This window comes from Musca autumnalis, unplaced genomic scaffold (assembly GCF_047663935.1).
Source record: "Musca autumnalis isolate F117 unplaced genomic scaffold, ASM4766393v1 scaffold_3, whole genome shotgun sequence".
NCBI lineage: Eukaryota > Metazoa > Arthropoda > Insecta > Diptera > Muscidae > Musca > Musca autumnalis.
Genome location: NW_027411866.1, coordinates 243,110,047 through 243,182,135, shown reverse-complemented (window position 1 = coordinate 243,182,135; position 72,089 = coordinate 243,110,047). Strand labels below are relative to the sequence as shown.

Genomic DNA, 72,089 nt, shown 5'->3' with positions numbered 1-72,089 from the left:
CGGAGCGAACATTATTGGTAAGCTGTAAAAGGAAACTATTTAACAAACAATGATTGGCAACAAACAAAAGTAACATACGCGCTCAAATTAAATTTCAACAAAATTTTAAATTGTCCTAGGACAATGGGAAAAGGGCACTCGCTGCTCCTCAGCATGTTGTCTGCCCATAAGGTTTCAGCCAGAAAGGCTTTTTTCATGAAACGGAACTGAATTTCAATTCATTGCCGCCGCTGCTTTTTATTGTGTTGTGTTGCCTCAAGAATGTGTAACATTGAGTTTTTTTCAGGGATTCGGCTGGGGTTCCAGCTTGGGTTTTGTTTGTACGCTTGTGGAAAGCATTCCATTTGGTTCTTGTTTTTGCTTGCAAAAAATCCCAACATTGAATGAAATAAAAAAGAACGCAAGGAAACCAAATCAGCCGCGTTGTGGGCTTGTGAACCCGGCCACAATTTTGGGCTACCAAAAAGCAACCCCGAATAACAATAACACACGCACCACACAGAGGACACTTGATAACATGACCCCATGAATTCAATACAACCAGCCAGCAAGATCCATTGTCTTGTGTGTCCGAGTACAAAGAGGAAAAAACGTTGTCATGGAAAGTGTAGTTGTAGCCAGCAAAGGCGTTACAGTGGGTTGGAGGTTCAAAGGTATTTTAAGCTATGTTCCATAAAATGCAAGAAGGTACAATTTTCTATGGATTCCAAACTTTGTCAAAAAGGCGTTGCCGAATTAAAAAAGTTAGCAGAAGTTTACCTCTCTTTAAACTCTTAAATGGCGCCCAAACAAATTTCTCTGAGCAAAAACTAGGTTTTGGTCCTTTTGGTTCGAGATTGAACCCTATAGGCAAAATTTGAAGTTTTGTCAATACAAAATAAAAAATTCTAAAATTCCTACGTCATGATTATTGATGTATATTTCATTCTTAAAAGTTTTTTGCTAACCACAGTGCTTTGGCATGTACATGAATAGCGACATGAGGCAGGTAGCGGCCGAAAAGAAATAAAATTGACACAAAAAATATAAATTAATTCAAATGCAATTATATGGTCCTCTGTTTGTCAAATTGAATTGAATGGAATGGACACCATCAACATAACCATCAGCACCACCACCATCATCATGGATGCGAGCAAATCATCATCTCCATCTTTACCACCAATATTGGGACACCATGTCGCTTTATTTTTACCTCATTGAATTCATTTGCAAAACACGGCTGGCATTTCTTCAGCAAGTTTAAGACAAAAGAAAACGTATCCTGTAGTTGAAGAGAATTGTAACACTACGAAACAATGAGCGTAGAAACGCCACGGTATCCTTGGGTTTCCGTTTTTGTGTGAAATAAACAAAATCAAATGGAAAGTTAATCTTTTCTATTGGCAGGGGGGCAAAGGTAACAAGATTCAATTATGAGCAGGGTTAAAGAGAGGGGTAAATACATAAATTCAACTATAACAGTAACAGTTTGTTTGGTATACGTTCAATAAATCCCTAGCTAATAGCAATTAATCCCGGGATAATCCATTGACAGGGTAATAAGAATTGAATTCGGGTTAAGGCTTTATTTCATATGGAAAATAAATGAAGGTGTCGAGGAATAAAATACAAAGATTTAATGAGCTACTTTCACCTTCGAACTGTGCTAAAGTATACAAAACAAAAACTGGAACTAACATTTGGCCCTGCTCAAAAAAATTGCAAATGAAAAAATTTGTTTCAAAATGTGAGAAGATTCTTTTGTTTCCGTTATTTGATACCAAGCAACGGCCCTGATCGGCTTTAACATAACAAAATTCAGGACTTATCTTGGTTCCTCGTTCATCTCAAGTGGGTACACATAGGAAGCTGTCTTTAACACTCGTTAAAGTTAGTGAGCTAACATGTGCCACGCGTTCATCCATAAGAACTTAATAAGCCCTCCAAAAAACATCGCACTCTAAAGATGACAACCCCGCAAACTTCTAAGGACAGTGATTTGAAAATCTGCACCTGGAATGTTTGGACTCTTTATAAAGAAGGTGCAGATGCAGATGTACTTGTAAAGTACAAGGCCGATATAACTGTCATACAGGAAATACGATGGATTGGGAAAGGCGTCACAACAACACCTTAATGCATTAGTTTGGTTGTGGATTTGTAGTTAGTCGGAGGTTAAAACATATCGCTCATTTACTCAAAGAGTGGCATAACTCAAAAAATGCGTTTTCTGAGTTAGCAATTTCTATTTTCTATTTCTACGACTTCTGCTTTATCTTGTGTCAAATTTTCATGCTGATACCTCTAAAACTCGACGAGTTACAGCTGATTTACTACGAGTATCGCATAATTCAACACAAAAGTTTTTGGAGTTTATAAAGCAATAAAACACTTCACATCATGCTTGATCTTGCACAGAAATTTAACACTGATATCTGTCTAGGTGTTTGCAAAATATGGTCCACGTAGTTATTTTGTTTTTTGTGTAAAAATTTTTTTAAGTTGGGAAGTCAAATTTCAATCGCCAACTTAAAACGCATTTTTCTCGAAACTCGATTTTTAGAAATGTGTCACTCTTTGAGTAAATGAGCGATATGGTCTTCAGCTTCACCTTGATGAATGTAAGACTTGCTAGAATTCGGCTATAAGCTAAATTCTTCGACGTCTGCTATATCTGCGATCATGCTCCAACTGAAGACTAGGGCGAACAGACCAATGATATATTTTAAGAGCGCTGAGAAGAATATACAACCGTTGCCATGCCCATGATCTTAAAATATTTCGAATTTAATGCGAAAATTGGAAAGGAGAATATCTCTAACACAACAGCCGTGAAATTTAGTCTCCACAGTGAAACATCTTACAATGAAATGAGGCTGATAGACTTCGCATCAGCAAAAAACATGGTAGTTAGCAGTACCAAATTTAATCATCTGGATATTCATAAGGACACCCCACTGTCTCCAAACACAAAAGAAACAAGAAATCAAATTGATCACGTTGTGATAGATGGAAGATATTCATCGAGCGTGTTGGATGTACGATCGTTACGAGGAGCAAACATCGACCTCTAAACGTAGCAAATAAAGTACGAACAAAAACAACACGGAAGTTGGACATCGATAACCTGCAATAGCCACTGAATATTCCCCTCAATTGGCACTCCTCGTTCCCCTAACATATCAGCTCAGTGGCAAAGTATTGCCCACTCCATGCAAACAGCCGCAAAACCTATTCTTGGATACCAGAGGCCTCCACCAAGGAATACATGTTACGACCAGGAGTGCCGTTCTGCTACCAAAGACAAGAATGCGGCATATAGGACTACTTTACAATCAGTAGCAACGCGTAGTGCACGAGAGAGGTATCGGGAGAATATGAGAGAGGAGAAACGTCTTTTCCGCAGGGAAAAGAGAGAAATGGAAAAGCGGGAGTGTGAAAAAATCGATATGTACAGGAGCCAGAATGAAGTCCAAAAATTCGACCAAAGAGTGTAACATCAAAGTAATGGCTTTGGTACAGGTACATCCTCCTGTAGAGACCAGCAAGGTAATTTGGTAACTGATACAGGTAGTGTGCTCAGGATATGGAAAGAGCATTTTTCCAAACTGTTGGTATCAAATACATAGTAGCGAAGACGACGAAGATACCACAGATCTAATCCCAGAATATGGTATTAAATGTATATCACCCAGCCAAGATAAGGTCAAGACAGCAATAAACCGGCTGAATAATAATAAGGCAGCAGGAGCAGATGGCTTACCAGCCGAGTTGTTCAAAACCGGAGGCGACACGCTGATAAAGTGTATGCATCAGCATACACAAGGAAGGAGTGATGAGACTGTGTGCTCTAACTATAGAGGCATAAGTCAGCTTCTTATTGCTTACAAGATAGTGTAAGACATATTGTTCTTAAGACTATGGTCAGTGCGGCTTTAGACCTGGCAATCAACCATTGCCAGATATTTACCCTGCGGCAATTTCTAATGAAGACCCAAGATATGCAGATCGACACCTTCCATTTTTTATCGATTATAAAACAGCCTTTGACAGCCCCTTAAATTCAAAGGTATTCCAAACCATATCTGAATTTGGTATACCCACAAAGCTAATTTGGCTTTGTATGTTGATTTGATAACGGATACCGGGTATGCGTTAAAATAGAAATTAACCTATCAGATGTTAAAAGAAATGGCACAATTTACACCACTAGTTATTTACTTTTGCCTATGATATAGACATTATAGCAGATCAGTAAGGGAAGTAACTGATACCTTTAAGGAAGTTGAAGAAGAATCTGCTAAAGTGGCTATAAACGGCGGCAATACCAAGTTAATGGTGTCCACGCGCAATGCGTCCATAGAGCTCGGACCAACTGTGAAAGTTGGTACCTATAATTTTGAGGTAGTTAAAGACTTCTTTTCCCTCAGCACTGCCGTAAAAACAACAAACAACATCAGTTGTGAAATAAGAAGAATTGTGTTGGCCGACAGCTGCTGCTTTGGCTTAAGTAAGCAGTTTAAAATCTAAGCCACATATCGTCAATTAGAAGTAGCACTTTACAAAACACTGATACTACCCGTGCTAATATATGGTTCCGATGCGTGGGTAATTGCGCAAGCAAATAAGGCTGTGCTTGGTGTGTTTGAGTGAAAAATTCTTCGAAAGATCAACGGGTCAGTCGGGTTGATGTTGAACATCGGCGTCGTATGAACCATCGGCTATACAACGACATCAGTATAGTTAAACGTATCGAGATACAGCGATTGCGATGGCTAGGCCATGTCATAAGAATGACAAGGCTTCGATGGAGTAAAGTGGAAGACGAAATCAAAAAACACGTTATTCCAAATTAGGAAAGAAAACCAACAAATAGAGATGAGTGAATCTGTTCTTAATTCGGCTTAAAGGACAAATGTCCTGTAGAGAGCCAACTAAGTAAGTAAGTTTTTTTACAGTGTTATAGGATGGTGCTTCCTCGTCATACAAAGATTTAATTTATCCATGCACCCTTGTGACAATCGTCGGCAAATGTTTTCAAAACTGATCGAACGAAAATGTTCACAAGTAAACTCCATTTTTTGGGAAATGATTTTTTTCAAGTCACTGTAAACAAACCATCACTTGGTCGTACGTCAAACACGTTGTGTTGCCTAGGCCAGAAACTTTTCCAGTAGCCCTCTTATTGCAACATTTCCGGTACTATATGTCAGGAAAAATTGGCTTCCTCTAGCAAAAATAATCGCAAGGACTTAAACCGTATTAAAGCACAAAAGTTCAATGAACCGGAATACCAGGATGGTGCATCTAGGAGCTCAATAATTTTCGGAGTAATTCTTTTCGATTGATATCGTCACCGTAGGACATTTTAGAGTTCTATGGGTCGTTATGTTAGAAAGTATTAAGAAACAATTTATCGTTGTAATTAGAATCACAAGGACTACCATAGAAAAAAACAGTATCAGTTAAAGTCATCTTACAAAGCCAAATTAGCTTTGCGGGTATACCAAATTTAGACTACGGAGTACCTTTGAACGTAAGGGGATGTCGAAGGCTGCTTTATAATCGACAAAAAGATGGAAAGTGTCGATCTGCATATCTTGGATCTAGCAATGGTTGATTGACAGGTCGAAAGCCACATTGACCATAGGCTTAGGCACAATATCTCTGACACTATATTTTCAAAAAAAAAACTCCAACAGCCCTTAAAATGAAAATTTGGAACTTCTGTGAGGGACGTACCGCCAGACATGGAACTTCAATTAATGTCAGTCACTTCTTTCGATAGTTATTGCGCCAACCAGCCATTTTAAGTGTGTTTTCCCTGTGGTCATGAGCATAGGAAATTATGAGCTTATGGAATTTTATGTCAGAAAGCAGGAGAGGTCCCAAATATGTTGTCTTGTATATACCTTCTTGGATCTTGATGTAGGTTTGGCAGACAGTTTAGGATACATAAAAAGTTATCGTTCACATTAGTCATGTTAGTTGGTGCCGGTAGGGTTTTTAGAGGTCTTGTTCCACAATGATCAGCGATAAGCTAGTCGATTCGGAAATACACATACACACATACTCGTATACAAACAGACGAATAAATGTAAACAACTAATGGGACAGAGGTAATAAATAAGCGAGAATAGAATGGGTATTATTGAATGACGTCACAATGCAAACGACAACCGAATGCTCAAATAAATAAAAAGAAAGGGAGAGAGATTGATAGCGTACAACAAAACCATTGATGTCCAAAATAAAGGAGAGAGAATTGATGGGAGAATAATGTCCCTTTGTTAAACAATGGCTGACACAGCTCTCATTTGAATTCGTTATTCTCTGTTGTTACGACAACGTGCAGGCGTTGACATCAATGAACAAAACAATGGCTAAATAAACAGTAGAAATAAGCACAAATAAGACTAAGAGATAATTTCTTGATTGCAGTAAACTCCATACAGTAGTTGTTGTTGCAGAACTGATACGAATAAACTAAATGTTTAATAAAGTGTTACGTTACAATTCAAATTCTTCAATTAGCAGAAATTCATCGAAATTAATTTAAATGATAAAAATATGTTAAGACCAAATCCTCTATAGACAATTTTAAGTCGATGTAGTTTTGTCCGTCCGCCTGTGTGGCTGGTGCGCCCTATAAGTCTCGAAGTGACTAACCGATTTGCTCCAAACTTTCTACATCGAATTGATTGTAAGTTACTTTTCTATGGAATTGATTGTAAATATCCTAGCAATTCTTATTATTCTGAAGTTATCAGTCACGTTTCCAACCAAATACGTTGCACAATGAGAGCCTTTGTCGCCAGAGGTTATAAAATATCCTTGGTATAGCCCGATTTAGATTAGTGAGAAGTATATAGAAGACTTCCTGCTGATGGTAACGTTAGACATATACTAAAACGTTAACGTTGTCTCATTGTGGAGGGTATTAAAAGTTCGACCTGCCCGAAATTACTTATTGTATGTACTTGGTATAGTAGGAGGGGAGGGTTACTAGCCCGACGCCCAAACCCAAGTTTTTAACGTTCTTATGGGTGAACGCGCGGCACATGTTAGCTCACTACCTTTGACGGGTGTTAAAGGCAGTTCCCCAGGTGACACCACGGAGAGGTCAGTGTCCACTTGAGATGAAAGAGGGACCAAGATAAATCATGGGCTTTGCCATGTTAAAGCCTGTCAAGACCGTTGCTTGGTATCATTCATCCCCTACGTCATCCTACTATGAAAAAACGAAAGAAAAGAAAAACAAACCCCTCTAAAGTTGACGAACCCCGCAAACGTTTTAAGGACCATGATCTGCGAATCTGCACCTGGAATGTTCGCACTCTTTATAGAGAAGGTGCAGTCTTCGCATTGGCAGACGTACTTGAAAAGTACAAGACCGATATTACTGCCATACAGGAAATACGATGGATTGGGAAAGGCGTCACAACAACACCTAAAGGTGACGCACTGTATTATAGCTGCCATGACGTAAAGCATGAGTTTGGTTGTGGATTCGTAGTTAGTCGGAGACTAAAACATCTTGTATCCAGCTTCACTCCAGTGAATGAAAGACTTGCTGCAATTCGAATAAAAGCTAAATTCTTCAACATGAGCTTTATTCGTGCTCATGCTCCCACTGAAGAAAAGGACGAACAGACCAAAGATATATTTTACGAGCGCTTAGAAGAAACATATGACCGTTGCCCTGCCCATGACATTAAAATCATTCTAGGCGATTTTAATGCCAAAATTGGAAAGGAGAATATCTTTGGCCCAACAGTCGGGAAATTCAGTCTCCACAGTGAAACATCTGACAATGGTATGAGACTGATAGATTTTGCAGCTGCAAAAAACATGGTAGTTAGCAGTACCAGATTTAATCATCTCGATATTCATAAGGGCACCTGGCTGTCTCCAGATCAGAAAACAAGAAACCAAATTGATCATGTTGTGATAGATGGAAGACATTCATCATCCGAGGCGCAAACATTGATTCGGACCACTACCTTGTTGCAGCAAAGGTACGCACCCGCTTAAACGTAGCAAACAAAGTACGAACAGACACAACACGAAAGTTAGACATCGGTAAGCTGCAATCACAACAGATAGCCACAGCATATTCCACTCAACTAGCCCAATTGCTTAATCAAAGCCCTCCTCATCCCGATAACATATCAGCGCAATGGCAAAGCATTGCCCACTCCATGCAAACAGCCGCAAAATCCATACTTGGATACCAGAGACCTCCACCAAGGAATCCATGGTATGATGAGGAGTGTCGTGCTGCCACCGAAGAGAAAAATGCGGCATATAAGGCTACTTTACAATCCGTAGCAACGCGTAGCGCACGAGAGAGATACAGGTAGAAAAGGAGAGAGGAGAAACGTCTTTTCCGCAGGGAAAAGAGAGAGATGGAAAAGCGGGAGTGTGAAAAAATCGAGATGTACAGGAGCCAGAATGAAGTCCGAAAATTCTACCAAAGAGTCAAGCATCAAACTGATGGCTTTGGTACTGGCACATCCTCCTGTAGAGACCAGCAAGGTAATTTGGTAACTGATACAGATAGTGTACTCAGGATATGGAAAGAACATTTTTCAAATCTGTTGGTATCCAATAGCAGCGAAGACGACGAAGATACCACAGTCCCAATCCCAGAAGATGGTATTGAATGTATACCGCCCAGCCAAGATGAGGTAAAGACAGCAATAAATCGGCTGAAGAATAATAAGGCAGCAGGGGCCGATGGCTTACCAGCCGAGCTGTTCAAAACCGGAGGCGACACGCTGATAAGGTGTATTCATCAGCTAGTTAGCACCATCTGGCAGGAAGAACGAGTACCCGACGATTGGAACCTGAGTATCCTGTGCCCCGTCCACAAGAAGGGAGATAAGACTGTATGCTCTAACTATAGGGGCATAAGTCTACTCCCTATTGCCTACAAGATCGTGTCAGGGATATTGTGCGAACGACTAAAGCCAATGGTCAACGAGATTATTGGACCATACCAATGCGGCTTTAGACCTGGCAAGTCCACCATTGACCAGATATTTACCCTGCGGCAAATCCTGGAGAAGACCCAAGAGATGCAGATCGACACCTACCACCTTTTTGTCGATTATAAAGCAGCCTTCGACAGTCCGCTGCGCTCAAAGGTATTCCAAGCCATGTCTGAATTTGGTATTCCCGCAAAGCTCATCCGGCTTTGTAAAATGACTTTAACTGACACGAGGTCCTCAGTTAAAATAGGAAAGAACCTCTCCGAAGAGTTTGGTACCAAAAGAGGTTTCAGACAAGGAGACAGCCTTTCGTGTGACCTCTTCAACATCCTGCTAGAAAAGGTTATACGAGAGGCAAACGTCAAAAGAAGTGGCACAATCTACACCAATAGTCACATGTTACTTGCTTATGCTGATGATATAGACATCATGGGTCGATCAGTAAAAGAAGTAACTGATACCTTTATAAAAGTCGAAGGAGAATCTGCTAAAGTGGGTCTGGCGGTAAACGGTGAGAAGACCAAGTTGATGGTGTCGACGCGCAATGCGTCCATTGAGCTCGGACCGACTGTGGAAGTTGGTTCCTATAATATTGAGGTAGTAAAAGACTTCGTCTACCTCGGCACCTCCGTCAACACAACAAACGACATCAGTTGTGAAATAAAAAGAAGAATTGTATTGGCCAACAGATGCTACTTTGGATTAAGTAAGCAGTTTAAAAACAAAGCCACATCTCGTCAAACAAAAATAACGCTCTACAAAACACTGATACTACCCGTGCTGATGTATGGCTCCGAAGCCTGGGTTCTTGCGCAAGCAGACATGGCAGTGCTTGGTGTGTTTGAGAGAAAAATTCTTCGAAAGATCTACGGACCAATCTGCGTTGACGGTGAATATCGACGTCGCATGAACCACGAGCTGTATCTGCTATACAACGACATCAATATTGTTAAACGTATCGAGATGCAGCGATTGCGTTGGCTAGGCCATATCAAAAGAATGAGCGATGATGAACCCACTAAAAAGGCGTATGAATACATGCCACATGGCGGTGCACGCAGAATTGGCAGGCCAAGGAATAGATGGCGCAAACAAGTGGATGATGAGATGACAAGGCGCGGTATTCCAGAGTGCAAAGCAACAAATAGAGAGGAATGGAGATCTCTTCTTAGTTCGGCCTATAGAACAAATGTTCTGTAATGGGCCAGCTAAGTAAGTAAGTAACTCAAGGTTTAATAGATTTCCTATAAAATCTGCATGAAAATGGCTTTTCTGATTCTTATAAGTGGCCATAGCCCATTAAAATAGCTTTACGTAACGCTACACAACATTTGAATTTTTCATGATTTTTGGTCAAGTTGGCCCCCCCCCCCCCCGAAATGAAATCCTGCGTACGTCCCTGGGTGAAATAATATAAAAAACACATTGTTTTGTTTTTTCTTTTATTTCGCTCTCTCCCGGTTTTGAATACACGAACTTTTGATTTGAAGCGAAACACACTACACCCTAGTCTACTCGTATGAACACTAAGGGTTGTTTAAAAGCATCCATGTACATCAGCATTTCTTCGTAATAATTTGAACAAAATACTCCCATGCCGCCGGTGAGCTTTGAACACACGACCCTAGAATTTGTAGTCAGACACACTAGCTCTGTGCCACCGCACTCACTACTTAGTAAGTAAGTTGTAAGTAAGGAAGTAATTAGTTATGTGTAAACTGTCTTATATGTACTGCCTGATAATGCGGAGGGTAATGAGTACTCATTACCAGGTCATACAGGAAGTAATGACATGTGCTTACCAAATTTTTGCTGGGATATATGAAAAGAAAACACAAATAACGATCAAAAATAATTCACAGATTCTGGTGTAATTCAACTCAACTATAAAACCACAAGGAAGAAATAAATAAAAACAAGTAAAAAAGTATCAGTCGGCTTTGCCGACAGAGATATACCCTCAACCTGTGTGGATTGAAATACTTTTTTTCCCAAAAAAAAAGTTATATATTTAGGGGGTTTTTTTAAAATTTTGGCCGTATGCAAAAGTATGGATAGGATTAAAGCTCAAAAATTTGCGGGGATATCGATAGATAGGGCTTTCTTATCACACTAGCCTGCGAAAAACATAATATAGCTATATTCGGTAATATATTCGGATCGAGCCCTCCAGCCACTACATATGGTGCCATAGGGGTTTTTTACAACTTTCGGGCTATTTTCTCAAGAAGTATGGACTTGCCCCTGAAAAAACTTTTACTGCCGTAATTGAGGCAGCGAATGCAAGTTGCTTCAACAAAAATCAAAGTGATTCGAGAGCAGGTCTTAAAGTGAATTTATCCAAAATTTTGTGTGGGTGGTACCCGAAGCGGTGGACAAATATAGTCCATATTCGAACCTGATCTATATCTGGTAGATATTTTAGGATGTGTAAAGTATGGACCAAATCGGTCACTCCCATCAAGAGTTATCGTGTACACAATTTTTCCGAACATTTTTGAACTTTTGTGGGGGAGGTACCCGAAGGAGAGGAACGATATGGCTTATCTTCGAATTTAAACTATGTTTGGACAAAATATTACAAAGACCAAATTGTGGACCGAATCGGCACATCCGTTCGAGAGTTATCTTGCGCTCCAACCACTACACACGGTGCCATAGGGCTTTTTTGTACCCTTCAGGCTATTTTAACAGGAAGTATGGACTTGCCCCTGATAAAGCGTGTACTATTATATGGGGGCTATGAATGCAAGTTGCTACAACAAAAATCAAAGCGATTCGTGAACAGGTCCTAAACTGAACTTTTCCGAAAATTTGTGTGGGAGGTACACTAAGGAATGGACCGATTAAGTCCATATTGGAACCTCATCTAAGTCTGGTAGAAATTTCACGATGTGCAAAGTATGGACCAAATCGGTTGTTTCCTTCAAGTGTTATAGTGCACACAAATTTTCCGAACATTTCCGAACTTTTGTGTGGGAGGTACCGGAAGGAGTGGACCGATATAACCCATCTTCGAACTTAAACTAAGTTTGGACAAAATATTGCGAAAGCCAACTTTTGGACCAAATCGTTTCATCCGCTCGAGATTTATCGTGACAGACGGACGGACATTGCTAAATTGACTCCAAATTGTCTGAAACACATTTCGTCCAAACATTTATGGGGTCTTAAACCATTATTTCGATGAGGCGCATTTTGCCCCTATAAAAGTGTATATACCCTCGTTAGCATAAATGCTGAGGGTATAAAAACAAAGATTTTTTTTCACCATGGCATCGAATACCAAGAGAAGAGAATAAAACTGTCGGAGAAAAGAAAATAATATTGTCCAGAGATAAAAACTGTTGTTGGATATGACAAAAACAATTTTTGTACTTAACAAAAACGATTGTTAGACTCACAATACTACATGCGGAATCTAACAATATATTTACAATACATATTTTACTCTTCGAATATTGTTGGATCAATCATATTTTTTTCCTATGTAGTTATATCGAACACTGAACAGATTTGAACAATTTTTCACGGGTTAGCCTCAACCGATCGTCATAAAATTTCATATATAAAGTTTTTGAGTCAAATGGAAAAAATTAGGGGGTAGGAGTTCCAATCAAAAAAATCGTTTTATTGCGTCATCTTGTAGCTAGGCCTGAGGTTGAGGGTACAAAAATATATCTACATCAAAATAATTGAATTAAGCCCCCCCACATATGTTAAGATCAAATCCGCTTCAGATGATTTGGATTCGATCTAACTTTGTCCGTCTGTCTGTGTGTCTGGCTGGTGGGCACGATATGTCTCGAAGGGGTTAATCCATTTGGTCCACACTTAGGGCGTCGAATTGGTTGTAAATATCCTAGCAATCAAGTTAACAGTCGCTTTTCCAAACAAATATGTTGTGCAATGAGAGCTTTTGTAGCCAGAGGTTAGAAAATATCATTGGTATAGACCGATGTACTTCTTTTACTTGTTAACACTCTTTTGGGTAAAAATTTTTGCTCGGCTAATTGTGACAACATTTTAGAGTATTAACTGTATTTAAGTCTAGCGGAAATATGAATGGTTTCCTTCATAAATGCAGCCAAAACATAAGAACTGATTTGTTGAAGACTAAAACTGCACCATATATTTGTTCTCAAAAGAAACTAAAAAAGCTGTTTTTCATTCTTTTCAAAGAAGATAATAAATAACAAATTCACTTTGGTTATAGCAAGTGGTAAAATGAGCAAAATAAAATTCAAGCAGATGTAAAATCCATTACCCAGCCAGAATACGGTTAGCAACAGGACATTCTCAACAACAATTGACAACATGATTATTACTGGACATTGCATGGACACTTGAAGCAAGGATGCACACCACCACACCGTCAACTGATATAGACATCCACATTTTGTTTAGATAGTGAAGATGCAAAAGATATGCCAAGAACTTATTTTGCACCACGAATAGAATAGAAAAGGTCATAACCTTAAAATGTCCTGCTAAGTGTGGCAATTAGAGAAACATTTGTCGGTATTTATTGTCTGATAACGTTCAGCGGCAGCAACAACAGCATCATTTGGAATACAAAAACGCCATAGAACACGACACGAGTTGGAATGGTTGCATTTAGTCCTGCTGTTTATGTCATTTATGTAGTTCTGAGTTGATGTGGATGCTGCTCGCTTGCTGTTTTCACCGCTGTCCCCGTGTTATCACCCTGACCGACATAAAAGAAACTATTTTAGCATGAAATCTGTTTTCTTTTAAACAAAAGATAAACATATTTTTGTATTTCATTTTCGAACGTGATATGGAGAACAGACGTGATGTTAGTGGAAGGAAAAAAGGTCAATTGAGTTGTAATATTACGACAATGAGAGACAAAGAGTGAGTGGGAGATATGGATGGGTCATGTCCAAGGGAGTTGTACAACTGGACAATAACCTTAAACTGCCGCTGTCTTTTTACTGATAATTATGGTTCCAGCGGTTAGCCTTTGATACGAATTGAATGCAGGGAATAATAATAAGGATGGCATAGTTAGATGATGGATTGTGAACTTTAAAATTTAGATTGACAGCAGGATTTTCTCTCAACAGGAGATGGAGAGATGTATGTATTTCGGCAGAGAAAGCAGGGATTTTTAGACAAAACATGGGATAAATGTCTATGCCTAATAAAACCGATATGTAGGGTTTATTATCCCATGTTAGGAGCAAAATTCTAGGGGATATCTTTTGATTCCAATATCAACATATGTACACATATTTTCGTATTTACGTTTGTGTTCTTTGCTGTTTTTTTTTTTTAATTTTCAATTCAAATTAGTTACTAACATGCAAAAACTATTACAAGTAGTCCAAATGTCTATTGGTTTTCGTTGGAAACCCATCTTCCAATTTTTGACAATTAAGTGATTTGTTTTCCATGTCGCCACTAACTCTTAAAACAGTCTGGAGTTCCGGTCTAATTCTTAAAAATGTTTTCAAACAATCAACTCCACAGTCTTATGAAGAAACGTCACTTGAAAAGTTTAACACTTGTTTTTCTTTGTTTGGTCCACATGTTGATATCCGACTCTTGACACTTCCGCAGAAGTGGTCCTCAAATTGGTTGGCAACATGCCGGGCCAATTCACAACTTTTCGGAAATTAAGAAAAAAAAAAACACTTCTCAACAGTGGAAATCAATATTTTGAGTTTTCGAGAAGAACTTCTTTCAAAAGTACTCCATAATAATGTCAGTAGTGTATGAAAGAAGTTAACGAAAAGAAAAAAACAAACTTCAAGGATAATTCATTCTTAATGTCTTTTTGATAAACACGTGGTAGACAAAAATGTAAGTCATAAGGATGCCAAAGCGCAAGGGAAAATTGATACAATGGCAAAGGTGTTGCATAACTTCTTTGTGGAGTAAATCCCGCCTTGAATGAAAATAAATTCCCTTTTATCAACAACAGCTGTTTGTTGTGATAGCGCGTGAGTATAAATAACTAGAACTGCTAAGGGAAAGGATAACCATGTAATGAGATTACAATGATGCCATGAAAAGCAAAACTACTCTAAGCTGACATCTTTGTTTATTTCTTACTCATAATAAGGAATCTGTGATGTGAGCCTCTTTGAAAGCTAAACAATTAAAAGACGTTAGAAAAATAGAAACATACGTCATTATTTGAAGAACGAAATGAAAAATTGGGTAACACATCTGATATGTCGTTATCAAATAAACGTCCTGTATGGCGTTATCCTAGACTCCAAACTGTAATGGAAAGTTAACATGGAATATCGTGCACATAAAGCAACCGTTGAATGCTTACCATGTCGCAAATTGTTTGGAAGCCGCTGTAATGTGGATATCAAACTAAAATTTCAGTAAAAGTTAGTGTAGCAACACAAATAACACTGTGACACAAAATGCACGTGAAAATCTTGGGCAGAAATAATTCCTTTTGGGGATGAAAGCTTTTGGTGAGTACATTAAGAATCCCGAAGGACAGATCCGTCGTGTGTCGAACATGCGAGCTATGGCGTGATTAAGTTTCTGCTGAAGACCCTGTTAGGCATCTTAAATTGGCGTTATATCTTTGTTAATTTTCTGAGCGACATTTTTGCAGAACATTTCGGAGCTGAAAAACGTCCTCTTTTGGTACTTTTATAGCGGTTCTCAAAATAAGGGACGAAAAGAACATTGAAGGAAGCGAGTTAGAAGGACCAAATGCTCTACGAAAATAATCCTCATTCGATTTGACTGAAGACATCTTGTCTCATAAATAAGCTAAAACAACAATTAACAAAGATATAACGCTAATTTAATATACCTTACAGGGTCTTCAGCAGAAACCTAATCACGCCATAACTCGGAAGTTCGACTCACGCGGATCTGTTCTCCGGGATTCTTAATATACTCAACAAAAGGAATTATCTCTGCCCCAAAATGTCGGTTCACAGTGTAATTAAGAAACAAAAAATTAGCATAGTTCCAACTTTAGGTGTAGCCACCCTAGGACGGTACTCCCTTGATTTCTGGTTTTTAAAGGTCTGTCCCATCGTATAATGTAAATGGCTACAATTTGGCATTGAGTCTTCCCAAGTATTAGATAAACTTCTTGTAAAAATTTTTCAATATGGTGTTTGGACGTGGACTTTTTGACAGTTTACCCATAGAACGATACTATCCGATTTTCGGAATTTTTAGGGTTTTATATAAATTATCGATTCAAAATAGCAGAAATTGGGCCTTTATCTCTCTCCATGGAGGTGGCAAAATCTAGAAATTCGTCGATACATGCAGATCCACACTTTGATATTGTCCCCATAGAACGGTAATGCCCAATTTGCGGTATTCTGAAGGTTCTAGCCATCTTACATAATCACAATGGATGAATTTCCGAAATTATACATAGAGAACCTCGTTTGGGCATAGCGTCCATGTACCGTCCAATTTCTCTACTATATGCTATATTCAAATTTAGTGAAAGCATGTAAAGAATAACTTCCTAAGTTAGGGCGTCTGATCAGAGTAGTTCTTACCTGACTGACTAATCAAAGCAGGACCCACCTGTAACAAACTCTAAAAGGGGTCAGTCTCACAAGCAGAGATCAAATGGGGCAAGACTGAAACATGTCAAGTATTCAAAATTTGCATGGCCACATTCAAACGTAAAACGCCCAAATTCCTGATTAGCCAAAATCGACGGAACCTTGCAAGACTTTTTACTGTGTTAATCGGTCACAAGTTTATTTCGAAAGTACTTAAATCTACCTCACTACGACCACTGCCACAGCTGTTTAAACGTAAAAGAGGAAGAAACAGTTAAGCATCTCCTTTGTTCCACAAATGCTACGAAGATTTATAGTTTAAGGAAGACCGATCCTTCATGATCTGACTGAGAAAACCGAACTAGGTCTCAGCGAACTTCTAAAATTTCTCAATTCACCAGGCTGGATATAATTGCCAATAGATTATTACGGAATAGAAATCATTACACGAGTGGTGTGATTTTCTAAATGGTATTATAAACATACTACTTGAGGCTATGAAGGCTATAACCACCACGTAAACCAACCAAGCAAACGTCTTATATTGAAAACGGTAATGAGAAAATATAGAAATCCCTCCAAATTTATAATGTACTTATTATAGCTTCAGCTTTATGACAAATGAGGGTATAAATGTGGGTGACGTAGGGGATGGAAGATACCAAGGAACGGTGCTGACCGGCTTTAACATGACAAAGCCCAGGATTTATCTTGGTCCCTCTTTCATCCCAAGTGGACACTGACCTCCCCGTGCTGTCCCCTGGGGAACTGCCTTTAACACCCGTTAAAGGTAGTGAGCTAAGATGTGCCGCGCGTTCACCCATAAGAACGTTAAAAACTTGGGCGTCGGGTTAGTAACCGTCCCCTAGAAAAAACAGTCTACTATGAAAAAACGAAAGAGAAGGTGCGGTTTACGCATTGGCAGATGTACTGGAAAAGTACATTACTGTCATACAGGAAATATGATGGAATGGGAAAGGCGTCACAACAACACCTAAAGGTGACGCACTGTATTATAGCTGCCATGACATAAAGCATGCTTTTGGTTGCGGATTTGTAGTTGGTCGGAGGTTAAAACACCTGGTCTCCAGCTTCACACCAGTGAATGAAAGAGTTGCTACAGTTCGAATAAAAGCAAAATTCTTCAACATCAGCTTTATTTGTGCTCATGTTCCCACTGAAGACAAGGACGAACTGACCAAAGATATATTTTATGAGCGCTTAGAAAAAACATATGACCGTTGTCCTGCCCATGACATTAAAATTATTCTGGGCGATTTTAATGCCAAAATTGGAAAGGAAAATATCTTTGGCCCAACAGTCGGAAAATTCAGTCTCCACAGCGAAACATCTGACAATGGTATGAGGCTGATAGACTTCGCAGCGGCAAAAAATGGTAGGTAGCAGCACCAGATTTCAACATCTCGACATCCATAAGGGCACCTGGCTGTCTCCAGATCAGAAAACAAGAAATCAAATTGATCACGTTGTGATAGATGGAAGATATTCATCAAGTGTGTTGGATGTACGATCGTTCCGAGGTGCAAATATAGACTCGGACCATTACCTTGTTGCAGCAAAGGTACGTACCAGATTAAACGTAGCAAACAAAGTGCAAACAGACACAACACGGAAGTTGGACATAGGTAAGCTGCAATCAACACAGATAGCCACAGCATATGTTACTCAACTGGCCCAACTGCTTAATCAAAGCACTCCTCGTCCGATAACATATCAGGACAATGGCAAAACATTGCCCACACCATGCAAACAGCCGCAAAAGCAGTACTTGGATACCAGAGACCTCTACCAAAGAATCCATGGTATGACCAGGAGTGTCGTGCTGCTACCGAAGAGAAAAATGCTGCATATAGGGCTACTTTATTACACTCAGTAGCAACGCGAGAGGCATCGGGAGAAATGGAGAGAGGAGAAACGTATTTTCCGCATGAAAAAGAGAGAGATGGAAAAGCGGGAGTGTGAACAAATCGAGATGTACAGGAGACTGAAGAAGAATGAAGTCCGAAAATTCTACCAAAGAGTAAAACATCAAACTGATGGCTTTGGAACTGGCACATCCTCCTGTAGAGACCAGCAAGATAATCTGGTAACTAATACAGATAGTGTGCTAAGGATATGGAAAGAGCATTTTTCCAAGCTGTTGGTATCCAATAGTAGCGAAGTCGACGAAGATACCACAGATCCAATCCAAGAAAATGGTATTGAATGTATACCACCCGGCCAAGATGAGGTAAAGACAGCAATAAACCGGCTGAAGAATGATGAAGGCAGCAGGAGCTGATAGACTACCAGCCGAGCTGTTTAAAACGGAGACGACACGCTGATAAGGTGTATGCATCAGCTAGTTAGCTCCATCTGGCAGGAAGAACGCGTACCCGACGATTGGAACCTGAGCATCCTGTGTCCCGTCCAAAAGAAAGGAGATAAGACTTTATGCTCCAACTATAGGGGCATAAGTTAAACACCTGCATGGATACAACTGAATATATCAGTTCCGACATTTTTCAACATTGAGTGAGTATGGATATGTAGAATGTAGTTTCAGTTACAAGTTGATACTGATACTTTTTCAAACAGGTATGATATGAGTTGGTATAGACAGAAAAAAAGGAACATATTTGTTTATATCTGGTTTGTACAAACTGATATAAATGGATATTGGTGTGATACAATAAGTATTTATTGTATGTAGCTCAAACAAAATAGGAATTGAAATAGAAAAATTCCCACAGAGCTGAATTTTGGTGGAAATGTAGGATTTGTCATTACAAATGAGGTCCTAAAAATCTCTGTTGATCCCATGCGTGCAAACAAACTTATTCATGGTCATAGGTCATATTATATATTTTTATTTTTTTTATATATATATTTTTTATATATGTCAAAAACTGTGAGCCTGACCAAAAAGTAACTAAAGCAAAAGACAACGACCGTAAAATTCTCTATAAGATATCGCGTTCCTAAAAGTCACATAATAATGATATGCACATATAAAGCACCTATAACTTATTTGACCCAAAAGTCAGGATACAAAATCTGATAAAAGTAGGTCCCATATTATTGTGCCAATATGAATCGCTGTGCACTCATTGATATGGAAGAAGTATGCCTTCTCCCTTCCGGGATGTTGTAGACACATATAATATGTAAGTATTTGTTTAAACTAACCATAGGAAAGCAAATATGTTACTCTCTCTATCTCCATCTCTTTTTAATCAGTACCACACCAATTTAACACGTTTGCGGACGTGAATGCTATAGCATTAATTTTCATGGTGACGTGAATGCTATAGCATTCACTTCCAAAGTCAACTTTTAGTCATTTACTTGTATACAATCGAATGTTTTTGTGATTAATGTACATAATACGACTAATTTCATAAATATCCATAGTACAATAAATAAAAAATTATAATAATATTAATAGTTAATTAATAAATACAAAAAAAACTAATTCCGAAAAAATTGGGTGTCATTTTTTGCACCTCTCTGAGTTTTTTTGCGCCTGCGAACGTGTTAAAAATGTAACAAGCTAACACTTCCCTGCGGGAAATAAATTGGTTTAAAGGTATTTTAAACCTAGCTTTGAAATAACCACAAAAAACGCTTCAATATAACAAAACTATTTGCAATAAATATTTGGAATATAATAAAACTATTTTTGATAAATATTCGCGTTTTCATTATTAGGTCGTAAACTTTTCTAGTAGCCCTCGTACATTCCACTCACTGAACCCAGAAAAACATTCGAATTTATGCGTTCAGTTATAACAGTTCATGTCTTTAATATTTATTTATCCCCTAAATAATAAAAAATGTTATAAAATGTTATTTTTTTATTAAATTTTCCTTAGAAGTTATTCACACAAGCCTGTTACACCTATAGTATCTGTTGGTATCTGTAGTATTTGAAAAATATCTGTTGTACAACAGATACTTGAGAACGAAAAAACAAATAAAGTTTTCACTCGTTCATTTACAACACAGAACTGTTTCTAACAGTTATGTTATTGTGAGTATACACAACCCAAACAATATCATAACTGTTACACCCATTCCCACATGTATATCATATTATATCTGTTATGTATATGATATATCTGTTTTGTTGATATAAACAGTTATACCATTGCACGTGTTTAGCATAAGTCTTCTCACTATCGCATACAATATAGTGTCAGGGATATTGCGCGAACGACTAAAGCCCATGGTCAACGAAATAATTGGACCATACCAATGTGGCTTTAGACCTGGCAAGTCCACCATTGACCAGATATTTACCCTGCGCCAAATCCTGGAGAAGACCCAAGAGATGCAGATCGACACCTACCACTTTTTTGTCGATTATAAAGCAGCTTTCGACAGCCCCAACGTTCAATGGTATTCCACGACATGTCCGAATTTGGTATCTCAGCAAAGCTCATTCGGTTTTGTAAGATGATTTTAACTGATACAAGGTGGCGCAAAAGTAAAATTCCGATGTTTTTTGGCTGTAATTTAAAAAAATTAAGAACTTTGATTCTTCTTGTGGATTATTTTTATTTGGTCTTTTAATTTTTTTTTTTACATCAAGTTGAGAATATGATGTCAGATAAATGGCCGCCGCCACAGTTTGTAATCATTTGAGTCCTTTTTATGGCATTTTCCATCACTTTGGCCAAAACTCCCGGCGATAGGTCCTCACATTCTTGACAGATATTGTCTTTAAGAGCTGAAAGAGTTTGAGGCTTGTTGACATAAACCCACGACTTCAAAAAGCCCCACAAAAAGAAGTCTGGAGCGGTCAAATCAGGCGATCTACACGAAATTCACGTTGTGCCAAAGTCACTGACCGATTATTGGTCAAATAAATAGTCACCAATATTCCGCGTTCTGGAGCAGTGTAGCGTAATATTATTTATTAACGTGTATTTCGCATGTGTTTACTACACAAAACAGAACTGACATTAGGGGCCAAATCGCAAAATTTATAGCATTTTCTGATAGAAGGATTACTTTTGCGCCACCTTGTACTAGGTCCTCAGTTAAAATAGGAAAGAACCTCTCCGAACTATTCAGTACCTGATGATATTGATATCATGTGACGGTCAGTAAAGGAAGTAACTGATACCTTTAAGAAGGTCGAAGGAGTATCAGCAAAAGTGGGTCTGGTGGTCCAACAATGGAAGTAGGTTAATATTATTTTGAGGTAGTAAAAGGCTTCGTCTACCTCTACACCGCCGTAAACAGAACAAACAACATCAGTTGCGAAATAAAAAAAGAATTGTATTGGCCAACAGATACTACTTTGGCTTAAGTAAGTAGTTAAAAAACAAAGCCACATCTCGTGAAACAAAAACAACGCTTTTCAAAACACTACCCGTGCTAATGTATGGTTCGGAAGCCTGGGTACTTGCGCAAGCAGATAAGGCAGTGCTTGGTGTGTTTTAGAGAACAATTATTCGAAAGATCTACTGGCCAATATGCGTTGACGGTGAATATCGATGTCGTATGAACCACCAGCAGTATCAGCCAGACAACGACATCAGTATAGTTAAACGTATCGAGATAAAACGATTGCGTTGGCTAAGCCATGTCATAAGAATGGTGTACTCCCTAAAAAGGTGTATAAATACGGCGGCAAACGCAGAACTCTAAGGCCAAGGCTTCGTTGGAGTGGACAAGTGAATCGAAACATCAGAAAACTCCATACCCCAGATTGGAAAAATACAGCAGCATACAGAGAGAAATGGAGACCTTTTCTTAGTTCGGCTTATGGAACAAATGTTCTGTAAAAGGCCAGCTATGTAATTAAGTGTTTCCTCCATACAAGTGCAACCAGTGTGGAAAAAAATCAATACAAAAATGCAAAATAGGTTAATGTACCTTAGCTCACTTCTTTTTCAGTTGGGGATATGTCTAAGAAACTAAATTTGTTGTTTTGGGGTCCCCTCATTAGACTCTAAAGACCCAAATGTCTAAACGAAATCCACACTTGTTTTTACCCGTGGAGAGGGCTTTAAATCGTTAATCGTCCTCTTTGGAGACGTAAGTGGAAAAGACTGACTTGTCAGCCTAATCGCACGACGTTTTCGCTACGAATTGTATACTGCCGCCCAACCAACGCCTGCACCGTAGTGAGTTACCAGTTTGTTCAATAGATTGACGCTGTTCACCAACGTCATGTCTTTCTTTTGCTTATACGGCGATTGAATCTTCAACTCCACACCTTTTTTTAAATTTGCAAATGTGGCTGTTACGACTTGCTTTGGTTGACCTATTATTTCTTTATTCTATATCATGCTATTTTTATCATTTTTATATACATTTGCATCTCGTACAACCTTATCCAGCAAGATGTTAAATAAACCGTCAACTAATCTAAACCCTCGTTTGGTATTAAAAAGAGGTCATTTCCTATTTTGTCTGCTTATCTTGTCTCAGTTCATGTTATTCTGGATAATTGCATCAGTTTTGCAAGAATTCCAAGCAAGGGTTCGGAACATCTTTGACTGTATTGGGTTATGTCGATCAGTTTTTGATGGTTCTTCTTGAAGTTGTAGCTGTTCACACAATACTCTGGACAGCACTTTATATGAGATGAGTAAAAGACTAAGATACTGTAGTTGGCACAAATGGTTTCCTCCAGCCAAATACTGCAAATCTACTAATGCATAGTCCTTATCAGCATGTCTCCACCGTTCTTGAAGAGTTCGGCTGGCAGCCCAAAAGCTCCTGTTGCCTTGTAGTTATTCAGCCGATTAATTGCTGCTATGACCTTTTTTTTTTGGCTTGAGGTACTTTTCTTTCCGCCCATGTTTGATACCAAAAGCTTAATAAATCGTCCCATCCAGATCAGTACGCTATATGTATTAGCTACGAGATTCCTTTCGTCATCATTGCAGGGGAATGTGCATGTAACATAACCTTCAGCCTTGTTTTTACACCCTGGTAAAATGTTAGGACTCCATGCGGCTCGTTTACAATTCAAGTTTCTTACGTTTTCCCTACTCTTTTTCTTTTCATCTGAAAATATTATCTGCGATTATTTTCGGTGCCGCTTTGCAGCATTTTTTCTTCCAGCAGCCTTACGACACTCCTTGGATTTTAAGGTGGTGGTTTTTGTTACCTAAGTATTTATTTTGCGACAACATCATCGATCTGTAGTGCGATTCTGTAACTCATTTTTTTTGAGTTACCGATAAAAATAGGTATCATTAAAACGCAAAATTATGAATGACAAACTTAAATTGGAACCTGATGCTGCTTTCTACCATGTTTTTGACGTTACATAGTCGATAAGCCTCATTCCGTTGTGGGATGGTCGCTTATGAACAGATTGTGAAATGAATTTTGTTGTAGGGAAAGCCCATAATTTACGATATCTATATGTGACCGTACATTTCAAAATAGTTAGTGCTATTCTTTAACACACCTTCCTCACAAAAGTGCAGCTGAGTCCGTGTTGTTATTGCAGTTAGTCTTTGTGATCTCTATTACAACGCTATAATTCCCTCAATAAATACATGAATGTTACAAGAACTCTGGAAAAGTGGTGTTCTTCTAATATATGCAGGATTGCGAATTCGTATAGACTCTGTTGATTGGTTTGTGATACTCACTCCATGATTTTGTACCGGAATTTTTTGCCGGATAAGACCATCACCAAATATGCGTTTTAAATAAAACAACATCATAGTAAAAATAGGTAAGAAGACATAAAGTAGAATCGGACTTATCCTCAGAATTAACCGCATAAATAAAACACCCATTGGACCCATTCAAAAGAGCATGACTTTCGGCAAACCCGGTGTCAATATCTGGGTACATTTCAAAATAACCCATTGTGTAATCGCCTGGCGAACCACAATTCCGACTTCGTGATACATACATTACGCAAAATTTTAAAACTATTACCATTCCACGAAATATATGCGATACCATAATAATACGAAGTACTTGAAGATGAAAAAGTTATACGGCGCCAGTAGCCACTCAAAACATGACCAAACTGTCTCAAATCATCACAATTGAGGAGCAAAACAAAAAACTTCTAAACTAAGTACCAAAGTTTGAAGATTTATGTCAAGACTTAAATTGAATATGAGGTCACTATTACAAGTGGAAATAAAAACTATGAACAACAGAAGGATACCCACTTCACAAAGAGTTTGCAAGAACTATCTTAAACATTCGCCATCTCAAATCTTTCCAAAGAAACTATTATGTAAATCACCAAAAGAATTCTTACTTAAATAAGATGTCAACAATCTCAATTGTCAATTGGCCACAATTCAAGTAGCTAAACAAACTCCTTAACATATACAGGCACTTGAGATCCTTTAATAAAATTACGTTAGGGATAATTTTGTTGAAAATATAACACAAAAAATTGTTAGCACTTCTTATTGTTTTTAAGGACAAACATTGAGGACATGTTTAATTTCTAATTAACTATACAATGGTAAAAGTAATATGATAATCATGAGGAGTGTGCGTGTGTATTTTGTAATACTCTACCAGGAACACACAAAACAAGGGGTCATGTGTGTGTGTAAACAACGAGCAAAGGACGAAAATTTGTTTTGACACTGGGCGTAGCGAACTAAAACTGGCGACACCTAGCAAACCATATTGTTTGGGGGAGAGAATGAGAGGGCGTAGCAGACATTCTTCTTATTTCTCTGAAACTTCCATTTACAACATTTACACCTCATAATTAGTTGTTGAGTTTGGAGTACAAGTAGCTGTGTAATTGGATCGTCCAATGTTGCTTCAATTACACTCCAGTGTTGTATAATTTTCAACTAATCCTTGCTCAACAAAATTAACTATAATTTTGTCTAGAATATTTGTTAAACAAATGCTGTGAATGTGATCTCGTTTTCTTTGATTGTTATCGTCGCGCCAAGTGCTGCTGCAGGGATCACTGATCATCATATTGCCCAAAATGGGCCCGTTTTGTTATGATCCTAATTTAAATGTTGTTTACACCAAATAAGGTTAGAAGAGCTCTTTTGTGTTGTACAACTTCTTTTGTAATTTGATGTAATTTGTCGTTGTATCCCAACCCTCTTCTCTCCTCTGTTTTCCTTTTCAATTGTTGGGTGCTCGTTAATAATGCACAGCACTTGGTGATCCTTTTTCTTTACCTCAGCAGAGGTTTCATTTTCAAAAAGAAAAAAAAACGAAACCGTTTGGCAAAATTAGGTCTTACTCTATTTTTTCAAACAGAAAAGATCGTCTATATTTTTTAAGTAAAAGAAAAATGTGTTAAAGATTTATTACATCTTCTTATCTTTGCATCCTGGCAGATAACATTTTTTTTATGGTCAGCTGTTGCTGCTGCTGTTTGGTGCATATGCCTGAAACGGCATCCTGTTGAGCACGAGTCTATACTCCGTTTGACACTTTCTTATCGCCAATTTTGGGTTCTCTGTAGGATTTCAAAATTGAGACATGCATATGCCACAGCGGCATTACACTCTGCATCACATATTTTATCCCAAAAAAAATTTCAAGAGGATATATTTATTTTATTGAAACGACGTAGATGATTCAATTTGATTGTAATATTTTGAAAACAGCAGTTGTTACAATTAATTTTTAAATTATAATATAATCTACTACTCAATATTAAAGAAGTAAGAAACCACTAGTCACTATTATCGACAGAAATAAAGATTTCGGCCTATGGACAGATCTAGTTCCGGCTAAGCAAGCAAACACACTTCTTTTAACCTAAAAATTCTTTAAATAACATTGCAGGTTCGTTTGCTACTTATCGTTGGAAGTTTGCATTTCCCCGTAAGGGGGACTCCAAAGACCAGTTCTAAAACTAGATCTGACAAAAAATTTTAAATGTTGTACTTGTAGCGAAGTTATTGTAATATTTTAAAAGCGAAAAGTTCGATGGCAATATTGGTCTATTATTAACAACATTTCGCAGTTACAATATTCGAAATTTTGCCAGAGAAACCACTTCCATATCCGATGTCCCTGATGAGATGCATAATTAATAGCGAAACCAGTCACATAAATTGGAAATCTCTTCGACTTTCCTCTTCCATCTCAAGTGCACACTGACGTCGCAGTGGTGACGAACGGGGAACTACCTTTTAAAATTTTTATGGAAAAAGCGGCCAAAAATACTTCCTGTGCATATATCAACACAAAAATATAATTAAAGGTTAATTTAGCAACACAAATAATAGCAAGTAAAAACATTAAGTTCGGCCTCGCCGAATTTTTTATACCCTACACCATAAAATATTCTGAACTAAAATGGAATAATTAGTTTCCTGTTAGGTGCAAAAATTGTTGGACAACGTATACCCCAAATAAATTAGGTGAAACAAGTAAAAAAGTGTCAGTCGGCTTTGCCGACAGATATATACCCTCAGCCAATGTGAAATGAAACGTTCACCTATGGACAGATCGAATGTATTTAAGGTCTCTTCAGAATTTTGTGGCCCTTTGAGGACATTTGAACTTGCCGACAAAAATGTGGATTAGGAATTAACTGCACTAAGACACACATTTTGAACTTTTGTGGGGGAGGTACCCTTAGGGAGGACCGATATGGGCCATTTTAGAAGTTAAACTAAATTTTGACATAATATTAGGAGATCCAAAGATTGGACCAAATTGGTTGCCCCATTCACTAGCATTTTAGAGACATTTTTTAAATATTGGGGAGAAGTACAGGAGGTTGTGGACCGGTATTGTCCCATGAAACTAAGTTTGGATATAATATGACGAAGACCAAATGTTGGACCAAATCGGTTGAACAGTTCGAGAGTTATCGTGTTCTCCGACCGCCACATATGGTGACATAAGGGTTTTTACACCTTTCGGGCTGTTTTCCCAAGAGATATTGACTTGCCCCTGAAAAAACTTTTACCGTCGTAATGGATATGCAAATCGCTTCAACAAAAATCAAAGTGATTCGATGGCAGGTCTAAAAGTGAACTTATGCGAAATTTTGTGTGAGAGGTACCAGAAGGAGGAGACAAATATAGTCCATATTCGAACCTGTTATATATCTGGTAGATATATTAGGATGTGCAAAGTATGGATAACATCGGTCACTCCCTTCAAGATTTATCGTGCGCAAACTTTTTCCGAACATTTTTGTAGTTTTGTGGGGGAGGTACCTGAAGGAGTGGACCTATATAGCCCACCTACGAATTTAAACTATGTTTTGATAAAATATTGCGAAGGCCGAATTTTGGACCGAATCGACAGATCCGTTCTAGAGTTATCTTGCGCCCCAACCACTACACAAGGTGTCATAGGGGCTTTTTGCACCTTTCCGGCCATATTCTCAGGAAGTATGGACTTGCCCCTGATAAAACTTGTACCGTCGTATGGGGGGCAGTGAATACAAGTTGTAGCAACAAAAATCAAAACGATTCGAGAGCAGGTCCTAATCTGAACTTATCCGAAATTTTGTGTGGGAGGTACCCGAAGGAGTGGACCGATTGAGTACATATTGGAACCTCATCTAAGTCTGGTAGAAATGTCACGATGTGCAAAGTATGGATAAAATCGGTTACTTCCTTCAAGAGTTATCGTGCGCACAATTTTTCCGAGCATTTTCGAACTTTTGTGGGAGAGGTACAGGAAGGAGTGGACCGATATAACCCATCTTCGAACTTAAACTAAGTTTGGACAAAATATTGAGAAAGCCAAATTTTGGACCAAATCGGTTCATCCGTACGAGAGTTATCGTGCGCACCAGCCAGACAGACAGACAGACGGACGGACATTGCTAAATCGACTCCAAATTGTCTGAAACTGATTTCGTCCAAACATACTTGGGGTCTTAAACCATTATTTCGATGAGGCACATTTTACCCGTATGAAAGTGTATATACCCTAGTTAGCATAAATGCTGAGGGTATAAAAATGTATCTTAAACTTTCTTCAATCTGTTGGAATCTTTATATGGGGGATATACCAAAAAGTGAACCTATGTGGACGATTTTTAGTGCAGAAGTTTCGTGACCACTGAAAACCTCAAATGTCAATTTACAGGTAGTTCTGTTAAAAATTGTAGCTAAAATCCTCATGAAATGTTACCGTTATATGAGAGCTATACCGAAACGAGGACCTATCTTGGCAACTTTTACTGGAGAAGTTTGTTGGTCATTGAGAACCACAAAATTTCAGCTAATTCGGTCAAAAAATGTAGCTAAAAGCCTCAAAATATTTTAATTCGGGGGGTACCCTTTTATGGGGCCTATATCAAAATATTGACCTATCTCCACCATTTTTGGTGCAGAAGTTTTTGACTTCTTGAAACTCCAAGTGCAAAATTGGAGTCAATTTAGGCGAAAAATGTAGCTAAAATCCTGGGAATACTTACTTACTTACTTAGCTGGCCCATTACAGAACATTTGTTCTATAGGCCGAACTAAGAAGAGATCTACATTCCTCTCTATTTGTTGCTTTGCACTCTGGAATACCGCGCCTTGTCATCTCATCATCCACTTGTTTGCGCCATCTATTCCTTGGCCTGCCAATTCTGCGTGCACCGCCATGTGGCATGTATTCATACGCCTTTTTAGTGGGTTCATCATCGCTCATTCTTTTGATATGGCCTAGCCAACGCAATCGCTGCATCTCGATACGTTTAACAATATTGATGTCGTTGTATAGCAGATACAGCTCGTGGTTCATGCGACGTCGATATTCACCGTCAACGCAGATTGGTCCGTAGATCTTTCGAAGAATTTTTCTCTCAAACACACCAAGCACTGCCATGTCTGCTTGCGCAAGTACCCAGGCTTCGGAGCCATACATCAGCACGGGTAGTATCAGTGTTTTGTAGAGCGTTATTTTTGTTTGACGAGATGTGGCTTTGCTTTTAAACTGCTTACTTAATCCAAAGTAGCATCTGTTGGCCAATACAATTCTTCTTTTTATTTCACAACTGATGTCGTTTGTTGTGTTGACGGAGGTGCCGAGGTAGACGAAGTCTTTTACTACCTCAATATTATAGGAACCAACTTCCACAGTCGGTCCGAGCTCAATGGACGCATTGCGCGTCGACACCATCAACTTGGTCTTCTCACCGTTTACCGCCAGACCCACTTTAGCAGATTCTCCTTCGACTTTTATAAAGGTATCAGTTACTTCTTTTACTGATCGACCCATGATGTCTATATCATCAGCATAAGCAAGTAACATGTGACTATTGGTGTAGATTGTGCCACTTCTTTTGACGTTTGCCTCTCGTATAACCTTTTCTAGCAGGATGTTGAAGAGGTCACACGAAAGGCTGTCTCCTTGTCTGAAACCTCTTTTGGTACCAAACTCTTCGGAGAGGTTCTTTCCTATTTTAACTGAGGACCTCGTGTCAGTTAAAGTCATTTTACAAAGCCGGATGAGCTTTGCGGGAATACCAAATTCAGACATGGCTTGGAATACCTTTGAGCGCAGCGGACTGTCGAAGGCTGCTTTATAATCGACAAAAAGGTGGTAGGTGTCGATCTGCATCTCTTGGGTCTTCTCCAGGATTTGCCGCAGGGTAAATATCTGGTCAATGGTGGACTTGCCAGGTCTAAAGCCGCATTGGTATGGTCCAATAATCTCGTTGACCATTGGCTTTAGTCGTTCGCACAATATCCCTGACACGATCTTGTAGGCAATAGGGAGTAGACTTATGCCCCTATAGTTAGAGCATACAGTCTTATCTCCCTTCTTGTGGACGGGGCACAGGATACTCAGGTTCCAATCGTCGGGTACTCGTTCTTCCTGCCAGATGGTGCTAACTAGCTGATGAATACACCTTATCAGCGTGTCGCCTCCGGTTTTGAACAGCTCGGCTGGTAAGCCATCGGCCCCTGCTGCCTTATTATTCTTCAGCCGATTTATTGCTGTCTTTACCTCATCTTGGCTGGGCGGTATACATTCAATACCATCTTCTGGGATTGGGACTGTGGTATCTTCGTCGTCTTCGCTGCTATTGGATACCAACAGATTTGAAAAATGTTCTTTCCATATCCTGAGTACACTATCTGTATCAGTTACCAAATTACCTTGCTGGTCTCTACAGGAGGATGTGCCTGTACCAAAGCCATCAGTTTGATGCTTGACTCTTTGGTAGAATTTTCGGACTTCATTCTGGCTCCTGTACATCTCGATTTTTTCACACTCCCGCTTTTCCATCTCTCTCTTTTTCCTGCGGAAAAGACGTTTCTCCTCTCTCCTTTTCTCCCTGTATCTCTCTCGTGCGCTACGCGTTGCTACGGATTGTAAAGTAGCCTTATATGCCGCATTTTTCTCTTCGGTGGCAGCACGACACTCCTCATCATACCATGGATTCCTTGGTGGAGGTATCTGGTATCCAAGTATGGATTTTGCGGCTGTTTGCATGGAGTGGGCAATGCTTTGCCATTGCGCTGATATGTTATCGGGATGAGGAGGGCTTTGATTAAGCAATTGGGCTAGTTGAGTGGAATATGCTGTGGCTATCTGTTGTGATTGCAGCTTACCGATGTCTAACTTTCGTGTTGTGTCTGTTCGTACTTTGTTTGCTACGTTTAAGCGGGTGCGTACCTTTGCTGCAACAAGGTAGTGGTCCGAATCAATGTTTGCGCCTCGGAACGATCGTACATCCAACACGCTCGATGAATGTCTTCCATCTATCACAACATGATCAATTTGGTTTCTTGTTTTCTGATCTGTAGACAGCCAGGTGCCCTTATGAATATCGAGATGATTAAATCTGGTACTGCTAACTACCATGTTTTTTGCAGCTGCAAAGTCTATCAGTCTCATACCATTGTCAGATGTTTCACTGTGGAGACTGAATTTCCCGACTGTTGGGCCAAAGATATTCTCCTTTCCAATTTTGGCATTAAAATCGCCTAGAATGATTTTAATGTCATGGGCAGGGCAACGGTCATATGTTTCTTCTAAGCGCTCGTAAAATATATCTTTGGTCTGTTCATCCTTTTCTTCAGTGGGAGCATGAGCGCAAATAAAGCTGATGTTGAAGAATTTAGCTTTTATTCGAGTTGCAGCAAGTCTTTCATTCACTGGAGTGAAGCTGGATACAAGATGTTTTAGTCTCCGACTAACTACGAATCCACAACCAAACTCATGCTTTACGTCATGGCAGCTATAATACAGTGCGTCACCTTTAGGTGTTGTTGTGACGCCTTTCCCAATCCATCGTATTTCCTGTATGGCAGTAATATCGGTCTTGTACTTTTCAAGTACGTCTGCCAATGCGAAGACTGCACCTTCTCTATAAAGAGTGCGAACATTCCAGGTGCCGATTCGCAGATCATGGTCCTTAAAACGTTTGCGGGGTTCGTCAACTTTAGAGGGGTTTGTTTTTCTTTTCTTTCGTTTTTTCATAGTAGGCTGTTTTTTCTAGGGGAGGGTTACTAACCCGACGCCCAAACCCAAGTTTTTAACGTTCTTATGGGTGAACGCGCGGCACATGTTAGCTCACTACCTTTAACGGGTGTTAAAGGCAGTTCCCCAGGTGACACCACGGGGAGGTCAGTGTCCACTTGGGATGAAAGAGGGACCAAGATAAATCCTGGGCTTTGCCATGTTAAAACCGGTCAGGACCGTTCCTTGGTTTCTTCCATCCCCTACGTCACCCAAATCCTGGGAATATGTACCTTAAATCGGGAGGTACCATTATATGGGGCTATACCAAACTTATGTTAACGATTTTTAGTGGAGAAGTTGTAATAACTTGTATTCACTGTCCATATTACAGCGGTACAAGTTTTTTCAGGGTTAAGTCCATACTTCCTATATTTTGTCCAAAGTTAGTTTAAGTTCGAAGATGGGCAATATCGGTCCACAACTTCCTGTACAGATGCTATGGATTGTTATTTGTCAAAACTATGTAAAGCTATAAATTTACACGGTGCACCTTAACTAATTTTAAACGAAAGGTGCTTACACCTGGAGAGTTTTTGCAGATTCTGAAACTACAATGTTAATAGATGAGAAAAATCCAAAAACAAGAAAAAATCAATGGAGGGATTTTAAAATAAATCGGGGTCAAAGTTCACATTTTCACGAATTCTACATTCGCGGAATCGAGTTATTCTTTTTTGGAATTATTTATTTCATAGTAGTCGTTTAGTTATATCGATAAAAACGAAAACAAAGGCGTTATGTTCGGGTCGAACTGTACCCTCCAACACATTAAACCTCTGTATAACTCTATTCGACCTACTCGCAAATAGAGTTATATAGAAATTGCATTAAAACTTGGATATATTTTAACCACTGCATGGAGGTTCTTCAACCAAACGGAATCCCAAAATCTGTATAATTATCTGTGGTTGTAAAATTCTGGGATATACCATAACCTGGACCTATAAATCGTGTATATTTTGAATTCTAAATATCCGAGGACTTGTATTTTATAGTCTGCAAAAATTTAAAATTATGTCCTTAATTTTGTCATTCCTCTATTGAATTTATATACTTTGAATTAATATTTCATATAAAATCAACTAACACTCTTTAAAGTTTAACGCTACACAACATTTTATATTTTAATGATTATTGGTCATCTAAACGGTAAATTTGTGGCCAGTGGTATAGTCGGGTCAAATCGGGTCATACCAATGCCGTTTTAGACCTGGTAAATAGACAAAATCTTTACTGTATGCAAAATCCTATAGAAAAAACATGAAAAACACATCGACACATAATACCAGTTCGTCGACAGCCCAATAAGATCAAGGTTGTTCCAAGCCATATCTAAGTTTGAAATTCCTGCAAAAGTGATACGATTATGCGTGCAGGGGTAAGTACGTCCGCCTTGCACCCAGAAGGCCTGCGGTTCAACCCCTGACCAGAACATCAACATTTTCGACGGTGGCATTTCCCCTCAATGCAATGGCAGGTTTTTGAGGCAAAACGTCATTTTTTCAAGTCAATGATTGAAATCAAATCATAACGAAATGATATTCTTAGCTCTTTCAAACCTCCAAAACCAAAAAATTACAATCTGACAACGGCCCCCGGCGACATGCCAAGCTGCCAAAGATGTCATAATTTTCATTCCGTTTATTTCTGACATTCAGTCGTAATTTAAGTATTTTGGCGCCAAAACCTGATCTGTTGATATTATATATTTTTTAAAAATGGAAAATACGTTTTCTAAATTCCGCTTCGGAAGTCTCCTACGAACACACGGCAACATACCGAGCTCTTGATTCATGCCGCCTCTGTTTCGGCCAATTTGTCAAAAGAAAAATATACAAACTATGTCCCAATTTACATTGGGCGAGTTTACTTGCGGCAATTGTCATTTTGTAGGAGAGAGAGGTGAGGCATATGGTAACCCTTTGCCTCTCACCACCCTCTCTCACCTACAAACTGACAATTGCCGCAAGTAAACTCGCCTAATGTAAATTGGGACTATGTTATCAAGGAAGTTCGGTATCAACCAACTAAAATGAGAAAACAATTAGCTTCGACAGAGAAAATTTATGAACGATATATCCAAATCCGAACTGATTTCAATATTATGTATCAATAATGTTTTCTAAATTCCGTCAGACACGTTAAATTTCATCACAATTAAACATATATAGCGTGATTGTTGCACGAAATACGTAAAATCGGGTGAAAGTATATATGGGAGCTATATCCAAATCTGAACCGATTTCGATATAATTTGGCATACTTTTTTTCTAGACGTAATTTCGTCACACATTTTAAATTTCATCGAAATTGGACAGAATTTGCGTGTTTGTTGCACCAAATACCTAAAATCGGGTGAAAATATATATGGGAGCTATATCCAAATCTGAATCGATTTCAAAATAATTTGGCAAACTTATTTCCAGTCCGAATCCCGCCATATATTCCAAATATCATCATAATTACACAGAATTTTCGTGTTTGGTCCATCAATTACTCGAAATCGGGCGAACATATATATGAGAGCTATATCTATATATGAACCGATATCAACCAAATTTGGCAGATTAGTTTCTAGGCCGATTATAAACATCTGCACGAAATTTTGTGATTTTTGCCTCAAAAACTTGTCATCGGCCTCATCGTTCAATGTTCTCAAATTGTCGCATGCCATTTTGAGTCCGAAGTACGAAACGTGGAAATGGTGCTCCAGTGAGCCAAGACTATTAAATTGGAATGCTTTTCAAATAAAATTTACCAATTTATTGAAAAATCGGGCAAATATATATGGGGGCTATATCCAAATTTGAAACAATTTTTGTCAAAACCGTTAATACTGATCAGGGAGAAAAGAAAATCGGGGAAAGATATATATGGGGGCTATATCCAAATGTACACCGATATGAACCAAAGCTGAGTCATGGTGCCAAGAAGCGTGGTCTTCGCTACGGAAAATAATATCGGTGTAATCAGAATCGCCTTCGATGAAAATTTCAAAAATCCTCGAACAGCGCTTAAATTGCACTTAAGCGAAAATGTTGACATTTTATGAAGTAGGTACCGGAAGATGTTATACGATATAATATATCTTTCAACTCGATTTATATTTGAGAGAAATATTATGATGCCCAAAGATCTTACCAATGTCAGTCACTCCTTTCTATATGTAAGGTGCCTATCAGCCTTTTGGACCACCATGTCAGAAAGCATGGACTTGCCGACGGAAAACATTATATCGCTATAAACAGGACGACAAGAAAACCCTTCGGTAAAAGCGATCCACGAACAATCATCACAACACTTAACTGCAAAATTTTTTATAGGTACGAGAACTGGCCTTAAGCTGGCCTTAAGCCGAAGAAATATTAAGAAGTATAAAGTTTAAGCAAAAATTATATACTACGAGTGTTATAGTGCGCATCAGTTTAAGGAAACATTGTGAACATGATAAAAGTTTGTTAAGTTGTATGATAAGAATTTCGTCTTACGTTCTTGCGGTCTTAATCAATTATTTCGATAAGGGACATTTTGATCGCATCAATATACATATGCCCACTTTAGCCTTTAGGCTGAAGGTATAAACAATTACTGGCCTACCCAATTGACATCGATATAATAGATCGATCAAAGCGAGCATTAACTGCCACCTTTGGATAATTAAAAAAAATCTTCAAAGTGGATTTTACAGTAAGCGACGATAAAATCAAGTTCATGGTATCAACACGGGAGACGTCCAATAAACTCGGACTAACTGTGGACTCTTCAAAATACAAATTTTAGGTAGTTAATGACGCTATTTACTTCGGCACAGCCATAGATAAAACAAACGACATAGCATAAAATCATCAAGGTCGGCCGGGCTTTTTATACCCTCCACCATAAAATATGTATTCAGAACTAAAATGGAATAACTAATTTCCTTTCATGACCACAATTTTAGGTGGACATGTTTTCGACCACGGATACCAAAATTGTTAAATTAGGTCTAACAAGTAAGAACGGCGTTAAGTTATGCCAGGGCGAACTTGTTGTACCCTCCACCACGTTTTGTATTGGAACAGTTAGTTTGCTTTCGTTTATGAAGATGACTAAATACCAAATTTCACCAAGTTCGGTAAAACAATGTGGCTAACCTTCAAAATACCGAAATTCGGGAGGTAAGTTTCATAGGAGCTATATCAAAACGTCTGTCTATACCAATTTCCAATTTCTGGTGGAAAGTTTTTTAGACTTAAAGAAGACTAAATACCAAATTTGTGATATTTCGGTAAAACCCTTAAAATACCGAAAATCAAATGGTACGCTTGTATGGGGGATATAGGAACACGCGGACCCATACTGATAATTCTCCTCTGGAATATTTTATAACCCCAGGTAAGACTAAATAACAAAATTAATTTTTTCGGTGGGATATTGACGTCTCAACCTTCAGAATTACGAAAATCGGGAAGTACAGTTCTATGGGGGCTATAGCGAAAGGCTTTTACCTCCAACAAAGACTAAATACCAAATTTCAGTGAGTTGCTGTGCCCACAACCTTCAAAATACCGAAAATCGGAAGATACCGATCTATGGGGTTTATATGAAGGCTTGGGCCGACAAATTTCTGAGAGTAAGTTGTATACCCCCAACGAAGACTACGTACCAAATTTCAGCCATTTCGGTGTGATAATAAGGCTAAAACCTTCAAAATACCGAAAATCTGGTGGTACGATTCTAATGGGGCTATATGAAGGCGTGGACCTATACCGACAAATTTCATATGAAACGTTTAACACCACAAATGAAGACCAAATACCAAATTTTAGCCATTTCGGTGGAATATTGAGGCCACAACCTTTAAAATACCAGAAATAAGGAGGTACCTTTCTATGGCATCGACATATACCAACAAATTTCATATGGAACTTTGATATACCCAAAATTTCAGCAATTTCTGAGGAATATTGAGGTCACAACCTTCAAAACAATGAAAATCGGGAGGTACTGTTCTATAAGGGCAATTTAATGGCGTGGACCTATACCGAAAAATGTCACGTGTAACGTTTTATACCCCAAATGAAGAAGATTGTGTTGGATTATAGTGGTCACAACCTTCAAAATACCGAAAATCGGGAGGTACCGTTCTATGGGGGCTATATGAAGGCGTAGACCTGTACCGAAAATTTTCTGGAGGAAAGTTGAATGCCCCCAACCAAGACTAAGTATCAAATTTCAGCCATTTCGGTGTGATACTGAGGCTAAAGCCTTCAAAATACCGAAAATCTGGTGGTACCGTTTTATGGGGGCTATATCGTTACGTGGACCGATATAGCCCATTTGCAATAGCGAACGTCCTAGGAGCAATAGAAACCTCTATACCAAATTATAAAGCTCTATCTTAAAAATTGCGAGCTGTATCTTGATTTCAACAGACGAAGAGACGGACAAACGGACATGGTTATATCGGCTTAGAATTTTATCCTGATCATGAATATATGTATATACTTTATGGGGTCTCCGATAAATAATTCGATGTGTTACAAACGGAATAACAAATTTAATTATGTCCTCTTGTGGGCGGTGCCTTTATACGGGGGCTATACCAATGGGTGGACCTATGTTGACAATTTTTGTTGATACGGTTTTTGGCCAATTGGAACCTCAAACGTCCATTACAGATAGTTCGGTCAACAAATTGGCTAAATGTCTCAAAACACCTAAAATCGGGAGGTATCGTTATATGCGGGCTATACCAAAACATGGACCTATATGTGTTGACAATTTTTGGTTTACAAGTTTTGCGACCACTGAGAACCCTACCGTTATATGGGGGCTTGACTGACTATGGAAAAAGATACTCTGGTCGAAAAATATAGTGTTCTAGCTCAATTAGTACGGACGCTAGGTCGGATATGGCTTGATCGACGCAGAATGTTATCCTAATTAACAGTACATATTAGACCTACGACTGAGTCATGTCAATAGAATGGTAAAGATGTCCTTGCCAAAAAGCCACATACATAAAAATACGAACCATTTGGCGGTATACGACACAAGGGAAGACCAAAACCCCGATGGATTGACCATGTTGAAGATTATATATCAAAACATGGTTTCCCAAATTGAAGAAGTAAAAAAGAATGTCGGAAGAAGAATGGAAATCTATTCTTAGTTCGGCTTATGGGACGAAACGTTCTATTTAGAATATGAAGTCAACTAAGCAAGTAAGACATTTATTGGTATTTTAGAAATTAATGCAATTTTTCCAAAACAGATGTTTCTAAAAGAAATCGGTTTCATTTACTTAGAATTCCACAATTGTCACCCTAATGATGGTCAGACATTTTACCGCCGGAGAACAAACGTCTCCCGAGATAACTTCTGTAACCGATCAACTTCCTTAACAAACATGTAACAGTTGGACATTTTAATTTCAAGCTGTTTTTCAAAATCAAACACCAGAAAAAATTGCAAAAGAATGAGACAAATGACAATGACAATCGATGAACGGCCAGTAGTTTTGACAATTTAACACCACCTGCAAAAATTGACGAACAAAGAATTGCACTCGGAATCAATACAAAGTGAATGATGATCTAAATAAAGGCAACAATAATTTCCAATCTTTTGGCAATTATTGTGGAACACGCACGCGCAAGATGAAACTATTCGTCGCCAAAGCAATGGGAGAGAGAAAAATGTGCAAAATTAACAGAAGGACACTTGGCACCCAACTATTAAGGACAATGGTCAATGCAACAATGTTAGTTAGATCGGATATTTAGTAGTATATGAAGTAGGTAAAATTGAGTCATAAATAGCCATTGGTCATGGTTGGTCAGTTTGAATGCGCGCCCACCGTTTGTGCTCAACACACAAAAACAAAACCAAGATAACCAATAATGAGGCCAATGTTGTTACCCTTCACCCTTAACTACCACTGAACACTGACCACTATAAAGTAAGAAGTTTAGGGAGTTTCCTCGCATGGGTGCTGACTGGACAATGGTGAGTTATAAGCCTGATTTTTTAAATTTAGTTCTCAACTGACCAGTCGCTATTATTTTATGCATAATGATCACAACGTGCTTGCACAAGACTACAGCAGGATTAGTTTTATTCCATGACAAAAAGGTAAGTTTTGAAGCTGGAAATTAAATAATTCCTCAGCCAGCTATTGTTGCCATTGAAGTTTTGCCTTTATTAAAACATGAAATTGTAACAAAACTCAAGGTTCATTCGAATGTCTGTTCCGCACACACATAAATCACCCATTGTGCTGCAAATGTCAGCAGCACCCAAAAAACAAAACAACGCAGGAGCCAAATAAAGTTGTTACATTAGCAAACGGCCAGCCTTCTTTTCAGTAGGGGAGTTTAGACAAAGATTTCCTCCTAACTTCACGAATTTATTCTCCCCAGTCCATTTGTGTTTATTTTTTGTTGGTCATGTGTGATCACACTGTGAGAGGCGAACAACGCCTTCAAATCATTTAACTCTGTGATTAACAACCGCTGTGACACTTTTTGTATTAGGGAATTTTTTATGCACACTCAGTTTCGGCATCGGTGGGCTTTCCTCTGAATGTTTTTTGTTGTGTGATCAAATCTGCCATGGAATTCGATGCAAAACAAACACCATAATTGTCATTATAAAAAGATTTAACTTTGTTGTTACTTTGACAGAGAGGGAGCGCAAAACGTGTGTGTACTTGAATTGATACTTTCCTACATGACCTGGCTTGGCGAGCCACAATGCGGCAACCCAACATTAACATTTCAATAGGGGTAAACGGAAGTTGATGTCTTCATACAAATGAAAACTTTGACATAAGAATAGCTACACAAGTCGACAAAGCAGAGGAACAAAAATAATTAAATAAGCAGTCGCGGTTCTTGGAGGAGAGTTTCGGAATGAATGTCTCAGTGAATGTGAGGTACAAGGATTTATCTTGATCGTTTTGAGATTATTTTGCGGTCGGTTGTCCTCGCGAGCCTATTATGGCGGTACAATTTTTTCGAGAGTATGTCCATACTTCCTAAAATAATGGCACAGAAGCTCAAAAAATCCTGTCGGAACCAACTGCAACAGTGGGCACCTCAAACTGCTTTAATAAAAACAGGTGGTCATTTGTCAGAACACAGTGAAAACAAAATTTTCTAAAAAAAATTTTGGTAGATTTCTTTTAAAAAATTCATGAAAAATTTAATTTTTCGTGCTCAATGAGTGGCCATAACCCCTTAAGATCACTTCTCGAATACTGTTGACATTTTTATAGCGTTGTGTTTATGACAACAAAATTATAATTTTTCTTGTGCTGAGATATGGACCTCGAAATGTTCCAATATTAAGCGCCACTCCTTCATACCCCTTTTGCACTCAGTTGTATTGCGTCAGTCAGTGGAATATTTAGGTCCCATATTTCTGTGATATCTTATGGGGTTCCCAAAGAAAAGTTACAACAACGAAATACCGTAGCGCCATTGTAAAGCCATATACGGTCATATTTGTAACTAAAAAGTATTGACACACACCATTTGGTATTTCTATCAATGACAACAACAATTTGCAATAACGAACCACAGACATAAACCTGGACGTTATTCGAACGTCAAAAACATAATGATAGTACGGTAACTCCAGGTGCACAGCTTTATCATTCCTTCTGAACTGTATTATCATAACTTCGAAATTTGAATGAATTTACATTACCGACTAACTACGAGTTCATTCAATAATTTTTCGAAACAGTATTATTATTAGCATTGACTCGAACCACAAACCCATAGAGTATGTTAGATTTGTTGCACAACAGCAATTGTTTTTTATACTCAGCTACCCGTGGATGCAGTTTAATCAGTACAAGTGCTGTTGGAGTACATTTTTATACTCTCAGCATTTATGCTGGGCAAAATGTGCCTCCCACACAAAATTTCGGATAAGTTCACTTTAAGACCTGGTCTCGAATCACTTTAATTTTTGTTGAAGCAACTTACATTCACTGACCCCCTTTACGATGGTACAATTTTTTCAGGGGCAAGTAAATACTTTCTGAGAAAATAGCCCGAAAGTTGTAAAAATCCCTATGACACCATGTATAGTGGCTGGAGCGCACTATAGCACTCGAACTGGTCAACGGATTTGGTCCAAAATTTGGCGCACAGTTTCAATTCACATAGGCTGTTTAGTTGTTTTCTATGAATTCACTTATGAATTTTTGCAAGAGAGCGCGCAACTAGGATGCACTCCATGTTGCTTCCACAGCACAGCTGGGATGCAGCAGTCCATTTTCGATCCAAATAAATGCATTTGATGCAGTGTTTTGGATTGAATTTAAATGCAGTCTTAAGATGCTATAAGAATGCAAGTCATTGCAAAGTATCCCAAAATAAATAAAATGCATTTATTATTTGTGTAAAACAAGAATATTAAGAACTTTATTACATTAACACAAATTATAAAAACTCTCCATTACTTTTACTTCCTCCGCTCTGCTTTTTTATACCATTTGATTTTGCTTCGTCATCCAAAAGGTTTTTATACATGTTGTCCTCCCACTCCAGCTCAAATTTCGAAATTAACTCCAACTCCACTCCAAAACTAATTTCCGTCTCGTTCCAATTACCGCAATGTTTCAACTATAATTTGTGTTTCTTTATTTTTCAAACAAATTCTTAGAATTTTAGACACTCTTTTTATATTTGGAATAAAATACTGTGATATATTTTATAGGGATCAACAAATTGGCTTGTTCTTTTAGGGATCTTTAAGCGAGTGCTTCTAAAATGTATCGAACGGAGTGCATTTTTCATAACTCCCTGTGAACTGCATCGAAAGATGTTGTGAAATCATAACTCTGCATTGCACTACTTCCAAACTTTTTTGATGGGTATAATGCCGGTAATTTCTACGCGTAGTTCTTCAACAAAAAACTATGAGTTCATAGATATCCCCCATGTAAGCAAAATTTCATAAATTCAATTCATAGGTAACGTTACCGGGTCGAAAACGGCCGTGTTGCTTACACCAAGGATTTTGCCTGGTTGATCGTTGCCAATGTGTTAAAAATTGTAAAAACACTTATATGTGGCAATGTTTTTACGAAATCATGATTGAAAATAACCAATGCTACCATATGTTTTTAAAAATTTACACGCCTCGGTAAATGGCCCGTAGAAATAATCAAGCGCGTAGGTAAAGATAACTAATAGGAAGCTATCTACCCGGTTATCTAGGGCTAGAAATTACGGGCATAAATCGAAGAAAGCATTTGTTTCCCAGTAAAAAATGTTGGAAGTTGTTCATGTGGAATTATGATTTCACAATATCCCTCGATGCAGTCCACACGGAGTTATGAAAAATTAACTCCGTTGGATACAATTTATAAGCAGTTGCTTTAGAGAACCCTACAACAAAAATAAACAAAAACAGTGGGTTGATCCCTACCCACCGCCGGCGAAATCTTTTATTATAAAAATAAGAGAAAGTGTATACATTTCTAAGAATTTGTTATAAAATAAAGAAATAAAAACTTATTTAATTAATTCTCTTTCGAGTTGAGCTTATTAGACCTATTATATACATTGAAAAATTAGGAGTCTACCGAAGTCCCACACATTCAACCATTACGCTACGTTTCACGGGTGGTTAAGCCGATCTTCAGGCGTAGTGAATGTTGTTTTTGTGGCAGACGAAGGCAAAGCTTGGGAACTAGTATATATATCGCACTTCATTAGATAAATGCATATGCGAAATTATGTCAGTTAATTGAAACTTCTGAGCCACCATCAACTTGTCAAAACTTTAGTAGACAATAATTGATGATCAAAAATCTTCTGATATAGGAGAGCAATTACTAATGACGTAGGAATAAAACTTAGCATAGTATTTGTGAACATTGAAAAATGGGATTACCAAGCAGGACTATAGGAAAAGTTTGGAGTTTCAATTAACTGACATAATTTCGCATATGCATTTATCTAATGAAGTGCGATATATGTATATACTAGTTCTCAAGCTTTGCCTTCGTCTGCCACAAAAACAACATTCAATACGCCTGAAGATCGGCTTAACCACCCGTGAAACGTAGCGTAATGGTTGAATGTGTGGGACTTCGGTAGACTCCTAATTTTTCAATGTATATTGTTACGAATGTAACTGATAGGTTTAAGTTAATTTTGTTTAATTTCCGTTAATTTAAAAATTTGAATTGTAACGTAAAGTTTTTATTACGCTGTTACTTTATTTAAGCAACAACAACTACCATGTAGAATTGTCTTCATCATTCTAGTCCTTACTTTACCTTTTATTAATGTGCTTTTGTTTGTTTTGCCATAATCATGTAATTATCGTTTAGTTCCTACTTCTTGTATTTCGTGTATTTGTTTGTTGTTGCAATTACGTCATTACTGTGCTTGTCCACTTGTATGTATGTGAGTATGGTTGTTCGCTTAAGGGCTGTTTACACCATCTATCAATGTCATATGAGCTGCCATTTCTTTCACCCATTCGACATTCTCTATGTTTGTCAAAATTGATGTCATCCATACAACTTTCAATTTGTGCGTTCATACCTGCAAGTGTTATTTTCGTATGACATAACCTAAAAATATAAAAACAGCTGTTTTTGTCATTATTTACGTTTATTTTTGAGTTGCAATTTTGCGCAAATTTTAATTTTGGTTGAAGGAAACTGAATTGGTGTTTGGAGTTATAGAGGCATTCATGTTTTTGCCACCAAACAATCATTTCAAAGACTGCTTCTTTCGACCAATCGATCTGAAAATAACATTATAAGCGCCATTTATTTACTTTACTGAATATTTAAATACACATACCTTTCCATTTTCTTTTTTAAAAGATTTTGTTTTTCATTTTTTGTTTGAGAATGTCAGAAAACAGCTGATAAATTTATGTTTACATACGAGAATGCCGTATCAAATAGAGCGCTCCCTAAATGAAAAATTTACATATGAGTTGCCAAATCATTTTGATAGATGAAAATTTTCAGAGTGGTCACACTATGTGTACTACATTCGCAGGTAGAAAATTTGGCATCTCATACGACATTGATAGATGGTGTAAACAACCCTTTAGTGCGAATGTGCGTCTGTGTGTTCGCTGCACAGATTCGAGGTGTTGCCAGATTTTCTGGATAATTCTAGACCAAGGAGATTTTGGGTATAAATAGCGGTAGGAACGGCAACATTGAGTTAGTTGTGTTTTAAGCGTTAGACTGAAGTTGTGTTTTAAGCGTTAGACGGTTAAAGAATAGCTGCGTGCTAACTAGAGACTTGCTGTGTGCTTAGTAATTAAAGTCGGTTCCGAATAAGTGTAATAAAGTAAATAAAGCATTGTAGAAACATAATCTAAAACGAACCCAGTTTTATTTGGTACAAATCGTACTGGGGAATAAAACAACGTCTACACGGAGATTAGTTAAATCTAATTCCGTAACAATATAATAGGTCTAATAAGCTCAACTCGAAAGAGAATTAATTAAATAACACTATAAATTACCTTCGCCTTAATAAGGCAAAAATAAAAAATAAAAACTTAAGTTGCGAACATTTTTGCGGTAATTCACGAGACGGAAATTTTTAATGGAGTGGAGTCCAGTTGGAGTCCATGTCGAAAGCTGAACTAGTGATGGGAAGTCATAAGCCCTGTTCCTTTACGTGCAAGAATCTTCAGGTTTTACCACTTTTTACTCGAAACGCGTTCCTTTACTTCTGACCCCACACAATTCATATGAGAGCAGTTCACAACTTTTGCTACTTTTGCCGGTTTTACCATTTTCAAAAGTAAGTCGATGGTCAGACTAGCAAGGTTTCTTGAAACCAATTTCGTTAAAGTTTCTTTTCAAGTTTCTTTATGGCCCCGGCACATACGGCGCGTTGAGCGTTGAGTTACAACAACCACATGAAAACTTCAAGAACAAACTTGGCATCACTTAGACATTTTTCATGTGGTTGTTGTTTTCAACGCGCAACGCGTCACACAACGGACCGTATGTGCCGCGGCCATTAGTGTCCACACACGTTAACGTGAAATTTAAGATTTTTGCGTGTCCTCTTTATTTTACCATTCGCGCTTGTTGTGTTTCTCATACCAATAAAAGCAAAACAAACGTAAATAAACTAAAAAACAACACAAAATAATTAACATTAATAATTAAATTAATATCAATAGTTAAAATTCCACTATTTCATTAATTAAATGCATTTATTAAATATTTTTATGCTTGTTTTGTTGTTAACGTTTGCTTGAGAAAATAAAAATGAAAGAAAATGGAAGAAAAAACTTGCAACGAATAACCAGAAGAGGCAACACAACAAACACAGAAAACCATGTACATGGGTTTCACTACTTCATACCCCTCGCCTAAAAACTGGACGTCGCCATGTTGAAATCGTGCTAGTCTGACCATCGACTAAAGGAACAGACCAATAAAAAACCTTTAGGATGATGCAAGATCTATTTAACAGGTCACGTAAGTAGCACAAGTACAACTCTGTTTTGGTCAAAAATTCTTCAATATGTCAAAATGTTTGTTTACGTTTTCATACAATTTATTCACAATAACAAAAAATTTGACAGATTGAAACCAATCAGCTGGCCGTTTTACGCCACCTTATTATTTCATCATGGGATGATGAAGCAAAATCAGATGGGCTTGGATTAATTGGAGAGCGGAAAAAGTAAACTCAAATGTGATTGAATTTAATGGAAACTTTTTTTAATTTGTGTTTATATAATAAAGTACTTTGTATTATTGTTTTACATAAATAATAAATGCATTTTATTTATTCTGGTATATTTTACAATGGCTTGCATTTTTATTGCATCTTTAGACTGACTAAAAATGCAATCCGAAGAGTGCATTTAAATTCAATCCAAAACACTACATCAAAAGCTGTGATTTGGATCGGAAACGGAGTACATCCTAGCTGTGTGCTGTGTAAGCAATGCAGTTTACACAATAATAACCCAGCAAAAAGTTTGCATTCACGGATGCAGTTGAATCACTACAAGTGTACAGTACATTTGCCGTTGGAGTACATCTTTTCCTATGAATTCACCTATGAATTTTACAAGAGAGCGCTCAGCTAGGATGCACTCCATTTTGCTTTCACGGCACACAGCTAGGATGCACTCTATTTTCTATCCAAATCACAGCCTTTGATGTAGTGTTTTGGATTGAATTTAAATGCAGTCTAAAGATGTTATAAAATGCAAGCCATAGCAAATAACCCAAAATAAATAAAATACATTGCTTATTCATGTAAAACAAAAATATTAACTTTAGTACATTAACACAAATTATAAAAACTCTCCATTAAATTTGATCGTAACTAAGTTTACTTCCTCTACTCTGCTTTTTATGACATCGAAATTGATATTGCTTCATCATCCAAATGGTTTTTCATTTTTCCTCCTACTTCAGTTCAGATTTCAAAAAACTCCAACTCCACTTCAAAAATAATTTGCGTCTCGTGAATTACATTAATGCTTGGTTTACATTGGGCTTCGTTTCGTGATTTCGTAGGCGTTTCGTGATTTCGCGCGAAATCAAGCAAAATTTATCATGATTTTGCGTACAAAAATGAAATCATCTCATTTCGTGATTTCAGCGAAATCAACATCGAAATCACAGTACACATGATATACAACCTTGCTTTTGCCTAAAGAAGTACCAAAAGTTGCAACACTTTTCACGTATGACAATAAACAAGGTAAATTGCTGCAACAAAAAATTTTAGTATCAAAATTTGTAAACAATGTGAAAAAATATTAAATTACTTTGTTACAATGCTATTTTTCATGTGTTCCCGTACTTTTTTAATGGTAATTTTAGAAAATGGAGCGAATTGTCAAAAATTACTTCCCATACAAATTTCCTAAAAAATACGGGAACGGAAAAATGACGGAAATTGCAAAAACTCCAGCAGAAATCAGGGTATCAGTTGTAATATTAGATACCAATGAACATATGAACATGCTTGCTGCTAGTTTCTACTAGGCCAAAATTTTATGGCAGACAACAGGAGAAGAAGGTGTTATTCGGCGCTATTTTTGTTTAAAGAGAAGTGCAAGTCTTGCTAGATTTCGGTGTACGGGAACGCATTTTTAGCACTAAACGGGAAAACTACTGCAAGTACTAATATTTTGCAGGTTCTGAGCACAACTTTTATCCATCAAAATTTATTAGTATGATGTCTCAACGATAAAATCATTATTTATTTTTTTTTTTATTTTTTGGTACTATACACAATTAATACGATATATTGATAATTTTACGATAATTTTCGAAATAAAGTTGTAAAGTTCTATATTGTCGTATATTTTTGATGTCTAATTCAATTTACAATAACTTATTTGGAAAATTATGTTCGATCAGCTACGCATATGCATCTACCTTGATCATTGTGATATGTTTGAAATCAACAAAAAATAAGTGTAAACACCAGGGTGTATTTCGGGATTTCGTGAAATCCAGTGGATTTTGGAGCGCAAGTGTAAACTTGGCATAATGTTCATAACTTTAGTTTGTTTAGTTTATTTTTTATAAAACAAATTCTTAGAATTTTAACACTCTTTCTTGTGTTTAGATAAAAAGTCTGCGACTGTAGGGATCAAAAAATTGGCTTGCTTGGCTAGGGATCTTTAAGCGAGTGCTTCCGTGTGGACTGCGTCGAAAGATGTATTGAAATCATAACTCTGGATCCACCAACTGTTTTTGTTTTGTAGGGATCTCTAAAGCAACTGCTTATAAAATGTATCGAACGGAGTGCATTTTTTATAACTCTGTTGGACTACATCGAAAGATGTTGTGAAATCAAAACTCCAATTGCACAACTTCCAAAATTTTTTGCTGGGTAAAAGTGTACAGTACACTTGCCGTTGGATTACATCTTTTCCTACGAATTCACTTATGAATTTTACAAGAAAGCGCGCAGCTATGATGCACTCCACTTTACTTCCACAGCACACAGCTAGGATGCACTCCATTTTCACTCCATTGTTTTGGATTGTATTTAAAGGCACTCTTCGGATTGTGTTCTTAATCAATCTTAAGATGCCGTAAAAATGCAAGCCCTTGCAAAATATCTCATAATAAATAAAAAGCATTTATTATTTGTGTGAAACAAGAATACCAAGAACTTTATTATATAAACACAAATTAAAAAGTTTCCATTTAATTCAATCACATTTGAGCTTACTTCCTCCGTCTTCCATTTAATCCAAGCGCCTCTGATTTTGCTTCACCATCCTAAAGGTTTTTTATGTTGCCTTCCCATTACTAGTTCAGCTTTCGACATGGACTCCAACTCCACTTCATTATTCCTTTTTATTTCTTTATTTTATAACAAATTCTTAGAAATCTATACACTCTTTTTATTTGTGGTAGAAATTATCTCGCTAGTGCCGGATAGGGATCAACCAACTGTTTTTTTTTGTAGGGATCTCTAAAGCATATGCTTATAAATTGTATCCAACGCAGTGCATTTTTCATAACTCCGTCTGGACTGCATCGAAGGATGTTGTGAAATCATAACTCCACATGCACAACTTCCAAAAATTTTTGCTGTGTATCTTCGAATTCACCAACAGGTAGATCCGCATATAAGTTATTGGCTTGTCCTGTTAATAAATAAATAATTAAAGGGATACATTTTTGTATCATGGTATCAAGCGTACTTTTTGTTAAAAAAGTGTATAATGTAAAAAAATAAATAATTTTATGATTTTCAAATAACTTTAGATTTATTAACTCCATAAAATCTCATGCGACCAATCGTAAACGTGTAAAACACGACAAACTCTGTTGCAAAAACAGTTGCAACTTTTGGTACTTTTTGAGTAGAGTTGGATTTTTTTTGCACAAATACCGAATACAACACTGTATTTTTGGTGGATTTGTGCCGGATTTAAAATAAACCCAGTCGTGAGAGGATTTAATTTTTGTATGGCAAATCTGGTCAGATTTGACCAGATTAAGCAATAAATCCTCATAAAGTGGGTTAATCCGGCAAAAAACTGTAGTGTAACCGCACTATTATACATTCATTTCTATTTCGATGTACATTAGGGACATATATTTTTTGAGAAAAAAATATATCATTCGGAAAAAACCATTTCTCAGAAAGACTTCTTCATATCAGTGATATGTAACCTCCTCCAAGTTCGAACGATAAGCCGCGCAGTAAATCACCGCTTGTAGAGGCGATACAACGTTTGTTAATATGTGAGGTATTTTGTTAAAATTAAAAAAATAAAGCCCTAATAAACATGTGCTTCTTTGATTTCTAAAACAAAACATTGAAACAGCTTCTCCTTTTTCTATGAATTTCCAGCGACCCCAAACTTTTCTGCAAGAATTCTACTTTCTGCGAGAATTTATGCATTTAGTGGAATGATGTGGAACCATAAAAATTAAAAATGTAACGAATTTTCATTCATGTTTTCCAAAATATTTAAACAAATGTGAAAAATTATTAGTTTTTTAAATTCCAATAATTTATAGACATTTCCTTGTTTTGTTTACAAATACAACTGGCAGTAACGTTACAAACAAAAACAAATTCCTTTGTGGTTGTTGTTCGAGTTGTATTTGTTGTAGTATTAACTTTACCTTGTATTTGTTCTACCATGACGTGTAGGGTTGATTTTGTTTAGTTTTTTTCTAACCTGTAGTGCGATTCTCCAACTCATTTTTTTAGTTACCGACCAAGGTATATTTATTATAAGGTATATGCATGAATTACAACAACTAACAAATTTACAAAAACAACATTGTTGTTATTGAAAATTAATTGTCAAAGAAAATATTGAACAATAGGGTCGTTCCAAAAATTTTTTCAGGAAAAATATAAATACATTTTGAAAATCCTCTAGAATAGAACAAATTTGAAGCAAAATGTAATTATAAAGCATTCTTAACTCTCGTATGTCATTTTTATTACACGTTTAGGATGAAAAGCAGTATTTTATGGTAGCAGATTCCGAAGTTTCAAACTTCATGAGTAGACCCTATTACATTTTGAAAACTAAATTTACAAAAAAAAAGTAAGAATACAGCTGATTGTCACTTCTACCTTATATGAATATGCCTTGATATCGTTCAATTCATTTTATAACACATTACATTCATTTTAAAAATTGAATAAAATATGAAACAAAACAAACATTAACAAAAACAAAACTTGAAGTTTGTCACCATAGACAATTTTGAAAGTCCCGTTCCACACTAGCGTGAATTTCATTAAAATATTTCATGAAATTAGGTGTTCTTAAATCGAATTCCCCACTACAGCAATTTTATGATTGTACTCTACTATGGACGTCGATCTAGAGACGCATAATTTCATATCAAAATTTCAGTGAAATTACTGTAGTGTGGCCCGGGACAAAGGAAACGGGCATACGTGTAGTGTTGATTTTTTCTCGAACTGTACTGCGATTCTCCAACTCATTTTTTGAGTTACCGACAAAAATCGGTAAAATTAAAACGCTTACAAATTAATTAACGATATTTTTGGTAAGTTAGCGACCAATAGAAAGTAGTCGTAAAGTTCTACCGATAGCAGCAGTGTTGTCAACTTTTGTTTGAAGTTTTCATTCATAATTTTGCGCTTTACTTTTACCGACTGTAAAAATGTGTGAGATAATAGCTCTGTTCCTTTACGTGCAAGAATCTTCAAGTTTTACCACTTTTTACTCGAAAAGCGTTCCTTTACTTCTGACACCATATAATTCATAATTATGAGAGCAGTTCACAACTTTTGCTACTTTTGCCGGTTTTACCATTTTCAAAAGTAAAGGAACATACCAAATAATTGAAATGTGTTGAAAACAATAGGTCTGTACGATAACCCAAAAGTTTGTACAAATTTGCACAAACTTTTACAAAATGCTGTTCGATAACAAATTTGTAAAGCAAAAGAGAGCGAATTTGAAGACAATAGTGAGAGAATTTTGGAGAGCTGTGAAGAGTTTTGTTTACAAGTTTTTGCAAGGAAAATTTTTCTTGTAAGAACTTGCAAGTTTGATCAGCTGATTTAAATTCGAATGTTTTGTGGCGGACTTCTTGGCAAAAACATAAACAAACTATTAGTTATCAAAATAAACAGAAATAAAAAAGGGAAAAATTATTAAATAAATTATGGAAAACGATAATGTAAATAAAATAACTTATTTTGTAGTTTGTGGTGACTACTTTTTTATTTTATTATTTATTTAAACTTTTCCGACAACTTCTTCTTCTTTAAATCACCTGACTTCTTGCAAGTTTTTTCAAATTGCTGTTCGATAACAATCTGCAAATTTTTAGCTTCGATTGGTGGAGAGACGTTACTGAGAACTTGCTGAGTACTTGCAAGTACTTTTCACTTGCGTAGTTATCGTACCGTTGTCTGGACGCCTACGTCACACAGGTAAGTTTTGGGATTTTGACAATCAATGGGCAGGGTTATTGTATCATGATTGTATGGTTTTTTGGAGAGCAAAGTGGAAATATTTAATTTTTGGGTCATTTTCTTTTTTATTTTTAATAAAATACAAAATTTTTGCTTGCTTTGGTTCCTTTAATGGCGGACAAATTGTTCTGTTTTGGCAATTCAGCTGATTGCTTGCTCGTTTTTGCAGGGAAGGTGTTTGTTTACTTTTTACATTTTTCTTGCAAAAGAGAATAAAAACTCCTTACTCTCCGAGAAAGTTCTTGCTGGGCAATTTTTGCTGGGAACGTAACCAGACAGACCAATTATCTGTTTATGAGTGTCATAATGTACAATATAACTTAGTAACTACCTATTAAAAAATCACAATTAAAATGCAATTAACACTTGGTTTACATTAACGAAATCCACTCGATTTCGACTGTCAATTTCTTTGCGTTCACGTCAAATGGAATCTCATCTGAAATCCATTGGATTTCATTCGACGTTTAAGCAATGGAATTGACAGTTGAAATCAAGTGGGTTTCGTAAATGTAAACTTGCTATAAGTTTCGATTATGTGATTTCTATTGTGTGGGACTGTAATTAAGAATTTGACGCCGTCGGACCTGCATTATCTGCATTAGTGTCGGTAAGGCAGGGCAATTGACGTTTGATGCCGGCGTTGTTTGACAAATTCAGTTGGCTTTATACTTCGTTGACAACCTGACGTTTAATTTGCAAAAAATTGTTTCGTCGAAGAAACAAGTGTCAAAAATTGTTGATTTTGTTAAAAGAAATAAAATAAACTTTGATTTTGTTTAAACAAAATGATAATGAATACAATGTGAAAACAAAAAGAGTGGAATAGTTTTATTAGTATGGGTAGAGAGTTGTAAATAATTGGTAACAAAATTTAACTGCAGCTACACCCACAACGAAAGCAAGTTGGTCAGAGGGGAAGAAATAAACAACAAAAATCGATTATTATTTAAACAGCAGTTCAAATGAAATAAGCAATTATCTAAAAATAAATATTAGACCAAATAAATATCTACGACAGCTTTTAGAAGTGAAGAGACCAGTGACAACGAGTGAGCGGAAGAAGAAAGTGAAATAATTGTTCCAAAGAAATAAAATAAAACAACAACATAACGACGAACGACAACAATAGAAAGTAAAATAAAAACGGCGAAATTTGTTAAACAAAACAAACAACAATAGAATTTACAACAAAATTTTCACACGCCAAGCAAAAACAAAACGAAGCAGACTGTGACGTCTGCAGTGAGAATAAAGTTATCGCAAAATCACAACAACAAGAAATTATAATGTCGTCTTTGGGGGGAAGTGGAGGGAGCATTCCAACAATTTCTGCTGCCATATCTTCATCATCGCTAGCCAGTAAGACGTCAGCAATGAATTCCAATGATGCCCTTAGCTCCTCAAACAAACAGCTGTTGACCACCATACAAATTATCCAACAAAAATTCAAAGAGAATGAAAATGTTTTGTCGGTATGTAGTTCGGTTGGCTATGATGATGATAATGTTAATAATTATGATTTTGAAATCAAATAGTTTCAGGGTCAATGGTTTACATTGCCTTGGTACTTGTGTTTATTTTATATTTGTTTTTGTGAATTCGTTTTAATTATAATTCTCTTCTTTTTTAGATATTTGAGGCTTATCAGATTATCGGTCAAGAACACACAAGTCGCATCCTTTGTCTGGTGGTTTCAGTGTCTGGTGGTACATATGCCGTATTCTCTATGACAGCGTCCCGTTTCCCACCAAGATCATGTAGTGATTTGACTATTGATAAGGTGTTTCCATTGAATGAATCATTTTATATGGGCAATGGTAAGCAAATACAACGAAACGAAGACAAAATTTAATCAATTCGCGCACTGATAACTGAAACCTGTTTGCTAAAAATGTTTTGTTTATATGTTTAAGCGATGCACCCAACAATGGATTGGTTTGATGTTATTATTAGTTTTCAATATGGTGTTATAATCGATATCGTTACGAAGTACAGGGTCGATGGCTAGATAATCGAATTTGATAAGAGGGAAATTCTGGAATGTAGCATATTAGCATACAATATTTTTTTAAGGCTTCGTGTATATTAGGGTTGACATTATTTACGAGGATTTATTTAATCAATGGAATTTACATTTGAAATCCAGTGGATTTACAAAAATTGCAATACTGTCTGGACGAGTGTATCGGTGTGAATGCTATTCATAATTGCCTCATAGCTCTTGTGATCTTGTAACTTTTGGGAGCATTTCCACAGGTCTAAGGATTGCACCCAAATTGATGATATTGGAATAGTCGAGCATAAAATTCAACGGTATCTTAATGATGCACCCTCAGAGCCGCATACTCAAAGCTTTAGACTGTCTTTCGCTGTTCGATGAGCGGCATATTGCCTTGTAAGTGGTTAATAATATTAGTATATCAATTTCTTCCAGGTACACATTTATAATTAGACGTCATTCGAATGTTAGTATTTCAATGGTTGTCTGAGTAAATGTTTCCTTTATCAACGTAGAGTCGTTGATGTTATGGAGTGTTCAACGTTAGAATCATTAAATAATGGTTCCAGAGGTATCACCTAACTTGGACAAGTCTCTACCGATCTTCCACTTCTCTAACTTTAATATACCTACAGCATTTTAAACCAGATAAAGTGTAGTCAACCTTAAGATCTCTCTCGGATCGCTTCGTTATGTCCAACGTTGTATACCAATAGCTCACTTTTAAAAGAAACTTTTATGTTTCTATCTCAGATTCAAGAGTGACTTAACCATTATCATTATATCGCTCATTTACTCAAAGAGTAGCATAAATCAAAAAATGGGTTTTCTGAGTTAGCAATTTCTATGTTTTCTACAACTTTTTTATCTTGTGTCAAATTTTCATGTTGATATCTCTAAAACGCAACGTGTTACAGGTTATCTACTACGAGCTTAGCATAAATCAGTAAATAGTTCTCTGAGTGTATGAAGCAGTAAAACACTTCAAATCATGCTTAATACTGCACAGAAATTTAGCACTGATATCAGACTAACTCTTCAAAAGATGGCCCATGTAATTATTTTTTGTGTAATTATATTTTTTAGTTGGGAAGTCAAATTTGACTTCTCGAAGCTGCGTTTTTGCGATGTGATATTCTTTGAGTAAATGAGCGATATGCTGCAGTGCTTCAGGTGGTCTAGACACCTTTCTCTGATCCAAGTGATATTACTAGTTACATGGATACACCACAATTGTTGTTGTTGTTGTAACAGTGTTTATTATTATGTTTGTATGTTTGTTCTTCTGTTCAATCTGGCTCTGGGTCTATCTCCAGTTCCAGGAAAATGGCTGCTTCGATGGGATGTAACCACAGATCCATTGGATTTAGATGAGTATGTTTGGCGGGGCAGTTGAAAAGGTGTTTTGTGTCGTACGGGCTCATGCCGCATACTGGGCAGATATCAGGTGCGACGGGGATGTACTCCGAGGACTTTATTCTCACTATATTTGCTTATGGCCTTAGCAACTGCATCCGTGTGAATACTATTTAAACCTTCTTTATATGCCTGTTGATCTAGGGGTTCTCTCCTATATTGTTGGACCTATAGCATGAATATCCTTCCTGATATGCCTGAATGTATCAGGCCTAGCCAGCAGATAGTGACACCCAAGCAAGTACTGCAACGAAAGCATCTCATTGTGTTGCTTTACTGGAAGAATTTTTGTCTCCTCATGTAGATGGTCCACTGAAGACTTGAAAAGGCACCCTGTTGCTGTTCTCAGAGCGGCATTCTGACAGGTTTGAATCTTTTTTCCAATTCGTATCCCATAATCTCGGGGACCCAACTGGAGCCGCATAGCTTACCACAGACCGACCTATCGCGTTATATGTGATCAACAAGGTTTCTCTGCCGGCTAGGGACTTGATGACTTTGTTCCTGCTTTTCAGTTTGTCTCAGATAGCTGTGGCGTGCGCGCACGACTTGAAAGTAACCATTTATTACCTTAAAAGGTTGCCAAGTCCAAGTTCAAGGTCGGGGCCCCTATGTACACCTTTTTCAGATGTAATTCGAAACATTTTAGTTGTAATTCGTAACATTTCATTTGTAATTCGAGAATTATATTTGTAATTTGTAACATTCTATTTGTAAATCGAATTATTCCATTTTTAATTCGAATTATTCTATTTGAAATTCGAATCATTCCATTTGTAATTCGAATTATTCCATTTGAAATTCGAATTATTCCATTTGTAATTCGAATTATTCCATTTGTAATTCGAATTATTTCATTTGTATTTCGAATTATTCCATTTGTAATTCGAATTATTTTATTTGAAATTACAAAGGAAATCATTCGAATTACAAATGTAATAATTCGAATTACAAATGGAATAATTCGAATTTCAAAAGGAATAATTCGAATTACAAATGGAATAATTCGAATTACAAATGGAATAATTCGAATTACATATGGAATAATTCAAATTTCAAATGAAATAATTTGAATTACAAATGGAATATTTCGAAGTACAAATGGAATAATTCGAATTACAAATGGAATAATTCGAATTACAAATGGAATTCTCGAATTACAACTGAAATGTTACGAATTACAAATAAAATTCTCGAATTTCAATTAAAATAATTCGGATTACATCTGAAAAAGGTGTAGTTAAGCAATAACTACTTTGTGGTTTGTTTGTATAGCACCATTTGATATGTTTACGAGTTCGTTTTTGGGTCTATCTCCAGTTCTAGGGGTTTTGTAGGGAAGTTGAAAAGAAGGGATGCCAACTGTTCCGAGGTAAAAATCGCTACAGCCATAGGTCTGTAGAGATTTCTACCTTAAAACAGTTGACATTCCTGCTTAAGCACCACAAGTATCGGGAAAACCACCAACTTGGCACCCCTGTTGAAAAGGTACAGTGTGTCGTGCGGGCCTGTGCCGCATTCTGGCAGATATTTTTTTACAGTGTCATCAATCCGTGCCATATAGCTATTTAGACGGCTGCACCGTCCATATTTGAGCCAAAGTTACTTTGATTTCTCGTGGCAGCTGGCACTTTGATGCGGTAGTTGTTTATGACATCTGCGACGGCATCCATGTGAATGCTATGTTGGGGGTCCTCTCCATCATATGGTAATTACGATGGATCTCACGAACGAGAGAATGCTATTGTGTTGCTGTACTGAAGGAATCTTTGTCTCATCGTGTATATGGTCCACTGAAAAAATGCGGAGGCACTCTGTTAGACTTCTCAGGGCGGCATTCTGACAGGTTTGAATATTTTGCACTGCGTTGAATGATATTCGCGGATTTTACTGGCGACTGCATTTCTATGAATGCTATACCATCCTCAATGATAGCTTTGCTGATCTAGGAGTTTTCTCTTATATGGTTGAACATCTCTCTATCCACCATATGGTGATTAGGGTGATCACGGTAACAATCGAGTAACTATCGTGGCTGGTGGCCCCCTTTTTGGTCGAAACTTTGCTCAAGCTTTCATCAAATTCAACGATTGGTCATATTGGTCAACTCCTTCGAGTACCTTACTCACTCTCGAACGGATCAAGTGATTTGGTCTAAACTTTTCACGCCATAATAGTTCTTCCAGGCAGATTGCATTCGAATGTGGACTATAGCGATACACCCCTTTGAGTAAATCCCACATACATATATTTTCTTCTTTCATATCAAGGAGTTCACACCAATTCATATTGGCTCAATAATATGGGACCTACTTTAAATCGCACACCAATTCGTATTGGCTCAATAATATGGGACCTACTTTAAATCTCCGAGTTCGAACGGCGAGTCTTACGTCACCACTTGTGAAGATGTTTTTCATGTCTGAAATAATCAGTACATAAAAGCCACCTTAAATAGCACTAAAGGGATTTGCTACACCCGAAAATTTCAGGGAATGAAATGCATTGCATTGTTTTGAAACTTTTTTGAGCTCGAACTTAGTATCCAATTAGTCCGAAACTTTGTACATTTTAACATTTCTTCCAAACGCGTCACTTTCCACAACTTCGCGTACTTCTTTCATGAAAGTTTAAAATTTTCTCATAATTGCGGATGTAGAACTGTTTGAGGATTGTTTTGAAACATTCATCGAAGATGGTCCTTATGATCACAAACACATAATTTTTTCGAGGACAAGTTCATGTTTTCTAACCTAATGGTGCAACAGCTCTAAAAAATGTACGGTGACCAACTAAAATGGCTGGTGGGCATGATTGCTTCCGAAAGGTTGTCATTGCTTCAACCCATTGAACATCGTGATATTTCTTTAAAACTTAGATCAAGTTAGAAGTGAAACTATGTCGGACAATTCATTCCGGTTGCTCCCTCACAAAAGTTCGATATTTTCGCTAATGTCCAGTTTAAGGGATTCGAGGATTGTTTTGAAATTTTCATCGAGGGTTAGTCCTTGTAACAAGTTTCCTCCGGTTGCTGGGATAGACTCACGGGGTAGTGTTGGTCACAGAAAATTTATATTGAAGTGACTGAGAGTGAAAGAAAGATTTTAGCTTACAAATTCTGAAGTTACACTTTATTGAAAAACTCAATGTGCTACGCTGCTGGGCAAGGTACGGCTGGATGGTCTTGAATGTCGGCTGTTTCGCTGCTGTGGCGGTGGGAATGACGTCGGTGCTGCGGCTTATTTCGGCGATTCACCAGACCCACGACGGTACTAGTGTCAGCTCCCTCGGTAAAGATTGGCGTCAGTGCCCACGACGGCTCTTGACCAAGATATCGCACTCTTTGATTATGTTCTGGCCCACGACGGCTCTTGAACCAGATATCGCTCGCTTTTTCTTATGTTCTGGCCCACGGCGTATCTTGAACGAGATTTCGGACACTTTTCCTTACGTTCTGGCCCACGACGGCTCTTGAACGGGTTTTCGGTCACTTTTCCTTATGTTCTGGCCCACGACGGATCTTGAACAAGATTTCGGTCACTTGTCTTTATGTTCTGGCTCACGACGGCTGTTGAACAGGATTCGATCACTTAATTTTATGTACTGACCCACGACGGCTCTTGAACGAGATTTCGGTCACTTTATTTATGTTCTGGCCCATGACGGCTCTTGAACAGGATTCGATCACTTAATTTTATGTTCTGGCCCACGACGGCTCTTGAACGAGATTTCGGTCACTTTTCCTTAAGTTCAGACCAACGACGGTTCTTGAACTTCGCGGGAAAAATCTTTTAGAACCACTTAACTTCGTAAGATCAGACCAACGACGGTTCTTGAACTTCGCGGCAAAATCTATTGAAATCACTTAAATCCTTAAGTTCAGACCAACGACGGTTCTTGAACTTCGCGGGAAAAATCTATTAAAATCACTTAACTTCGTAGGTTCAGACCAAGGACGGTTCTTGAACTTCGCGACAGAATCCTTAAGTTCAGACCAAGGACGGTTTTTGAACTTCGCGACAAAATTACTTAAAATCCTTAAGTTCAGACCAACGACGGTTCTTAAACTTCGCGACAAAATCACTTAAAATCCTTAAGTTCCTTAAATCTGGTTAGGACCACTTGTTTTCTTCGCTTTACCGGCTGATTCACTATCCTCTTCGGTCTATCCTAATATGCGAATGGATACTAAAAACGCGTATAGCCTGTGTAGACAAAAATGAGGGACGATTTTTGTCATCCGAGCTCTATGGTGGAAAGCTGAACACTTTTGAGCTTTAATCTAGTTTAAGCACATTTTTCGAATGGTATTAACTACAAAATTAAAATGTTTTCTAGTTGAAGCCAATACTTCCTGAAATATATCATGGGCCCAGAAATATCCCAATATATATACAGTAGAGTCGCGATAATTCGTACCTCGATAATTCATAATCTTCGATAATTCGTATAAGCTGGTCCCTCGAAGCCATTTCCTTCGCATTTTAACCTCCCTAATTCGAAATCCTCGATAATTCGTATAAAATTGCCGGTCCCTTGAATTACGAATTATCGAGGTTCTACTGTAGTGCTACTCCTTCATAACCTCTTTGTCCCGTCATATGTAACAATTAAACAATTTTTTTTCTTACTCTTATTCCAAATGTCCAAAATTTTGAGCTAAAATCAACTTGAGAATTGTGGTTTCTGAAAAATGACATAAGTATCAGATCACAAATCTAATTCTAATTTTAAACTAAAATCTGCTAATTTTAAACTAATTAGCAGAATGAGTATTCCCATATTTGTGAATAAGTATTCCTATATCCCTCCATCTGGTAAATTAAGCTCCAAAATCTCATGAATCCTCTTTCTGCCCCCCTATTTCGTTAATTTTTAACAACTTTACTCATAGTTTATTTTACAACAATTTCATTTGTTTGTTTTGTAGTTGTTACAAAAACAAAAGAAATTTTAACAACTTTTGAATCGATAAAAGTTACAGAATTCATATACTGGAATATAGTTGATAGACCGAGTTTATTATTTTACCGTGTCATAGGATAGGCTGAGGTTATGTTTCTGTCTGCAAAACTCACTGATACTTTCTTACACGGTATTAATCATATTAGTGTGTCCATTTGTATACGTTTTTTTGTGTCAATGATAAATTACAAATTATCGTCAAGGTGTGAAATAATTATTTCTAAAACAAATATGTTATCGTATCAGATTTGGGATTTCGCTGACTTGATTTATACATGGGATGGAGAAGCGATTAAAAAATAAATTGTATCATGAGATGTCTCATCATTTAATAATAAACAAACTCAAGTTTCGTCCATCGTCCAATACATTGTTATCATGTGTGTTTCTCCTATATATATATATATATATATATATATATATATATTGATGTTATACCAAATACACATATTAACTATACATTTTTATTTTTTAGACAAAGGTTCCGTATCACAGTTACAATTTACCCTAAAATGTTCTGATGAAGCTGCGGCGAAATACTACTATTATCCCCTTGCATCCGATAGCGATGTTGTGGACTTTGATACATTTCAAGCCCAGGTGACATCGGCAAAGATGTCTATGGTATTGGCACCAAGTGAATCAAGTGCTTTAAGTTTTGCCTGGGTCAATGATTATCGGCAAATTGGAGAAGTCAAACAAGAAATGAAGAGGAGAGAGCATGAATATATTAAATATAAGGATTTCACGTAAGTTGCAAAAACAACCATCATGTACATATATTTATAAATAAAAATTTTATTTATTCCAGAATCTATTGTGCCACATATAATGTGAATAATAAATCCTACATAGATTCTCCATTGCATTTGTGGTTGGCTGCCTCTGAAACACCACCAGATATTTATGCCATAGCTTTACAAGAATTGGATACCTCAGCCAAGGCCATAACATTCAGTGAAAATCGTCCAGATTATATGTGGATGTAAGAGAGAGAACCCTAATATTTTATTTTATATTGAAGTTAAATAAAAAATCTTTTTTTTTTTTAGTACAAAAATGTTAGATAGTGTCCATGACAAGGGTGAATATGAAGAGCTTACCTCGGTGCGTTTGGTGGGCATGATGTTGACCGTCATTGTAAAACGTGAAATACGCTCCTCAATTACCCGCCACAATGTCAAGACAGTGGCAAGAGGTATCCTCAATACTTTGGGTAATAAAGGAGGAGTGGCAGTTAGTTTACAGCTTAATGAGGCGAATTTGTGTTTTGTCAATTCCCATTTGGCTGCCCATATGGGCTTTGTTGAGGTACGAAATGAGGACTATCATGGCATAGTTAAGGGTATGGTTTTCGATGATGAACTCAGGAGGACAATTAATGATCATGAGTAAGTTGTGCATTTTCCCTTATTAAAAATAATATATAATTATCCTTCAATTCTTTGCAGTCACATTTTCTGGATTGGCGACTTAAATTATCGCATTGAAGAACCCCCCGGCCTGCAATTGCCAGTGGCTCGTTCAACATCACATTCAGCAGAGATACTTCTTCAATATGATCAGTTGCGTCAGGAAATGCGTAAAGGCAACTGTTTTGATGGTTACACCGAGGGTCCCATTAAATTCCGTCCCACCTATAAATATGATCCGGGAACTGATAATTATGATAGTAGTGAAAAACAAAGAGCCCCTGCCTATTGTGATCGTATATTATGGAAAGGTTCACGTATAACCCAGTTGGACTATAATAGCGTTATGGATATTAGGCAGAGTGATCACAAACCAGTATATGCGGTGTTTAGAGTTAGTATAAAAACACGTGATGATCATTTGTACAAAAAGGTTCACGAAGAAGTCCTTAAATTGCTCGATAAACGTGAAAATGAAAGTCAACCACAAATTAATGTGGAAAAGACAATCATAGATTTTGGTGTAGTGCGTTTTAACGAGCCAGTATTTAGTGACTTTACGGTTTCAAATGCTTGCCCCATGCAGGTTGGTTTCGAATTTAAATGCAAAGATCCACCGCTGAATGCCATCTGTGAGAAATGGTTAAGGGTTGAGCCAAGGAAGGACAAGTTGATGATAGGTTAGTATTCTTCAGCAATACCAAATATTCCCTCTATAGTTATTTATGTTGTGTGTTCTTCTTCCAGATTCCACCAAAAGTATACGTGTAAACTTATTTGCTAACATAGATTCCATAACTAGTCTTTTACATAAAATACGTACCACCAATTGGAAATTTGACTTTGATATATTAATTTTACAAGTTGAAAATGGTCCACATATCTTTATTACTGTTACGGGCGAATATAAACCAAGTTGCTTTGGTTTATCCATGGAAACATTGTGCCGTACCGATCGACCATTGTGTGAATATGACCAACAACAAATTAAAGATTTGGTAGGTTTTGAAGTTTTGTAAATTTCCGGGTATTTTTTTAATTCGATGTTTTTTCGTTTCAGATGAACGATGAATCTCCTGAATTCCGCGTTACCATGCCGCGTGAATTCTTTTTACTTATTGACTATTTACACAAGCAGGGACCAAAGGTGGAGGGAGCTTTTACCTTGGATACATTGGAATTTAAACATGCCAGAAATGTCGAATTTAATGAAATCAGAGATTGGCTGGATACATGGTCAAATAATGAATTTCGTAAGTGAAAGTTAAAGAAATAATTGAATTGTGTTTGCATAAGCGATGACATTGAAGGATTTACAATTGTGTTGAACGGAGAGCTTTAGATCGGTGCGGTGATAAGGTAAAATGTTATTTTGAACGTTATGCCATCCTGGGCTGTGATAACGTCCAGAATCCAGATTGCATTGAGTACAGTTTGAAAGAATATTAAGAGCTACGAATCGAAACGAAAAACATAAAGACGGATCACCGTAAATTAAAAACGAGTCTTACGATATTTGCTTATTGGAAGTATTATTTTTTATACCCCTCAGCATTTATGCTAACGAGGGTATATACACTTTCGTACGGGCAAAATTTGCCTCATCGAAATAATGGTTTTAGACCCCAAGTATTTTTGGACGAAATCTGTTGCAGACAATTTGCAGTCGATTTAGCAATGTCCTTCCGACTGTCTGTCTGGCTGGTGCGCACGATAACTCTCGAACGGATGAACCGATTTGATCCAAATTTTGGCATTCTTAATATTTTGTCCAAACTTAGTTTAAGTTCGAAGATAGACCATATCGGTCCACTCCTTCTGGACAGACTTAGATGAGATTCCAATATGGACTCTATTGGTCCAGTCCTTCCAGTCCAGTCCTACACAAAATTTCGGAAAAGTTCAGTTTAAGACCTGCATTCGAATCGCTTTGATTTTTGTTGTAACAATTTGTATTTGCTGCTCCCATTACGGCAGTACAAGTTTTATCAGGGGCAAGTCCACACTTCCTGAGGAAATAGCCCGAAATTGTAAAAACCCTTTATGACACCAAGTGTAGTGGTTAGAGCGCACGATAACTCTCGAACGGATCTGCAGATTGGGTCCAACATTTGCCCATCGTAATATTTTGTCCGAACTTATTTTAAGGTCGAAGATGAGCCATATCGGTCCACTCCTTCAGGTGCATCCCTCACAAAAGTACGAAAATGTTCGGAAGAATTGTGCGCACGATAACTCTTAAAAGGGAGTAATCGATTTGGTTCATACCTTGCGCATTGTAAAATTTCTTTCAGACATAGATGAGGTTCCAATATGGACCCCATCGATCTACTTCCTCGGGTACCTACCCCACACAATTTCGAAAAAGTTCTGTTTAAGACCTGCTCTCGAATCGCTTTGATTCTTTTTGCAAACACTTGTATTCGCTGCCCCCATTATGGCGCTACAATTTTTTCAGGAGCAAGTCGAGACTTCCAGAGAAAATTGCCCGAAAGCTGTAAAAAGCTCTACGGTACCATGTGTAGTGCCTGGAGTGTACGATAACTCTCGAAAGGATCAGCCAATTCAGTCAAAAATTCAGTCCTCTTTATATTTGCTCAAACTTGGTTTAAGTTCAAAGAAGAGCCATATAGGTCCACTTCCGGTATCCTCCCCCAAAAGTGCAAAAAAAAAAGATGAAAGTTTCAATTCACACAGGCTGAGGATATATCTCAGTCGGCAAAGCCGAATGATACTTTTTTACTTGTTTATTATGTCCTTACAATGCCTGTGAAAAATTTCCAATGAAAGACCACTTTCAAATATGCTTGTTAGTGTAGAAACCTGGACCGTTTGCATAAAGAAACGGGATACAGACGAGTGAGTTTAGCTGGGGCAATTAAAGAGATGGAGATCATCGTTTGGTCCAGTCCAAATGAGGGACATTTGTGGGTCCAATACGAATTGAGGCGGTTGCAACTTCCAAATCTTAACTAGAATCACTCGCAGTTGCATTGGCAGCGAGTGTTCTTATTTACTGCATCAACAGCCCACCTGATAAGCTCAACAAAGTGAGCATGAACACGAAGTGAACATGATGAGCTGCACCGAGTCAACCTCAAGGTCAGGGATAGATCAGGTTGGGGTGAGCATAAGCGGAACAAGAGGCTAAATCAATGGAAGAGGTAGTCACGTTAGGAGACATTACGCCGACTGATGAAAAGAGCGGCGCCAGTTATTTTAATCGCCAGGTTTTCGAGCACCCCAGGAGTGACAGAGCGAAGGGAAGAGTACTACGGCTCGTTAGATCTCTTCTTGTCGGGGAGCAACCACCACAATTTAAAATGGATGATGTTGCAAATGGGGTCAGGAAATCATCCAAAGCGTTGGCCCGTAATGAAATCTCCATGGTAATGCTGAAACAACTAAAAGACCTGGGAGTTTGAATATCTCACCAAATTTTAACCTGTCGCTACATCGTGTCCGAAGTATAGAATATGGGAGGGGTGGTCCGGCTACTGAAGCCAGGCATGAATGCCAACAAAGGTGAATCGTACAGTGTTGGTACCTCTCGACTTATCAAACCTTTTAATACTGTCAACTACTCCACGCTGTTTAAAGACATTGACCAGACTACACTCCGGCCAAGTTTGATATATTGAATAGCCAATTAAATGGCGCCAGTCGTGTGTGGAATTCAGGAACAAGAAGTCCCAAGCCCTGTAGAGTGAAATAGGGAGTTCCACAGATGGCATTGAGATCAAACGGATGAGGTTGGTTGTACGATCTTACCATATTTCCAACGCGATAAATATGCAAATATGCGCCACTAACTCTACGTCACTCTGTTCGCCACAGGGAGCGAGAGAGAGAGAGAAGAGAGCTGAATGTCATGGTCGATGGTAGCGGAATTCCGACCAAAAACTGCCCCAAAATTCTAGGAATCACATTGGACGGCATGTTCATGGCAACTCAATGCTCATGTTAATGAAGCTTGGTGGGTCAGGAATTTTGAGGGCATGTACTCTCATATTACCAGCAGAATTCTCTGAATTGACACAATGCCTTTCGCCAAAACACCAACCAACTTATCGAACACAAATCTTGCCATTTCGAAGAAGAAAAAACTGCAACCCCGGGAACTCGTATTAGAGTTTGTCCTGTCTCTCCGAAGTCCCTGGTCCCGAGTCCCGAAGGACGCAGGAAATCCTCAACAGCAACAAAAAGTTGTTACAAAAGCCTGCGAGGCCCAAAATTGTGAAAAGTCTGATCAAGACGAAACTATCCGTTGTAGGTCCCTAGGTCCCTTTGGGTCGGAGACCTCACACTCTAAGACAATCGGGAGCAACAAAGAAGCCTGTCAAGACTATGGTTGAAGCCGGCAACATTGTTCCTAGTACCACATTCAGAAACGAAGAAGGGTGGCTACACCGCAAAGAACCGAGCAAATATGATTTTATGATGCCAACCCGATCCCTAAGAGACCCATGGGTCAGTATCCTGCCCATCTATTCGCTGAGAGTGCGAACATTGAAGCACAGTGGGCAACTGATAAATCGATTTCGGATCCTTCATTTAGAACGGAATCTTACAACTAATTCCGTTCTAAATGAAGGATCCGAAATCGATTTATCAGTTGCCCACAATTAATGTCAGTACATCGTTGTTGTTGTTTTCTAGAAACGCATATATGTATATTCGTTCGTGTATAGTTTCAATTATCAGGTTCTGGTTCCTCTGCATCCATGTATTGGGTATCGTGGCATCAATTCGGGACCAATACGAATTGAGGCGGCTGCAAATTCCGGATCTTAACTGGGCTAAAACCACCCGAATTTGCCTTGGCAGCTGGCGTTCTTGTGCTGCGATGGTTGGAAGTGGTCTCCAAGTACGGCATACACGCTGTATCTGTGTACTGACTGCGCGATTGCATCAGTGTGAATGCTATCCAAGCCTGCCTGATATGCTCGTTAGTCTAGATGCTCCCTGTTGCAGTCCTCAGGTCGGTATTCCGGCAGGTTTGATTATTCTTCCACTGTGTGGCCCTTATATATGCATATCACGCTGGCGCCGCATAGCTTACCACAGACCGGCATATTTGCTTTGTAAGAGGTCAACAAGGTTCCTTTGTCAGCAGGCTAAGTTCTGCCGACCAGCGCACAGTGCGAAATATGGGAAGTTTAGTGGAACTTTAAGGAATTTTGAAGTACATAAATTTAATTAAATTTTAATTGAATTCGTTAGCGAAGTACTCCACTGCAAATGATCCATACTCAGTTTTGCGATTTACTCCGCTAAACGACTTAAAAATGCACTTAAAGTTGCACTTTTGTTTCATAATTGTTTTTCTAAGAAATATATGTAATTTGGATTCATTAAAAAATATTGTGGCGCGAACATACGGTAACTCAGTATGCCATGATTAATTTTTCTTAATATTTTACAAAACAATTATGATATTTTACACTTTAAAAAAATGCAAAAAACCCTTATTGTTTTCGTGCAATTTTAGTCGGAAAGAAGTGATTTTTTGAAGTTTTCAAAATTGTAATTTTTTATTTTCCGTAGTCATTTCAAAAGTGAATTACGTACATTCACGTGTTAAGATATATATAATCTGAAAGATTGGATTCTCCTCTGTTCGCAAAGGTATAAAACTGGTGCGGTATCGCGCGGTCTTTGGAGATATTCAAGATTTTCTAAAAAGACTTCGGGAATTTTATTCTGTTGCATTTTCCAAAAGTGGAAGGTAAACGCGACAATGAACGACATTGTTGACTGTGTTTTGAAGAAATGGACTCACTAATTCTAACAGTGATAATTTCTGTAAAATTAAGAAACCTCTCGCAATTTTTGATAGTTTTGACTTCTAAATGCTGGTGATTTACATATAGTGCAACATTTTTAGATGCTGCGGTACAAATACCAAAATACGTTAAAATTGTAATGCAGTGCAGACCTGAACTTGATCTGAAAGACATTATTAACAAAATTAATGGTACAGACCTGCTGAATGGACCAATAAACATTATAGATACAAATGAAAACCAAAAAATTTACATTTTACTCCTTAATAGATGTGTAGGGTTGTGGGGCTTCACCCAGAAGTGGGCCAATGTTGACAGATTTTATGTGAGGAGGATTTTTAGTCGCTAATATCTTAAAATGCACATTTGCATCACAATCGGTTGCAATTTTTGTCTTCAACATTTAAAATACCTAACATGAAGGAACCCGTCATATGGGGGCTATACCAAAAACGCGTATCTACGATGCTAATATTTCGCACAGTGGTTTTCTATCTACGAAGAACATAAAATGCTAAAATACAACCAAATGCATTGGAAAATGTGTCTGTAACATTTAAAATAGGTCCCATCTACCGGTACCGTTCAATGGGGGCTATACCTAAACGCGAACCTATATTGATAATATTTTGTACATAAGCTTTCTATCCGCTGAAAACTGAATATACCAATTTGCAGCAAAATCGATTGAAAAATGAATGTAAAACGTAAAAACGCCAGCAGGAGTTACATGAACGCTACGGGAAACCGCGGGCCTATGTGGCCCAATTTGAGCCAAACACTATCCACTAATATAAGAGACATTTTTGCAAAATTTTTAGGAATCTACGCCCTTTCCTTTAAAAGTTATTAGCAAAGTTCCGCTAAAGTGCTCATATTTCGCACTGTGCAGCGACTTGAGGACCTTGCACCTACTTCTGATGTTTTCGCAAATAGCTGTGGCTGGTGCGGTCTACTTAAACGTGTTATCGAATGTTACACCCAACATTTTGGGGTAGTTAGTGGTCAGAATTAGTACACCATAGACCAATATTTTCAGTGGGATCCTCATTTCAGCCGTCCTCTACTGGTTTTAGACTTCTTGTTTCTGAAATCCACAAACGACTGGCGTTCGCATATATATTTGATTACCCAACAGCTTACTCGAACAGCTTGGCATGGTTGACAGTATCGAAGGCTTTCGATAGGTCAAGAGTCACCATAACTGCTCGGTCTCACGGCCTGTTCTGGTTCAGTCCTCTACTGATATGTGTGGATATGGCGTCTAACGTTGTTGTAGTACTATGCATTTTCCGAAATCCATGTTGATGTTGGGCAACTGTAAAACCTTTTCACATCGTGGGGAGGAGTATTGCCTCTAAGATCATTGCCACTGGCGACAGAAGTGAAATCGGCCTGTAACATTCAGTATTCTGGCATCCTTGCCAGGGTTCAGTAGCGTGACCACCCTGCCAACTTTCCAGGCTTTTGGTACAATATGGTTGGTTAGCGATAGGTTGTGGACACTTGTTAAATACTCAATACACATTACCATCGACATCGATGTGGGCCCAACGCTTTGGATGGTGTCGCGTTTCGGATGGCATCTGTAACATCGCCCATCGTAAATTGTGGTGGTACCTCCTCGGCTGGGAGCGCTCTTCTTATACCACGTAACACACTTCTTTTTGCCCTATCACTCTCGGGGTGCTGTATGAATGGCCGGTTAAAATAACACGCGCACCTCTTTGGGTCGGTAACTGTTACGCCGTTGAAAGTAATATCCGTTCTGTCATCCTTCTTTCCCGAATGCGAGAGTGATTTAACCTTTGCCCACAATTTACTTAGGGGTCGATTGTCGATAGCAATTGTCGTTAAGTGGCGTTGCCAGAATTACTTTATGTATGACAAAGCGGCTATTTTTCAGCAACCATCTATCTATTCAATCAATAATACAACATTTCATCATCTCAATCGCGCTGGCAATTGACAACGCAACTCAAGTTTAGTGGCAATGCGTAATCGAACCCTTAACCCTTCAGGTGGTCTAGCCAATTTTCCGCTTATGTTCGCCTACTAGACTGTTGACTTCAGGAATAAGCTCGTACGATGAAACTCATCACGCTCATTTGCTAGTCTCGTCGCCTCTGCTGGGAAATTTGGTTTTATTTCGGGGATTCGACCTGCAGGTATGTGGCGAGCGGCCGGTGCAGTGATTGTGTCCCTGAAAGTTCTTAGCTACCCTAGGATCTGAGGAAATGTGCAGCTCTCTGAAGCGGTGATTGGTAAATTCTATGAAACCTTGCCAATCAGCTTTCCCATGGCTCAGAAAGTATGGCGTTCAGAGTTTATGAAGTCGGGTGGTCTATTTACGGAGACGATGATAGGAAGGTTGTCTGTGCCAAGGGAAATGACGGGTTATCCAGATACGATAAGATCTGGTGCCACAATGGTGATATCTGGAGAGCTGTGGCAATCTCCTCTTATCCTCGTAGGAGCGTCTTCATTCACCGTGCAAAACGAGGAGCTGTAAATTTGCTCGGTCAGCGCTGTACCCCAGTATATCGTTAATTATACTTGCTGCTACAGAATACATGACCATAGTAAGACGTAAAAAAATGATTTTCTTTACTTATCGCGGTATATCAAATATTCTATTTTCTTCCATTATTTTTATAAGTTATCACTTGCAGGAAACTTTGTAACAAATGCTTCAATAACACACAGAACACTTTTTTATTTCCGTATTTGTTTCTTGTGTTACAATTTCAGCTGGTACACCACAAGCTGCGGCTGAAGCTTTACTTATGCTACTCCATTTACCCCGAGAAGCCATTGCTGGATCCCTATGTTGATGATCTACTGAAAACTAAAACCACCGCTGAAGCCATGGAATTAGTTTCGCTGTTAAGTTCACCCAAGAGAAATGTTTTTGTACATTTGTGTATGTTCCTACGTGAGGGTATTGAACGGAAATATTACAATGCCATGTATGTGGGTGAGTATTGTGAGGAAACAGCAGACGCATCTTTTTGTTATGTAACATATCCTTATGGCATTTATTCTCCTCTGTTTTTCTTTGCATTCGTTCAGCCACAATATTTGGTCGTGTTCTGTTGCGAAGCACTAAAAAATCCGATGATTATTATCGTGACATCAATTGTAGGGAGTTTATGCAAACGTTTTATATGTAATGGTGAAATGAGTACGCTATCATCATCCTCGGCATCTGGCAGCCATCATCACCATCAGCAAAGGGCCACAACGCCAGTGGCTAAAATGAAAAACTCTGCATCAAATGCAAGTTTATCAGGTGGCAGTGGCACAGCAGCCGTGGATTTATCTTGAAGGAGAAATTAAAAAAGAAACAACTATTTGACTTAATTGAATTATTGTAAATTTTTGTTGTGTTTAGGCAAACAGTTTTATAGCATTTTCAATTTCTTTCTTTTTTGCCATTTTGATATCTCAATAGAAGTTTTGTTACTGCTGAGAAATGAGTACACATATACAGCCCAATCATGAATATCAACTCCCCGTGAGTTTTCTCACCTCCACCCTTAAATTGAAACGGCAGAAAGACAAGACTCACGGTGAGTTGACATTCATGATTACCCTGATAGTTTTCTATTTTATCTACCACATACTATTTCCAAGTTATTTAAAAACAGAATTTTTTATACATACCACATATCTATGATATATACTATATACATATATACCGTGCAGTTATATATACATATAAAGGAATTATAAATAACATTAACAACGATTCAGATTTATATGTATTTGTATTTCCTTCGATTACCACTGATTTTTGTTTAGTTCAAATTGTTGCGCTTAAATTCCATTTGTGTGTTTATTGCACAGATAGCTTTAAGTCATTTACGGTTATAATTTATAAGCCTAGTTATTATTTTAAAATATGTATCCATATTTATGCATCTATTATTATATTTATAAAAAAATGTAATCAAAAATTGTTTAATTAAGCAGTTAAGTACAACACGAAACATACATTTGTTTTCGGAGACACGAGTTTCTCTCTCTTACACACACACACTCTATTGTAGTTTATTTGAGTTTTAATGTCGTATTTATTTAATATCTAATAAAAAGTTAAGTTAAATTATTGTTAATAATCATAAATATAATATGTCTTTTATTTTGTTCGTCAACTAGATTTTTGTTGATTTCTTCGACCTTTCTATTTGATAATAAAATACAAGTTTTTTTGAGCTTGAGGTCTGTTTTTGTTGTTGTTTTTATTTTCTTTCCAATATTTCGCAATTCAATGAATTGCTTCCTCAGGGAAATTCTACAAACATAAATTGATATTTAAAATTAGTTTCACAGCATAGTTTTCGATAAAATTATTTGAATTATTGAGCAAAAAACAAAACAATACCAACAAAGAATATAACACAGAAATAGGCTTACAAGTAAATTGAGTGTCAAATTAACTTAAAACTATGATAGACTTCACCATCATCGTCGAATGTAAATATTGCGCTGAGTTTACTTATTGCACTTCTTCTTCTGTGTTAGGTGACGGTAACAGAACGCTGCATTGTCGGTGTCACTCTTGAAGTTTATTCTCTTCGTTGTTGGTAGGTTGTTTATATGAAGCATTTCTAACATCATTCTCCTATTCACCCTTATTACGGTTGGCGTAGTCGTAGACGTTCAAGTGGCGTAGACGTTGTCGTAGGCGTAGACGTTGGCGTAGTCGTAAGATACATTTTTATATGATGAAAAATTATATACAACGACATTTTTTGTCTTTTATAGCATTTTATATCCTTAAAAAATCGAAAGAAATACATTTGTAATTCCCAGAACGCATTTCTTGGTTTAAATACAACATTTATTTTTTTTGATACGACAAATCGGTATTACGTATGGCGTAACACGACAAATTGGTATTACGTATGGCGTTGAAATACGAGGAAAGAGTCGTGACCGATTTTGTAAACGACAGCATATAAAAATAAAAACAAATTAATTTTAAAAGAATTTTTTGGCAATGATTATTAAAATATATTGGAAAATAACTATAATAAATACAAATATTACTACTTTGATTCATTTGCATAAGATAAATTTCGTGTCTTTATCAGATGACAAACTTTCTATTGAAAAGCTGTT

At 37.5% G+C, this 72,089-nt stretch overlaps 1 protein-coding gene across 1 annotated transcript; it reads left to right on the top strand.

The window, feature by feature from the left end:
- The first annotated feature begins 51,975 nt into the window (after window positions 1-51,975).
- Ocrl (Oculocerebrorenal syndrome of Lowe) lies at window positions 51,976-70,276 on the top strand. The gene is given in 11 exon segments (XM_073977551.1): window positions 51,976-52,856; window positions 53,015-53,201; window positions 60,240-60,513; window positions 60,576-60,749; window positions 60,817-61,155; window positions 61,216-61,856; window positions 61,924-62,174; window positions 62,237-62,429; window positions 69,714-69,775; window positions 69,777-69,939; window positions 70,035-70,276. Coding segments are annotated over 11 exon segments (2,571 nt in total). The 5' UTR covers window positions 51,976-52,670; the 3' UTR covers window positions 70,136-70,276.
- Window positions 70,277-72,089: the final 1,813 nt, after the last annotated feature.